This window comes from Dipodomys spectabilis, unplaced genomic scaffold (assembly GCF_019054845.1).
Source record: "Dipodomys spectabilis isolate Male_0828 unplaced genomic scaffold, ASM1905484v1 ptg000120l, whole genome shotgun sequence".
Classification (NCBI taxonomy): domain Eukaryota; kingdom Metazoa; phylum Chordata; class Mammalia; order Rodentia; family Heteromyidae; genus Dipodomys; species Dipodomys spectabilis.
This window is the reverse complement of record NW_024870797.1, coordinates 1,672,069-1,744,157: the sequence shown is the minus strand read 5'-3', so window position 1 is coordinate 1,744,157 and position 72,089 is coordinate 1,672,069. Positions and strand designations below refer to the sequence as shown.

General features: G+C 41.1%; 1 pseudogene; it reads left to right on the top strand.

Moving 5' to 3' along the window:
- Positions 1–29,270: 29,270 nt before the first annotated feature.
- On the top strand, positions 29,271–29,743 carry LOC122115521 (annotated as a pseudogene).
- Positions 29,744–72,089: the final 42,346 nt, after the last annotated feature.

Below are 72,089 nucleotides of genomic sequence, written 5' to 3'. Positions count from 1 at the left end.
GAGCTCCCCAATGACCCAGCAATCCCACTTTTGAGCATTTACCCAAATGATCACAAACAAGGCCACACTAAAGCTACCAGCACAACTATGTTTATTGCAGCATTATTTACCATAGGTAAGATATGGAACCAACCCAGATGCCCCTCAGTAGATGAATGGATCAAGAAGATGTGGTATATATACACAATGGAATTCTATGCCTCCATCAGAAAGAATGACATTGCCCCATTTGTTAGGAAATGGAAAGGCTTGGAAAAAATTATATTAAGTGAAGTAAGCCAGGCCCAAAGAAACATAGGTCCCATGGTTTCCCTTATTTGCAATATCTAGTATAGGTATGAGTCAAGCGGAAAAATTCAGAGAATGTGATGTTAGGAAAACGAACCCTCAAATATGTATTGTAATGTTTTTGTTTCTTTCATGCATGTGTTTCTAACGCATTTATAATATTATTTCTTTGTTGTTTTGTATGTCCCTCCCCCACAGTGTAACCCCTGCTTTCACTATATTTGATGTCAGTATAACATGTGGAGGAGACGGGGACAAACAAGTCGTTTAAGGATTCAGGTGGACCGGTTGCAACAATGAGAAGTACAAAATGTCATGTCAAAACCAGCTTTACAATGTCGGTGGGGGGAGGGGGGAGGGGGGGTATGATTGGGTGGGGGGGAGGGGGGAGGCTGGGAAGGGAGGTGAAGGGTAAACAAAGGAGGAGGCTGCAATGCTTGGTAAGAAAAGTATCCCTTTTTCTGCCCATGTAATTGTAACCCCTCTGTACAGTATGTTCTCAAATAAAATAAAATAAAATTAAAAAAAATAAATTAAATGGCTCACATACCCTTTGAACTGTAAATAAAAAAAAAAAAAAAAAAAAAAAAAGATCCCAAAACAAAACCACCATAGATACAATAGCAAACACATTACTGGTTTCTGTGGTCCTGTCCTCCCATCATGTGGAGATGTGCAGGCATAGCTCCCTGACTTCAACTGGGGATTGTGGGAAATGAGCTTCTGGTGTCACACTGTAGCCAGGATAGGAAGAACATCATAAAGCCTTCTAACACTTTATCTTGTTTTTACCGCTTTTTATCTGGAAACTCTTATCTGGATGTGTGCTACTGGCTCCCAACTATAATCCAACTACTCAGTATTCTGAGATCAGAGGATCTTGGGTCACAGAAAGCCTGGTTAAATAAAAGTGCCTGAGAGCTTTAAATACAACTAACCGCAAAAACATGGAGCTGTGACTTAAAGGAAGAAGTTCAACTCAGATTCAGATCCGAGCCCTTCAGTTCAGGCCCAGAACAGGCCCCCAAAAGAAAGGAACAAAGGAAGGACGAACAACAAGGCAAAGGTATTCGGCAAATTCGAGAACCAAACCTTGTGCTTTCGGGTGGTGTCATCCAGTGGAATTTTCTGTGCATAACTTCTTACCACCTCTCTGATGCCACCCTGTGGACAAAAGAGGAATTGCTCCCTAGCACTCTTCTGCAGGTATATTCTCACCTCTCCCCCCTTTCTTTCTCTCCCTGTTATTTTGTGAAGATGCTGGGGCATGAACTCAGGGTCTGAGTGTTCCTGTGAGCATTTGGCCTCAGGATTAGTGCCTTATCACTTGAGCCATACCCCATATCTGGCTTTATGGAGGTTAATTTGAAACAAGATTTTCATGGACACCCATGCCTGGGGTAGCCCCAAACTCATATCTCAGCATGCTGAGGGGTTGTTTTAAAGCTATGAACCAGTGGTGTTGAGGTGGATATTTTTCTTTTAACATGGTATTTCTCTTTGTCAGCTGGGATTCATGTATAAACAACAGGACATTGAAAATCCTATTTTGAATAAGAATGTGTTATTCTTTTAAGAAGTACATAGAAAAGTCAGTTCAGTTTAATTGGGTTCCTAGGAGTGTCTCATGATGAAAATAAAAACTAAAAATATACCTACATTAATGTCTAAATATATAAAAGGAAGTTATTTAAATAAAGAAGCTAATAAATAGAAAGTAAATGTAGACACATTTTCTTTTGTTTTTGTAGACATCTTTTCTAAAGATAAGTGTAGCCACACTTGATTGTGCATGGGTTTACTCGCAGCAAAGTTGAAGATGGAAGATGAGCCATTTGGGCCCACACTGGCATCTATATTGAGAAGCACTTTCACAAACAACCCAGAAAACAACAGCAATAATAATAATAATTAAACAATAACAGAAAAAAACAGAAGGAAAAAACATTTCTGTTTTCAGTGAATCTGTGGCTCAAATCCTTGTCTCTGTGTAACTTCCTGCCATCTAATTGAAATTCTGGCAATTCAGATCCCTAATGCTACCATGTAGGTAAGAGGGGAATTGTTCCCTGCCACTATTCTTCAGGCAAATGAACTCTCTCTCTCTCCCTCTCTACCTTTTTGTGCTGATGTTCACCATAAACACAGCTTGGCTGGGCCCATGCACACATTTGTGCTCAAAGCTAATGCTAAGCCAATTGAGCCATATTTCTACTTCTCACTATTTCATGGTTAATAGGAAACACTGGTTTCATCGATGTTCCTGTCTGGTCTAACCTCAAACCTCTAAACTAACAGCTTCCTGAAGGTTAGAGTTAAAAAGACAGTTGTGTTTCAGTAAAAATTTTCCTTGTAACATGGTCTCTCCTTTTATGAGCTGGGGTTCAGTATGAAGAACAGGAGACTTCAAATCATATTTGGAACCAGAATGTGCTAACTTTTTAAGAAAATGTGTACAAATGTAAATCCTGTTTAAGAAAGTGCCGACTAGTGTCTCACAAAATAATAAGTAAGCATACACATTAATATTCAAATATATTAAATATATGAAGTGTACCTCAATGAACTGGAAGAATCTAATGTTATAGGAAGTAAATGTAGACACTGTTCTAAAGGTCAGTATAGCCACAGTTTGGTACACATTTCATTTCTTGCAGTACTGGAAAATTGTCAATGGAGGCTGAGGCATACTGAACTACTCTGATATGTATATTGAAATGTAATTTTGCAAAACAATCCAGAAAACAATAAAGACAATTGCACAATGACCATAACAACAACAACAACAACAAACTTCAGGAAAACCATTGCTGGATTCAGTGACTCTGTGGTGGCACCCAGTGGAAAATGAGGGCATAGCATCCTAGCACAAGCTATGCATTCTGAGAAATGAGCTCTCTGTTGCCTCTTTGTGGACATGAGAGGAACTATGCTCTACCATCCACCCACATTCATCTTCTTTCAATTTTTTTTTTTTTTTTTGGAAATGACAGTTAGCTTTTTAAAAGATGTTTAGTTATATTTTTGTCAGTTGTGGGGCTTGGACTCTATGCCTGTGTGCTGTCCCTCAGTTCAAGGCTATTGCTATACCACTTGAGACAGCCGTTACACTTTTGACTTTTTCTGCTTATGTGGTGCTGAGGAATTGTACCCAGGCCTCATGCAAACAAGGCAAGCACTCTACCACTGAGCCACCTTCCTCGCTTTAGTTATTTTTTAGGTAGATTCTCATTGACACCACGAAGTGGCTTCACACAAGAAATCCCTGATTTCTATCTCATATATTGTTGGGATCACAGTGTATACTCCCATATAGGCCAGGTTACTTCCCCTATATTTTGCTCTCTTTGTGGTTAGATATTATTATTATTATTTTTTGGGGGGTCCAGTCATGGGGCATGAACTCTGGGCCTGGATGCTCTCCACCAGCTCTTCAGCTCAAGGCTAGTGCTCTACCACTTGAGCCACAGCACCATTTCTGGCTTTTTTTTCTTTTTACTTATGTGGTGCTGGGGAATCGAACCCAGGGCCTCAGGCATGCAAAGCAAGCGCTCTACTACTGAGCCACCTTCCCAGCCCTGTGGTTAGATATTTTTAGACCCTTCATGTTATAGATTTTTCTTTTTTTGGCCTGGGGACATGCATCTCCAGTGCCTGTCTCCACTACTTTCTTTGAAATGACTGGATCATTGGCTTATTGTCTATAGTAACATTGAATTGGACTCTATCTAGTGCAGTTCAATGCTACCTAGCTAAGAGTTTAAGACATGGCACACAGTTGCTCTCACCTTCTTCAGAGACATAGTGCTAGTTTGCAACCCAGCTTGTTTTGGGCCTTCCTGCCTCAGCCTGTCAAGTGCTGGAATAAATGGAACAAGTCAGGGAAAATATTGCTTGAGAACAACATTTCTACTTTTAATTTCCAACAATGACATTTAAGCTTGCTGATGTGTTTTGTAGAACTGGTACCCCCCCAGTGGGGTGTTAGCACATAGCAACTTTGTACCAGCATATCATTGTGGGAAATGAGCTCAAAGCTGCTACCATATGGACATTAGATTAAGTGTTCCATAGTGTTTCCTCATATTAATTCTCCTTTTCAATTTCCTTAGTTTTGGATAGGAACCCCACTTATTAATAACAGGACATTGCAAATTCCCTTCAACTAGGCTCTGGTGTCCTTTGGTAAAGAGTACACAGCCATGGAGACTTAGATTAACCAAATTCTTAGAAATGTGCACGATTAGGAAAAAAGAACGAAATGTCAAAACAATGGAAATAATTAAATAATATAGAAGAGACTCTGTTGATTGAAATCAATTTACCAAAAGAGCGGTTGAAAAAGATGATAAAAACTTCTAAGACAATCTAGTAAGTACAGGGGTTTCTCACTATCCAATAAGATCAACAAAGGAATAGAACAAAACAAAACAAAAACAACAGAAACAATATTGCCAGTTTCCTTGCTTTTTTGGCACTACCCAAATGGAAATGTGTAGGTATAACTTCCTGGCTCCAGCGGGACACTATGGGAAATAAACTTTCTGGTATCCCTGTGTGGCTAGGAAAGGAAAAGTATTGTAAGACCTTTTCACATATTTTTGAGAATCCCATAGTAAAACCACAATACTGGCTGTGAGCTGGTAGCTCAAGAGTACAATCCAAGTAAGGATGCAGACATATAAAACACCTTGGGTTGAAGCCAGTATAGGCATAAATATAGCTGAAAGGTTTCATTTCCACTAACAACCAAAATCATGGAGTTGTGAATTAAGTGGTAGACTATCAACCTCAGATTCAACACTAAGGAACTCAAGCCCACAAAATGCTCGTATAAAGAAAAGGTACAAAAGAAGACAGAGAGACAGGGAGAAAGATTCAGAGACAGAGGGAGAGACACAGAGAAAGAGTAAGACTGCAAACTGACCTCCAAACGTCGCTTTCAGTGAATCTCTGGTGGCATGCAATAGAATGTTTGGTGCATAAATTTATGCCACTAGATGGTAATTTTGAGAATTAAGAACTCTAGTGCCATCTTGTGATCAAGAGAAGAATTGTGCTGGTTTCACTACATCTCTGGTGCCAACCAGTGGTATTGTGTACATAACATTCTCCCAGCAGAATGATCTCTACTACCACCCTTTGTGCAAGAGAGGAATTTTGTTGCTCTCAGTAGATTTCTGGCACCACCCAGAGGAATTTTGTATCTATAATTTCTTGATAGATGATTGGACTTCTGGGACTTGATATATATAGTGCCACCCTGTGGACAAGAAGAATTGTGCTGCTTTCGGTAGGTCTCTGGTGACACCTAGTGGAACTTTGTGTGTATAACTTCCTGCCCAGAAAATGGGAACAGAGACTGCCACCCTGTGGTCGAGAGGAATGGTAGACCTCTGGCACCATCTAGTGGAATTTTGTGTGCATAACTTCCTGCCACGAGATGGGAATTCTTTTTGTGCTGATCAACTCAGGGCCTCAGTGTGCATGTGAGCTTTCATGATACAGGCTATCACCCATACAATGGGACATATTTCCATTTCTCTCTTTTGAGGGTGTAGAGACAAGAATTTCATATTCCTCAGTTAGCTAGCCTCAAACCTGCAAACACATTGTCAGCAGTTAGACTTACAGACATGAACCAATGATGTTGCATAAGGCATCTCACTTTTAACATTTTAACTTTTTTTTTTCTGTCAGCTGAGGCTCATGCAACAATAACAGGGAATTCCAAATCCTATTTTCAACACGTCTTTACCAAGTAGAGACATGTAGATTTAGTTGAAGTTCCTAGAACTATCTATTAAAAATGCATGCATGTATTAATATCTAAATATATACAATGCCATTATTTCTGTTAACATAATCTAATGTAATAGAAAGTAAATGTAGACACATTGCTATAAAGATCAAGGTAACCCCTGGTGAATGCACGGGGGTTTATCTACAGCACTGGGAATGTTGAAGATGGAGCATGAGGCTTACTGGGCCACCTTGACATATATAAAGAAAACAATGGTAATACTTAAACAACCACAAAAAAGGAAGCAAAAACATTGCTGGTAACAGAAGCTCTGTGGTGCCACCCAGTGGAATTCAGGAGAATCCTGGTTTGAAAGCATCAGTGGCAGAAAAGTGGCCGAGAGCTTTCACGCCAATTAACCACTTATCTGTTCATTAAGTGGTAGATGGCCAACCTCAGATTCAGCGACTAGGCCCTTAGTTCAAGCTCCACATCTGGCTCCAAAAAGAAAAGATAGGAGAAGTTTAAAATAACAAGGAAAAAAGGGAGAGAAAGCAAAAGAAATAAAGAAGAGAAAGAAAGAAAGAAATCCCCAGTGCTGTGATTCCAAATGTCCTCCAACAATGGTGTGGTGCTTTTTTCTAAAATGTACACATTCCTGTTAAAGTAGCCTATAATCCTGTGAAGTATCCTATGATTGTCCAGTAATAAAAAGAGGAAAGGTATAAATAAATGTATGAAAACTACAAATATATGCATATGTATAATGATTCATTGAGTAATATAAAGAATCTAATATCACAGAAAATTAAATGTAAAGAACAGTGTACCAACAGTAGCTGGCACTTGTGTGTAATTTCAACACAGGAGAAATTGAGGCAGAGCCTGACATGTAGAATGTGATCTAAATTTTCATTAAGATTTTCCAAACAATAACATGAACAAAAATACTAGACAAACAATAAAATAAAATTATTCCTTCTTTTAATGAACACGTGGGGCCACCCTGTGGAGCTGTGGGCAATGCTCTGGTACCAACACACACACACACACATACACACACATTAAATTCATGAGCTCAAAATGTCACATGTATCTCATGTGACCCAGCAAGCCCACTCCCCCACAATCATATCCATGCATGCCAGCACAGCCACATGTACCAGAAGGACCATGGACTAAGGGGACAAGTATATCCACAGGCAAATATGCACCAGCACATTTGACACAATGACATGGGCATTCTTGGATGGACAAAGCAACATAATACAGACACCTGAGCATGGGCATGTAGGCTCAGAATGAGTGCTCAAGGGCCAAAAGTCCACCCTGAATATACACCTACTGGGGGCACCAGCAAGCCCTGCATACCCACTGAGAACCTCACATATGGTGGAAGTCACTCTATCCCAGGAGGCCCAAGCCTGCACAGGCTCTGCAGGAGGAGTCCTGGTGGGAGTGCCGAGGCAGCCCCGCCCAAACTCTGGTGCTGGCAGCAGCTACAAGAGATCAGGTCCAAGCTGAAGGCGCCACTGCAAGGGCATGGCAAATGGGGGGCTCACTTCTGCACCTAATTACAAAATGGGAGTTAGCGTCTGGTCACCCGTGAGGCTATAGAATAGGTTCCCAGGCATGGGAAGGGCTACCAGCTGTGCTAGGAGACTTAGCTCTGTCCTGCCAGTACCCAGCCTGAATGATTCAAGTCATGCACAGGGCAGGCCTGGGTTTCTTTGGTGCTTCAGTGCCACCTGCAGGTGAGACAGGCTTCCTAGTGCATGTTGGCCTGTTGACACACTTCCCCTCCTGTGATCTGGGGTCTTTCTGGTGCATCTAGTAGTGCTAGAATGCACGGGCATGCTTATGGGAGTTGTCTTCCTGTTGTGTATGTGGGCATGCACATGGGATTTTATTTCCACTCACTTTCTCTATGTATGTGATGTGTCTGTGTGTTGGTTTATGTTTTGTGCTGTATGCTCATTTATGTTCAGTGCTGTGGCATGATGTGCTTGGATTCTCATTGCATACCATGCTGTTCCCCATGAGTCAGGAAAGTGCAGGCCTGGTCCAAGTAGCACTGCTGGGAAGGTGGTTCTGGCTACTCTGCATGCCATGTGCTTTGCTTGCTTCACTATTCTGTCCTTCTCATCCTGTGCTCCCCTTTATCAGAGGCCCAGATCGTGCAGCCACAAGACTCCAGAGTGGCTGTCACAGTGCTCTTATGGGCAGCAACACGAGTAGCATCTTGGACAGGTACCTGTGCACCCTAAAAGAGGAGCTGCCATGCTGGGTCTGGAAGTGGCCTCCCCCTCTGAGGCTTAGGTGAGCTAACTTCCGATGACTCATGGACATCTAGCTGGGCAGATACCTGGGCACAGTAAAGGCCAAACTTCAGCCCTCCAACAACAAGAACTGCTCTGGGAAGCCCAGGGCCTACAGCTGTGCTGCTTTCATGGGCAGTTTCCTGCTTAGTTACCCGAGCAGCTACCGGGGCACAAGTAAGACCTAGATGAGACCCAAATCCTAGTAGCATCATTTGCTGAGGCTCACATCCATCTGCCACTCTACCACCTCTCTATGGGATTCAGTCATGAGCACCCAGGAAAACAGGTCCTCTTCGTGGAGCCCTCTTCATTTGCTGCCCCTCTGGCTACACATTGGGTCCAGGCATCTTGACCATCTCCACTATAACACAAAGTGTAGGCCCTGCACGACCACTACCTCAGCCAGCACTGAATACTATGAGTTATAATTCATCCTTACTACCTCATGAGATAGCCATGATTGTGGCACACCTGTGGAGAAGAAGCCAGATGCCTGTGCCTAAGATACCATGCAATGGGGGCAGAAGAGGATGGATGATTGTCTGCTGTATGCTTCTGCATGCCAAGATGAGCAAGCATATCCCTGAACAAAGGCATCTGCTTTCAAGCCAGTATCAGCACACACAGCTGCCTAGTCCTTTGTGCCTGGCCTTGGCCATTCGACAGGAGGAAGAGGAGGTGCCCTTCTGATTGCTGCCCAAAGAGTCTTGCTAGACACTGACTCTTCTGGCTCTGAGTAAGGGCCCTCTCTGGAGGCCCTGCTGGTCAGGGCTCTGATCCCTGACCATCATAGAAGTTACAAAGCCAAAATTGACTTTCCACCCCTTCAATGGACAGGTCTGCCACCATACAGGCCTCATTTTGCTGTGAGAACACCAGCCTGTTGACACTGTTGCTTTCTAAGGCTTAGGGCCTGCCCTGAGGACTCTGTTGTCAATGCTCTTCATCCCTTTTGTGCCACCATAGAATTCAGAGAGATTGTCTGGGGCATCAAACAAGGTCAGCAGGAAAAAGCAGTCTTTCTCTTTGTTCTTCATCATGTGAACAGTGCACCTTAGGAAGGGGTGGGGTGAGAAGTGATGTCTGCAAATAGAATGAGGGCTCTTCAAGGTGAAGGTGATGAAGATGTAAGCCAAGAGTTCAGCACAGTAAGAGAAGCAAAAGACCAAGAGCTGGAAGAGAAGGGTTGTGGGTGCTAAAATGAGGGACATCTCTGCTGCCTGTTGGAGATTATAGGAAGTTAGCACTTTGGTTTCAGCATATGTAGATGTGCAGGCAAACACCTAGCTATCAGGAAGGCATTGTGGCCAGTGAGCTCTCTGATGCCACTCTGTGGTGATGTGCAACTATAGAACCAGGCTTTCAGCAGGAAATTGTGGAAAATGAGATTTCTAGCACCACCTTAAGGAGATGTGCAGGTAAGCAATGAGCACTCAGCAAGGCATGGTGGTAAATGAGCTCTCTGATGCCATCGTGTGGAGACGTGTGTGTATAGCACTTAGCCACCGGCTGGGCATTGTAGAAAATGAGCTCTCTGGTGCCACTCCTTGGAGATGAGAGAGCATAGCACCCACCTGCCCACTGGGAATTGGGGGAAATTAGTTCTCTGGCCCCACCATGTGGGGATGTATGGGCATAGCACCTGGTCTCTCGCTGGTCATTATTGGAAATGAGCCCTCTGGTGCCAACCCATTGAGATGTGAAGGCACAGCACCTGGGCATCAGAAGGACCTTGTGGGAAGTGAGCTCTCTGGTGCCACTCCTTGGGAGTGTGGTGGCATAATCTCTGGCTGCCAGCTGGGAATCATGGTAGGTGAGCTCCCTGGCACCACCCCTTGGAGATGTGAGGTCAAAGTACTGGTTACTCAGCAGGTCATTGTGAAAAATAAGCTCTCTGGTGGCAGGACATACAGATGTGTGTGCATAGCTAAGTGCTGTCACCAGGGAATTATGCAAAGTGAACTCTCTGGTGTCAGCCTGTGCAAATATGTGGGCATTGTGGGAAGTGAGCCCCCTGCAGCCATCTCATGAAAATATGGTGGCGTAGCATTCAAGAGCCCCTGGGCATTGTAGTAAGTGAGCTCCCTGGAGGTGCTCCATCGATATTTGCTGGGGTAGCACCTGGCTGTTCGCTGGACACAGTGGGAAATTTGTTTTCTGTCATCACTCCATGGAGATGTGTGGACATAATGTCAAGTCGTCCACAGGGCATTATGGGAAATGACTCTTTGGTGCAACCCGAGCATCCACTGGGAATTGTTGAAAGAGAGCTCTCCGGTGCCACCCTGTGGAGATGTGCGGACATAGCACCCAGCAATCACTGGGCATTGTGGGAAGTAAGCTCTCTTGCACCACCCAGTGGAGATGTGCAGGTATAGCATGGGCATTATGAGAAATGAGCTCTCTGGCACCACCCCCTAGAGTTGTGTGGGAATAGCCCGGCTTCATGCTGGTCATTATGGGAAGTGAGTTATCTGGTGCCATCTTATGTAGATGTGTGAGCATAGCATGTGGCTGCAAGTTGCGTATTGTGGGAAGTCAGTTTTCTGATTCCACCCTGAGGAAATGTATGCGCAGAGCAATGGGCCATCAGTAGGGCACTGTGAGAAATGAGCTCTCTGGTGTCACCCTGTAGGGATGTGTGAGCATAGAACCCAGCCATCCACTGACCATTGTGGGAAGCAAGATCTCTGATGCCACTCCATTGAAATGTGCAAGCATAGCCCATGGCTTCATCAAGGCATTGTGGGAAAAGAGTACTCTGGCTCCATCATGCTGAGATGTGTGGGCACAGCACACATTGTCAGCATGGGATTGTGGGAAATGAGCTCCCTGGAGTCATCACATGGAGTTATGTGGTCATAATATCACATGGAGTTATGTGGCCCTTCAGTGGGCATTGTGGGAAATGAACTCCCTGATGCCACACTGTGAAGCTGTGGGCATAGCACTAAGCCATCAGCAGGGCATTATGAGAAGTGAGCTCTCTAGTGCCTCCCTGTGGAGATTTGAGAGCGTGTTACTCCACAGACTGCTGAGCATTGTGGAAAATATACTCTCTTAAGATACCCTGTGGTGATATCCATGCATAGCATCCAGCTGTCTGCTTGTCACTGGGGGAAGTGAACTCTCTAGTGGCACCTTTAGGATATTTTTGGGCATAGCCTTGTGCTGTCAGTAGGGCATTGTGTGAAGTGAAATTTCTGGACACCTTATGGAGATGTGCAGGTATAGTACCTGACTGCCCGCTGGGCATTGTGGGAAATAAGCTCTCTGGCACCACTTCATGGGGTTTTGATAGCATAGAACCTGGCTATACCGTGCATTGTGGAATATGAGCTCTCTGGCTCCACACTGTGGTTATGTTCAAGCATAGCACACAGCCATCAGCTGGGCATTTTGGGCAGTGTTCTCTAGCTATATTCCTTCGAGATATGCAGGCATAACACCGGACCATCAGCAGGTTATTATGGGAAATGAACTCTCTGGTGCCACCCTTGGAAATGTGCAGGCAAAATACACCAGTTGGTCAAAAGGGCATTGCTGGAAATCAGCTTTTTTGCACCACCCTATGGAACTATGAGGCACAATAGCATGTCGACCTCATGGCATGATGGGAAATGAGCTCTCTGTACCAAAATGGGAAGATGTTTAGGCATAACCATTGGCCACCACTGGGCATTGTGGGAAGTGAGCTCTCTGGTGCCACCTTGTGAATATGTGTGGGTATATATCCATGCAATCAACAGCTCATTGTGGGCAATGAATTCTCTGGGCACTCACTACCCAGTGGTAATGTGCAGGCATAGTACTGAAATATCCATGAGGCATTGTGGTAACTGAGCTCTCTGGTGCCACCCCTTGGAGATGTGTGTACAGAGCACCTGGCTGCTCGGTGGGCATTGTGGGAAGGGACTTCTCAGGTACCACACTGTGATGATTTGTGGGCATAGCAAGGGGCTGTCAGTTGAGCTGGCCATTGTGGGAATTCACCACTCTAGTGATCCAGTGTATAATTGGGCGAGCACAGCACACAGCCTCCCGATGGACCTTGTTGGAAGTGAGCCTTCTGGTGTCACCCTATGGATAAAGGCAGGCATAGGAATCAGGTCACTACTGGGCATTGTGGGAAAAGAGGTCCCTTGTGCCACCCAGTGGAGATGCATGGGCTTAGCACCAGGCTAACAATATTGTGGGAAATGAACTCTATGGTGCTACTCCATTGTTATGTATGAGTACAGCAGCTGGCCACCAGCTGAGCATAATCAGAAATGAACCCTCTTAAGCCACCCCAAGGAAATATGTGGGCAAAGCACCCAGCCACCTGCTGGGCATTGTGGGAATTAAGATCACTTGAGCCACCCAGTGGAGCTGTGCATGCACAGCACCCAGTTGTCTGCTGGACATTGTCGGGAAGGATCTGTCTGGCACAAACACGAGAACCTGTATGGGTATAATGCCGGGCCGTCAGCATTGCATTGTGGGAAATCAGCCCTCTTGTGACACATGAAGATTTGCAGGCATAGCACCTAGCTTGATGCTGGAAATTGAGGGAAGTGAGCTCTCTGGCACCACCTCGGAGATATACTGATATAGCAACTGGCTTTATGCTGGGCATTGTGGGAATTGAGCTCCCTGGTGCCACCTTGTAGAAATATGCAGGTATAACAGTGCAGTCAGCAGGGCACTGTAGGGATTTTTCTCTCTGGTGCCACCCCAGGGAGATGTGTGGGTATTGCACCAGGCCACCTGCTTGGCACTGTATGAATCGAGCTCTCTGGCACTGCTTCATGGATATGAGTGGGCATAGCACCCAGTAGTCAGCAAGGCATTGTGAGCAAGGAACTGTCTGGTGCCACCGAGTGAAGTTCAAACACAGCACCTGGCCATCAGAAGTGTATTGTGGGAAATGAGCTCTCAGGTGCCACCCTGTGGAAATGTATGAGCATAGCACCATATGGTCAGCAGGGCATTGTGGGAAGTGAGCTGCCTGGAGCCAACCCGTGGAGATGTGTGGGCATAGCACCTAGGCAGTCGCTGAGCATTATGGGAAGTGAGTTCTTTGGCACCACTCCATGGAGATGTGCAGTCATGGTATTGGGCCATTAGCCAAGCATTTTTAGAAATGAGCTCTCCAGCACCACCCTGTGGAGATGTGTGGGAATAGCACCAGCTGCCTGCTGGGCATTTTGGAAACTTAGCTCTCTGTTGCCACCCCATAGAGATGTGTAGGCACAATACGAAACTGTCAGCATGTGATTGAGGGAAATGAGATCCTTGGTGCCATCCCATGAAGCCATGCCAGAACACCATGGGGACATCAGTAGGACATTTTGAGAAGTGAGCTCTCTGGTGCTACCCCGTATAGATGTGCAACCACATCACCCTGCAGACCACTGAGCTTTGTAGCAAATGAACTCTCTTAAGTCACCCAGTGGCAATATCCATACATAGCACCTGGCTGCCCGCTGGTCACTGGAAGCAATATGTGATTATATCACCCTGGGGAGTTGTATGAGTATAGCTCCTGGTCACCCACTGGGCATTGTGTGAAGTGAGGTCTTTGGCAACACCCTGTGTAGTATGGTGGACATAGAAAATGGCCATTAACAGGGCATTATCGGAAATTCTCTCTGACTACACCTCTTAGAAAAGAGAGGGCATAGGATCCGATAGCCTGCTGGGACCTTACTCATAGCCTTGGCCTGAAACTCTGGGCCTGGGCATTGAACTCACATACTAGTCCTTGAAGTCATGGCCTGGTACATGAACTGGGTGCCTGGGTCTCGAACTCATAGCTGGACCTATAACTCATGTTCTGGGGCCTTGAACTCACAGACTGGGACTTGAATGCATACCCTAGGAATTAAAATCTGTGATTGGGCCTGAACTTGGGACTTTCAACTTGATTTCAAGAACTGGGATTTTTACTCACAGCCTGGGCCTTGAACCCATGGCCTGGTACTTGAACTGGTGCCCCAGAGCTTGAACTTGGGGCCTGGAGATTGAAATCAGCATCTGGGCCTTGAACTTGGGTTTGAGACTTAAGCTCAGGACCTAGGATGTTTACACATGGCCTAGGACTTGAACTCTGGGCTTGATCTCCAGGTCTGTATCTTAAACTGGTGGCCTGGGCCTTGAAGTGGGCCTGGGATTTGAACTCATAGGCTGTTCCTAAAACTCTGGGTGTGGGCTTTGAACTTATAGCCTGACCTTGAACTCATAGCCTGATATTTGATCTGGGGATCTTGACTTTGAACTCATGGAGGAAGAGGGAACCTGGTATTATAACTTGGGGTCTAGGCCTTAAACTCACAACCTAGGAACTTGAACTCAGGGCCTTGGAATTGAATTTGGAACCTGAGGCTTGAACTTGGTCTTGGATTTTGAACTATTGGCCTGAGACTTGTATTTGGGGCCTGGGACTTGAACTTTCAGAGTAGGAATTGGCCTTAAATTCAGTATCTGGCACTTGAATTCCCTATTTGAACCTTGAACACTTGGCCTGGGCCTTGAACCATTGGCCTGAGACTTGAATTTGGGACTTGGGACTTTGACTCACATCCTAGGCATTTAACTTGGGACCTGGGCCTTGAACTTGGACCTGGGACTTCAACCTGGGACCTGGGCTTTAAACTGATACCATAGACCTTGAACTAGGGCCTGGAACTTGAAGTCAGGGCCTGGGCCTTGAATTCTCAGCATGAGGCTTGAACTCAGGGCTTATGATTTGAATTCACATCCTGGGCATTTAGCTCAAGACCTACATGGTCCTACTCAGGACCTGGGACTTCAACTGGGCCCTGGACCATGAACTGAGACCCTGGCCCTTGAACAAGGGACCTGGGATTTGAATTTACAGCCTGAGCCTTGAACTCAGCGCTTGGACCTTGCATTGTCAGCCTGTAATTTGAATTTAGGGCCTAGGATTTGAATTCACATCCTAAGGATTTAACTCAGGGCCTGGCCTGGAACTTGGGACCTGGGATTTGAAGTTGGGCTTGGGATTTAAACTTTAGGGCTCGGACTAGAACTTGTAGCCTTGGCCTTAAATATTCAGCCTAGGGTTTGAACTAGGGCCATAGACCGTGAACTCAGAGCCTGGGAATTGAAATCAGAGCCTGGGCCTGGAACTTGGGGCCTAGACTTGAAATGAGGCCTGGGCCTTGAACTCAGAGCCTGGGACTTGAGAGCACAGACTGAGCCTTGAACTGGAGGCTTGGCACTTAAACTGGGGCCCTGGTCCTTGAACTCAGGGCCTGTGACTTGAATGTAGAGACTGGAATCTGGGTTTGGAGCCTGATCCTTGAACTTGGGAGTTGGGCCTTGAATTCAGGGTATAGGACTTGAATTCCCTGTCTGAACCTTGAACTCAGGATCTGGAACTTGAACTGTAGGCCCAGAGCTGAAACTTGGGGGCTGGTCATTGAACTCACATCCTGGGCCTTGAATACATAGTGAGGTACTTAAACTGGGGCCCTGGACCTTGAACTTGTGGCCTGTGATTTGAACTAGTTGCCTCAGCCTTGAACTCACAAACTAGGCCTTGGACTAGGGGCCTAGGACTTGTACTCATATCCTGGAACTGAAACTCTGCACCTGGGAATTGAGCTCATAGCCTAGACCTTGAACTTGTGGCTTGGGAATAGAATTTGGGACCAGGGCCTGGGATTTTTATTCACCATGGACTGGATCTTGAACTCATAGCGTGGGCCTTTACCTCAAAGCTGGAACTTGACCTCATACACTGAGCCTTGAACTCTTGGCTTAGGACTTGAACTGGGGCCTTGGACCTTGAACTTGGGGCAGGGGCCTTTAACTTGAGCCCTGGGCCTCAAACTCACAACGTGGGCCTTGATCTGGGTGTCTGGTATTTGAACTGGGGTCTTAGATCTTGAACTTGGGGAGAGAGCAGGAGCCTAGGATTTCAATTTGGGGCCTGGGCTTTGAATTCATGGCCTGGGCCTTAAACTCATGGCCGTAGGCTTAGACTCATAGTCTGGGCCTTGAACTCAAAGGATAGAATTTGAACTCCAGGTCTGGACCTTAAACTCAGCCTGGGCCTTCATCTAAGGATCTGGGATTAGAACTCATGTTTTGGCTTGAAACTTTGAACTCACAGCCTTGGCTTTGAACTGGGTCCCTGGACCTTGAACTCAGGGCCTAGGAATTGAAATAGGGTCCTGGGACTTGAACTTGAGGCCTGGGATTTTTACTTATGGCCTCAGACTGGTAATCTGGGCCTAGGATTTGTGTTTGTGTCCTGGACCTTGCACTCGTTGCCTAGGATTTTAACTCAAAGCCTGGGACTTGAACTCAAAAGACTGAGCCTTGATCTCTTGGTCTGGGAGTAGAATGGGCACCCCACAACTTGAACTCAGGATAAAAGGGGAGCTGGAACATCAATTTAGGGTATGATCCTTGAATTCATGGCATGGGTCTTAAACTAATGGCCTTGGGTTAGTTTTATGGCCTGGTCCTTGTACTCAAGGCCTGAGGTTTGAACTCTGGGCCTGGGACTTGAACTTGGCCTGGGCAAGTCCCAGGATCTTGGACTTGAATCCAGGGTCTGGGCCTGAAATTCTGGTACTTGAACTGGGGCCTTGTACCTTGAACTTGGTGCCTGTGATTTGAACTAGTTGCCTGAAGCTTATAACCCAGTCTTGAACTGGGTGCCTGGGCCTTGAAAGTGTGTCATGGGACTTAAACTGATAGCCTGGGCCTGAAACAAACTCCAGGCCTGTGCATTGAACTTAACAGCCTAGTCCTTGAACTCACAGCCTGGTACTTGAACTGGAGACATGAAAATTGAACTGGGAATTGAAACTGGGACCTGGGCCTTTAACTCTGGGCCTAGGATTTTTTATTCATGGCCTTGGTCTTGAACTCTGGGCATGGGATTTGAAGTCATGGCCAAGATACTAAACTCATAGCCTGGGCCTTTACTTCAAAGCCTGGGACTTGAATTCCCACACTGAGCCTTGAACTCTTGGTCTAGGACTTGAACTGGGTCCCTGAACATTGAACTTGGGGCAGGGGACTTGAACTTGGGACCTAGGCCTCAAACTCTAAACCTGGGCCTTGAAGTCACATATGGCCCTTGAACTCAACTGAGTACTTGAACTGGGGCCCTTGACCTTGAACTTTGGGGCCTGTGAATTGAAATCAGGGCCTGGACTATGAACTCATAGCCTGGGCCTTAAACTCAAAGCTTGAGACTTCATCTCACTGAGCCTTGACCTCTGGGCCTGGGAAATGAACTGGGGTAAGGAACCGTGAACTCTCACAGCAGGGAACTTAAACTCACAATCCAGACCTTGAATTGGGGAAATGGGCCTTGAATTCACAGCCTGGGCCTTGAACTCACTGACTGGTACTTGAACTGGGGCCCTGGACCTTGAACTCAGGGCCTGGGAATTAAAATCAAGTACTGTGCCTTGAACTTGTGGCCTGAGCCTTGAACTCACAAGTGGGCCTTGAACTGGGTGCCTGGCCTTGATCTGGGGTCTGAGGCTTGAGCTCATAACTTGGACCCGAAACTCTGAGCCTGGGCATTGAACTCACAGACTGGGCCTGGAGCTCTCAGTCTGATATTTGAACTCGTGATTTGGATCTTTAACTTGGGCATGGGACCTTTGGGCCTGAGCATTAAAATGACAACCTGGGCCTTGCACTGGGGCTGTGAGTTGTACTCAGGGCCTGAGATTTTTACTCATGGCCTGGAACTTGAACTCTGGGCCTCAGATTTGAACTCGTGGACTGGACCTTGAACTTATAACTTGGGCCTTTAACTCAAACCCTGGGACTTGAATTCAAAAGTCTGAACCTTGAACACTCAGCCTGTGACTTAAATTGGGGCACCAGTTCAAGAACCATGTCATGAGTTCAATGCCCAGGATATGAGTGTAAGGCTCAGTCTATGAGGCTTTCAGTTAAAGACCCAAGTTACGAATTCAAGGTCCAGGCACCGAGTTCAAGGCCCAGGCTCTAGTTTAAGGCCTAGGCTGTAAGTTTAAGGCTTAGGCCTCAACTTCAAGTCTCGTACAAATAGATCAAGGAACAGACCAAGAATGCAGTGTACAGGAGGATATTTTAAGTCCTAGGTAATGAATTCAAGGCCTGCGCTGCAAGTTCAAGTCTGATGCCAAAAGTTCAAGTCCCAGGCCTTGAATTCAAATCTCAGGCTGATAGTTCAAGGCCCAGAACTCAAGTTGAAGTCTCAGGTTCTACCTCTCTCCCCTGCCCCTCAAGTTCAAGGTCCAGGGCCTCAGTTTGAATACCAGACTGTGAATTCAAGACCCTGGTTATGAGTTTCAGGCCCTGTCTATGAGTTCAATGCCCATGTTCAGAGTTTCTGGCCCAGGCTAAGAGTTTAAAACCAATGTCCTGAGTTCACGTCCCAGTCTTCGAGTTCAAGTTGCAGGCCATGAGTTCAAGGCCCAGGTCCCAATTTCAATTCCCAGGCTCTGTGTTCAAGGCTCAGTCTGTGAGTTCAAGTCCCAGGGTTTGACTCAGTCTATGAGTTCAAGTCCCACTCTGAAGGTTGGAGTCCCAGGCCCTGAATTCAAGTCCCAGGCTGAGAGTTCAAGGCTCAGCTGTGAGTTCAAATTCCAGGCTTTGAGTTAATGGACGAGTGCCTCAAGTTCAAGTTGCAGGCCTTTAGTTCAAGACCCAAGTTCCAAGTTCAAGGCCCGGGACCTGAGTGAAATGTTTATTGCATGCATTCTAGTCCCAGGCTCCTGATTGAAATTCCATACCCAAGCCCCAGGCCCTGAGTTCAAGGCCCAGGCCCTAGGTGTGAGTTGAAGGCCAAGGCTCCACATTCAAATAACTGGCCCCTTCTTCAAGATCCAGGGTCTCTGTTCAATTCCCTGGCCCTGAGTTCAAGGTCCTGGGCCCCAGTTTAAGTACCAGGTTCTGAGTTCAAGGCCCAAGCCTAAGTTAAGTGCCCAGGACGTGAGTTCAAGTCCCAGAAACCACATTCATGTCACAGCTGATAGTTCAAGGCCCAGGCCAACATTTCATGGTTCAGGCAGGGAGTTCAAGTCCCAGGTGCTGATTTCAAGGCCCAGACCCTGAGTGAAGTTTCAATGTTAATGTTCAAGTCCCACACACCAAATTCAACTCTCAGGCTGATTGTTCAAGGCCCAGGGCCATGTTCAAGGCTCAAGCTATGAATTCAAATCCCAGGCCCCAAGACAAAAGTTCAAGGCCAGGCCATGGGTTTAAGACCAATGCCCAAATCCAAGGTTCAGGCCCTGAGTTCCAAGCCCAAGCCCCAAGTTGAAGACCAAGGACCCACTTTCCCATCTAAGGTCAAGGCTCAGGGTCTCAGTTCAAATACCAGGCCAAGAGTTCAAGTCCCAGGCCATAGTAAAAATCACTGGTTCCAACTTCAAGTCACAGGCTCCAGTTCAAGCCCTAGGCCCCAATTTCCATTTCCAGGCCTGAGTTACAGGTCTGGGGGCCCAGTTCAAGTAATAATTCATCTGTTCAAGTCCCAGGCTGTGAGTTAAAGGCACAGTCTGTGAGTTCAAGTCTCAGGCTTTCAGTTAAAGACCCAGGTTACGAGATCAAGGCCCAGGCACCAAGCTGAAGTCTTAGGTCTCACCTTCCTCCTTCCTCCCCTGAGTTCAAGATTCAGGGCCCCAGTTCAAGTACTAGGATGTGAGTTCAAGACCCAGGCTCTGAGTTCAAGTACTAGGCTCTAAGATCAAGGTCCATGGTCCCAGTTCAAATAATATACCATGAGATCAAGCCCAGACTGTGAGATCAAGGTCCAGCCTGGGAGTTTCAGGCTAGGTCCTGAATTCAAGTCCCATATCCTGAGTTCAAGGCCCAGCCAGGGAGTTTCAGGTCCAGGCTCCAACTTCAAGACCCACTCTGAAAGTTCAAATCCCAGGCCACAAATTCAAATTCATGCTGATAGCCTAAGTGCCAGGCCCTGAGTTCAAGGCACAGGTTCTGCACTTAAGTCCCAATCCCAGAGTTCAAGTCCCAGGCTCCACAGTCAAGGTCCAGGCCTGAGTTCAAGGGCCCAACTGTGAGTTCAAGTGTCAGGATTTGAGTTAAAAGGCCAGGCTACAAGTTCAATGTTCAAGCCATGAGTTCAAGTATTAGGCCATGAGTAAAAATTTCAGGCCATGAGTTTAAGTCACAGGGCTGAGTTGAAGGCCCATGTTCCATTTTCAATTCTTAGTCCCAGAGTTCAAGTCCAGGGCCACAGTTCAAGTACCAGCCTATGAGTTCAAGGCTCCGGCCCTGAGTTCAAGGTCCAGAGTCCCAGTTTAAATCCTAGGTCCAGAGTTAAATGCCCAGGATGTGACTTCAAATCTCAGGTCATGAAGTCAAGTGACAGGTCCCAAGATCAAGTCCCAGGCTCTGATTTCAATTCCCAGGCCCTGAATTCAAGTTCCATGGCCCCAGTTCAAGGCCTAGGCTGTATGTTCAAGTCCCAGGACCCGAATTTCAGGCCCAGGACATGAGTTCAAGTCCCAGATCCTGAATTCAAGTCCCAGGGCAATTGTAAGACCCAAGCCCAGAGTTCAAACCCCAGCTTTTGAGCTTAAGCCCTAGACCATGATTCTAAGGCTCCAGCCGTGAGTTTAAGCCTTAGGTCCCAAATTGAAGTCCTAGTGTGATCCTCTGTCCCCAAATTCAAGGTCCAGGGCCCCAATTCAAGAACTAGGCCATGATTTCAAAGCCCAGGCTGGGAGTTCAATGGCCAGTTTGGGAGTTCAATGCCCAGTGCCAGAGTTTCAGGCCCAGGCTATACCACACCCACCAGTTCAAGGCCAGGGTTGTGAGTTTATGTGGCAGGTCCCAAGTTCAAATTCCAGGGCCCCATTCAAGTCCCTGCCTGAGAGTTCAAGGCTTAGTTTGTGAGTTCAAGTCCCAGGCTTTGAGTTAAATGTTCAAGCTCTACGTTCAAGTTCCAGGCCAAGATTTCACATCCCAGGCCTAGGGTTCAAGTCCCAGGTCATGAATAAAAATCCTAGCACCCAAGTTCAAATTGCAGGTCTTGAGTTCAAGGCCCAGGCCCTGATTTCAATTCCCCAGGCCCAGAATTCAAGGTCTAGGGCCCCAGTACAAGTACCAGGTCATGTGGTCAAGACGCAGGCTACTTGTTTAAGGTTCATGCCCAGAGTTTCAAGTCAGGGCTATGAGTTCAAGTCCCAGGCCCCAGCTCAAGGCCCAGCCATCCCAGTTCAAGGCCTAAGTTGTAAGAACTGAGAATATGGCCAAGGCCCCAAGTTCAAGTTTCATGACAATAGTTCAAGTCCTGGCTTTGAATTCAAGATCCAGGGCCTAGGGTGTGGCCCAGGGCTGTGAGTTCAAGGCCCAGCCCCCAAGTTCAGTTCCCAGGCCTTGAGATCAAGGTTGGGTCCCTACTTCAAGTCCCAGGCCAAAAGTTCCAGGTCCAAGTTCTAGTTCAAGTCTTGTGCTGCAAATTCAAGGTACTGAGTTCAAGGCTCAGGCCTCGAGTTCAAGGCCCAGGTCAAAAGTTCAAGGCTCAGGCCCTATATTAATGGCTCAGGGGTGGCAATTAAAGCCCCAGGCCCTGATTTTAAGTCCCAGGACTGAATTGAAGCTCAATGCCCATACCTAGAGTTTCAGGTACACCAGTTCAAGGCTCAAGCCACCAGTTCTTAGCCCAAGCTCTCAGTTAAATACCCAAGCCTTGAATTCAAGGCCCAGGCCCAGAGTTCAAATCCCACTTTTTGAGTGCAAGGCCCAGATCATTAGATTAAGGCCAGGGCATGAGTTTAAGGCCCAGGGCATAAGTTAAAAACCAGGCCCCCATATTGAAGTCCCAGTTCCCCCATCCTCACCCAGTTCAAGTTCCAGGGCCACAGTTGAAATATCAGGCCCACAGTTCAATTCTCAGGCTATGAGTAAAATCCCAGGCCCCAAGTTCAAGGTGCAGAGTCCCAGTTCAAGAACCAGTCTTGGAGGGCAAGGCCCAGTCTGTGAGATCAAACCCAGGCCCAGAGTTCAAACCCCAGGTTTTGAGTTCAAGGCCTTGTCCAGGAATTCCAGGGAAGGCAGGAAGGAAGGGGGGAAGGGATGGAGGGAGGACAAAAGGAAGAAATAGATGAATGAAGGAGGGAAGAAGAGAAGGAAGGGTTGAAGGAAGAAAGGACAGAAGAAAGGAAGGAAAGAAGGAAGGAAGCAAGAGATGCATGAAGGAAGGAAGCAGACATGGCAGGAAGGAAGAAGGGAAGGGAGGGAGGAGAGAATGAAGGAAGGGAAGAAGGAAAGAGGGAAAGAATGAAAGGAACAAGGGAAGGGAGTAAGAAAAGACAGGAAGGAAAGGAAGAGTGGAGGAAAGAGGGAAAGCTGGAAGGAAGAAGGGAAGGGAGGAAGAAAAGACAGGAAGGAGGAAGGAGTTGTGAACATGGCTCCTATCCTCACATATCTCTCTGGGCTGGGGGGGTCTGAGCTGACTCAATTTCCCTCCTCTGTTCCACTGGCTGTGTTGATGTCCAGGGCCCTGGCTCCTGACTTTGTGTGTGGAGAGTAGAGGAGAATGGGTCAGGGTGGTGGCTGAGCTTGGGCCTCTGACACAGAGGAAGAGCAAGGCCTTATCTGCTGTCATCTGTACCTTTGGATCCTTCCAGAACCAGGTGTCCTTGGCCCCTGAGAGTGTATGGCAGTGGCTCTGGCCATCATCTCATGCTGAAGAAGAGATGGATGGTGTGTGTGCAATTGTGTATGTGCATGTGTGTGTATGTCAGTGCTGAGATCAGGAGGATAGTGGTTCCAAGCCAGCCTGGGACAGGAAAGGAAATGATACTCGTATCTCCCATGATGTCCCCAAAACCAGGAGTGGTGCTGTGGCTCAGTGGTTGAACACTGGTCTTGAGCATAAAAGAAGCTCAGGCCCTGAGTTCTAGCCTCAGGATTGTGAAATAATAACAACAACAACCACAACCACAAGGATGGTCATAATAGTAAAAAAATGATAACAACAACAATAATAGAATGAAGGGGACAACAGCAACACTTATTGGGCAGGTCTACTTCTTGGCACATCCCTGTAATCCCAGACCTCTGTGTGTGTGGTGAGGAATTTAAAGGCTAAAAGGTCTCAAGTTTGTCTCTAGGCTATTTTGCATGGCTAGTTGAAAGCCAGCCACGGCTTGATCCATTCCCAAACTATTTCTGAGGTGAGGGAGGGAGGAAAAAATTTAAACAAAGATAAGGAGAGGGAATGTGAAACAAATACTGTTGGAGGGCAGCGTTTTTTGGTTATCACCCTCCAGAGAGTGTGCCTTGTCCAATATGTACACAGGGCCCCAGACAGGAGTCATGGAGTGAACAGGATCAGCAGTTACCCTTCTCCTCCTCCACTGCCATTGCCCCAGATGTGGCCATGGACGCCAAGTGGATTACCATTAGGGCCACTGCCCATCCAGCCATAGAAGGTCAGGAATAGCAGGAAGAACTGGGCCAGATTCAGGATGCCCTGGGGGAAAGGGAGAAGATAGGGAAGAGAGAGTTTAAGAGATACTTGGCAGTCACTGGAAGGGAATGAATTTTAGAGTTTGGGGTCTTATTATAGGACCAGTTCTATTCATAATGACCACTGGCACAGATCTGACCTCACTTGAAAAGATGGATTGGTTGGTTGGTCAGGTGGTGGGTTGTTAGGTTGATTGGATGGTTGTTAGATTGGTTGTTGGTGGATTTGGTATGTTGATTGGGGTGTTGTTGGGTGATTTGGTAGGTTGGGTGGTTAGTCATAGCACCTCTTCTGCCTTTTCTAGTTTGATAGTGGAGATGAGAGTCTTTATGATTCTTCTGTACTGGCTAGTGACAAAAAAGTGACACTCAGAACTCAGACTCCTACACTGATAGGATTTCATGCATAACCAGGGCCAGGCTCCATGAAATTATCAAACTTTAGAAACATACATATATTCAGAGTGATTGCAAAGGATATTTGAAAAATATCCAAAATGGAGGTCATCACACCTGTCTTCTGTAAAATACACAGCAGCAGAAATTGTGTCTCTCCTACAGCTCTAGAACTGACTGTAGCAGTGTTAAATTAGGAGAAAATTAATTTTCCATCCATAATTCTGTCAACATTCAAATATTATGAACATGTTGATCAAACTAAGAAGCAATGTCATAATCAATAACCTAAATATAGAAAAGAGAAACAAAGAATCACTGCATATTATCAGCTCATGAACAAAGCCTGAACTAGAAAGGATTCAAGCTGAATTTCAGGTCACATAATAATACAATGGTTGTCTTAACATATTAACTTAATGTTTAAGAAAGTCATTAATTTACAGTTTGGACATCTGTAATGATGAGTAAAATGAAACTACCACTACCACTAATGTTTGTGAAATATATCACATACAATTTGAAATAATTTTCCAACACAAAGCATTTTGCCTATGCTGTGTTTGGATAGAGATCTAGAAATACAGCTTTAGAAATAAACAAGTTGAATTTCCACTTTCATTATTTCCATTACATGCTGCTGAGATTTCAGAAGAAATACCAAAACCTGTCCATGACATTTCTGCCTATACACTCTCTCACATCATTCACATACATTTCCAACAATTTACTATAAAACAATACCCAAATATATTTATTACCTAAAGAAATTATGAAGTACCAATATTTTCAAATGAAACATTATAGTTCTGCATTTCATAAGATGGTATGGGGACTTGCACAACTTGATCTTGCGATTTTTATCATAGGAATAAAGCAATGTATTGGGGAAAATCCTCCCTGTTATTTCCTTTTCAAATTATACATTACCTGAGGAATCACTATTAAGAGAATGAAGATTCAAAATATGACAAAGACAATTGCTGTGGAAATTATCTTCTAATACACTCTCAGTCTCCATTTGATAGTTCTTACTCTTCAATATTATGAAAAAAATGTTCATTTTAGGTAAAAAATATTGAGTCAATTGGAACTGTTTGTGTGTTATCTTCTGAGGTAGAAATCCATTGAGTGTCCCTAATTTACCTGCTTTTTTACATTTCAATCTAGCATATCAAAACTCAATGTCATAATGATCAGTACGTCTAAAACTTCAGACTCCATCAGGAGAAATCTCATCTCCCTGGTCTTCTGGTCCTGTCAATATACCTTTTGTGATTCAAAGATAGAAGTAAATAAGGTGAAGTAGACCAGTTGAAATAATTTGTCAAAATAAAATCATTAACATGTGTACCTTCTTTCAATGTGTCAGGTAGGTAAATGTTAGCAAGTGTAGGGTGAAAAATTTTCTAAGGAAAAAAATGGCTAAATACTTCAAATTTAGACATCTTAAGTGTTGTGATTTTTTTCAGTCAAATGAAAAGCAATCAGGTAGAAACTATTCATCTCCAATTTTTTTTGTTGCTAGACACATGAATTAAAACACATTGATTTCTCTAATTCACATATTAGGGCCACTTACAGCAAGAAATGTAAAACTTTTGATCTCAGTAAATTCCATAATTTTCAGGCATTTTTCGTCATTATAGACAACCATTAGAAAATGATGCATCAGGACAACTTTAGAGTGAATTTAAAAAAGGTTCTGTAAATTAAGGATGTCTTAATAAATGTGGATTTAATCAATTCCAAATATCTTATTACAATCACCAAACACCTACGAAAATATATACTTATCTGAAGGAGGATTTGCCACTCTTGTAGATAACGTTTTGATTCCTACTAGGAGTATAGGATCAGTAGGAAGAATCATTTGCAAAACTGTTTCTTAGAGAAGGTATGTACCACAAAACAAAGAAGAATGTACCACATTTACCACATGTATCACAAAGTATTGAGAATTGTGAGAGTCAAAGTTTTAGATTGGGGCTGTGGTTTAGTAGGTAATAAATTTCAGTAATACAGTATCTAGTGATGATGAAGCAGAGAAGACATTAACCTTATGTTTGCTTTGATCCACAAACAAGTGATGGGATTAGAAGTTAATTTCAAGCTTTCCAGAATGGAAGTTGCTGTTTTCTGAAGTCTGGGGAAGTAAAGTATTTTGATTCTTTTATCCATTAAACAGTAGTGCCAGTTCCAAGAAGGATTGTTTTATTCATTTATCATATATTTGTATTTATACATATGTTGATATTAGTATATAATATAATATGTAAACATAGGATATATAGAGAAATACTTTAGAGTGTCTGGAGATATATAGATATAGATATAGATGTATCTCTCTCTCTCTCTCTCCATCTATATATTTACCAATAAGCTTTTTCATTGATGTTATATTTAATCAAAAATAATATAAACTACTCGCAAATTTCCTAGAACCTAACTTATGGTTGTAAACTTTTCAACTAAAGACTGTTGATGCATTTAAGCAGAATGCATGAAATTCAATTTTGTATTACTAAAATATGAAGTTATTACTCAAAGCTTAGAAACACAGGATTAAAGTGTATACTGCATAGAGTGTGTCAGTATTTTAGTATTAAAGAGATTGTTTATCATTATTTTTCATATATGCAAAACTAATTTTATTCAAAAATCTCCTACCAAAGAATTCTGGGTATATACACAGGAAACTAGGAGAAATGAGACTTATATATGAACATTGTAATTCTGTATTACTCAGGGGTAAAGTCCTTCATTTAAGTATCTAGTTTATATGGACACAGTATTGGAAATAAAATTAGTTGGTATTGCAATAATGAGAGGATATTGTAGGTTTACATATCTGCCTCTTTGGAATTAATGTTTTATGAAATCCGAGGAACTGAAACATTTCAATATTGCTATGTGCAGAAGAACAGAATATGTTTGAGAGAATTCTAACAAAACTACATGGGATAGAAGTTTTAGAAGGTCATGATGTGTCTTCAAATGGAGAATCTGACACCATCCCTGAGTGAAACAAATCACATGGTTACTTAGCTATTGATCAAAGAAAGGGTGGTATGGAGGTGCTTGCTCTCTCATGAAGTAATTAGAGACACTAAAGCAGAGGAGGAGCACTCATTGAAGTAGATAGAAATGATTCCCATCAAAAGGCTTCTCAGAAGCAATGCCCAGGTTTTGTAAATGTCTATTGTGAGTATGTTCATCATTCTTGTGATACGAAAAATAGATTTCATTTAAAAATCATGATCTCAGTACTTTAGGCACAACTTGTGCTTCTGTCAATTGAGCTAAAGTATAAGACAATATCCAACTTCTTATTATGCTTAAATGAACTACTTTTTTATTTATTTCAACTGTAGTAAAATTCAATACATACAATATATGTATAGATGGAATTCTCCCTTATGGTGACTAGCCTGCAAGCTGATTCTCATTCTAGTTCTTTCTGCTAAGTCAGTGGTATTTTCTCTGTCTTCAGATGGGTTCCAGTAGGCTTCTACATACAACTAACTTTAGTTAACCCCATTTTCCAATGAAAGTAATAGAGATAAATTTAGACACTAGGGTTGAAAGAATTAAGCACATTGTATAGATAGAGTAGCCTTCCACTGGTTTTCTTCTTAGAAGTTGCCTAAGGATAATGACAAATACTGCATATTGTACAAATTTGAAAATATAACTTGATATTATAGGACACCTTTTGAAGATACAAGAAAAAAATCACTGAAGTTGTATTCTTTTTTTTTTTTTTTTTGGGTCCGGTCATGGGGCCTGAACTCTGGGCCTGAGCGCTGTCCCTCAGCTCTTCAGCTCAAGGCTAGTGCTCTACCACTTGAGCCACAGCACCACTGCTGGTGTTTTTCTTTTTGCTTATGTGGTGCTGAGGAATCGAACCCAGGGCCTCTGGCATGCAAGGCAAGTGCTCTACCACTGAGCCACCTTCCCAGCCCAGAAGTTGTATTCTAATAAGTGACATTTAAGCAATTATGAACATTTGGAATTTGTACTAAGAACATTCATGCAAGAAGTACACATATATTTGATAGCAGGGAAAATGATTTAATGAGCCTTTTCATTTGCGGCAATAGTAGAGTTGGAATGACAGGGAATATCTCAAACAGCGTCCCAAAATGGATTTTCACAAACCACATTTTCTGAGGTAAACATCCATACATTGATCGGTGATAAAGAAATTATGGTCTCTCTAAAATTGAGGAGTACATATAATTCTCAACGACTATACTGCCTTTCAGTCTCTTGTCCAGTTGTTTTGTGCCTGAACATCATCTTAACACAGGATCAGAAAATGAAGTCATAGATTATTGCTCTACTCACTGTATTCAGGCTTCCATTTTCCTGCCATCAACATTTTTGGAAAAATGTAGACATTTATAAGAAAGGATATGTTTCTTGGTTTGTGTTGGTCACTGTCTGGAAGGGCAGAAATACTCAGTATCTTTATATATTGATTCCTTGACATTTCTACAGTCTACACAATCCAATTTGAAGAGAAAATTCTTAGGTTGAACTTCTGACTCTCTTCTCCAGGATTTCATCTACATATTAATGTTGAATCAATTTCAAAAAGTGTAATCATGCTCAAATGTTTCTGCAAAGAATGTAACTAATATTTAATGTTATTCAAATGTAAAAATATGACTGTCAAATTTGTACATCTCTAGAAATAACGTTTTTCCAAACCACCGTATCTGGTGACCATCAACAATTCACATGTTCCAATTTCCTATATTCCAATTTCATTTTTCCAACTTTTTTCACAAGGTAGATCTTTATAAAATATGCCTATTTTCAATGTATTTATGTGGAATACTGTTTAAAAATAAAGTGCATTTTCAGAAAGAAAGGCATAACACTGCTTTGTATGAACAATGAAAGGCTAAGGGAAAAACAAGTAGTAATTAATTATTACACTCATTTTTTAAAATTGCTAAAATTGTCGGCGGCGGCTGCCCGGGAGAAAGCCCTCGACGCGGGAGGAGTGAGGGGGGCTCGGGGTCCCGAAGCAGCAGGGAAAGGGGACCATGGCCTGCACTGAGCATACGTTCATTGCTAGCAAGCCTGACGGGGTCCAGGGGGATCTTTTGGGAGAGATCATTAAGCGTTTTGAGCAGAAGGGATTCTGCCTTGTTTGATATTCAGGCTTCTGAAGATCTTGTCAAGGAACACTAAATTGACTTGAAGGACGGTCCATTCTTTCTAGGCCTGGTGAAATACATGCACTCAGGGCCCGTGGTTGCCATGGTCTGGGAGGGGCTCAATGTTGTAACGACAGGCCGAGTGATGCTTGGCAAGACCGACCCTGCAGATTCCAAGCCAGGGACATCCGTGGGGACTTCTGCATCCAGGTTGGCAGGAACATCATTCATGGCAGCGATTCCATGGAGAGTGCAGAGAAGGAGATCAACTTGTGGTTTCGGGCTGAGGAACTGGTGGATTACAAGGCTGTGCGCAAGACTGGATCTAGGAGTAACAGGAGAACAGGCCATGATAGTTTTCCTATTTACTCTCTACCCCTTTCCCCATTCCCAGACTAGCAAATTCGGTTATTTCTGGAACTTCCTTATAACCTAGAGGAATGCTCTCGAAGATGTGAGTGCTCCTTTTACAGTGTTATGTGCTGCCATCGGATTAAAATATTTCATCTCAATAAAAAAAAACAAAATTGCTAAAATTGGTATGAACTTGGGTAGCCTTTCCTTATGGTACATTAGTACTTTGAAAGTGTGAAGGTAATAGGTTTCTTAGCATTTATCCTTGTGTTTTGTACATTTATCTTTGGCTCACATAAGAATAAATGATCAAAACCATTATTCTAAAATTCTCATGTAGAAGCATTTTTAAAAACCTAGCATTACACTAATCTCAAGCAAAATGATGTCGGATATTTATGCTTCCCGTTACTCTCTGAAAGAGATAGAAAGAGAGCCTTCTTTGATTCCTTTTCTTCTTCACATTTCATGCATTTTGTTTGTTGATATACTTTGTTAATATTCAATAAGCATTTCCATCCCTTCTTCAGCCTTTTATTACTATGGTAGTGGAAACCGCAAAGTACTGATCCTGATGACTATCACCTGAAATTAAACATAACGAAGAATATTTGAAAGAAGAATTTATACTATTCATGTAGAAGTTTAGGTTCAAAGTTGTACCTATTATTTTTTTTGTGGAATTCATTAACTCAAACTACAATCAATAGGTCAAACATTGTTTGTACCCCTTTAATCAAATTGTTTTGAAACAAACAGATTTGAATGAAGGTTCTGGCCTTCAATTTTAATCATCCCAAACATACAGGAAACAAATAATATGAAAAAAAGAAAATATGTCAAAATTAATTTGCAATCTTCAGTGAAATTACATAATGGTTTTACTTGGGCAGTTAATAATTGTATGAGAGATTCCTATGCCTGAGCATTATATACTGTATGTGTTTCTGGAGGCAAGTTTTAACTCTTGTTAGTGTGACTGGTATAGTATGTTTCAAAATCCTGTCATGTATCCTGTGTTCAGGCTTATTTGGATTATCCATTCCAAACAATCAACAGAAAACTGATCACTGCATCCATATATCTGATTACTCTCTATGTGGTAAGGTGGCTTTATAACATATAACAATTTTGCATTGGAGTTATTTGCTCCCTTCACGTTCTCAAAGGAAAATAGTGTTTCCTGAAGGATACTGGAAATTGGAGCAGGATGCAAGAGTCATTATGAACAATATACCATTTGACAATAGACTGTTTACTTCCTGAAAACATTGTGGTAAAGAATGACCACCTTTTTTCTGGTTGCAGTGTTGGAAATTAATTGATTTAAGTAGAAAAGTGAAAAGAAATTAAATTTAAAACAAATCTTAATGTTTACCTCATATTTATTGATATCCAGAACAAAAATCCTGGCACAATTCTTTTCAAATACATTGTGTATTGAAATGTGAGGAAAAACGTCATGACATAAGAAGTGGTTTCAAAATGAAATATATCTAAGGCAAAAAGTAAAAACAAAAATCAAACACCAAAACCAAAATATAAAGACCATTCTTATACTACATTGCAATGTCCAGACAAGAGAAGGGATAGTTTATCAACTTTAGTTAAGGTAGTAGTTCATTCAGTGCCAAGAAAATGAAAGGAAGTAATTTGGAGAGAAATATACTTTAAGTGGGATTTGTATTTGTCTAAATGAATTTCTAAGCAATTTTGCTTTTTACAAATTATTTTTTGGTGTTGTGTGTCTGTCTATGTGTATGTAATTTGCCAACAGCTGAACCAGGGTGTGAAATAGTTCCTAAAAATTATGAATTTCAACTTTTCACCACGTGCTATAATTTTAATTACTGCTAAATCCAATAAGGTTTGATTTTTAACAAATCACATTCTTACAATGTTCAGCATATGTTCTCTCTGTAGCTCCTTCAATATGAGTAGCTCCTGCAATCTAAAGCCTTCCTACTACTTTAATTAATTTACTCAATGATCATCTGTAATAGAATTATTTGGTCACAGCTCTGACAGTAGTGTATTCATGTTTAAATTTTTCTTGAAAATTTTCATTCAATTTTGAGTCTGCATCCTTGTATGTGGAGCATATATATCCATTGGAAATTTCTATAGGATATCAAATTTTGAAATGATTTATTTGATAGTAGAACATAATATATAAATTGAAGTATATTAGTCACTGTTAAGAGTTAATCTAGTGACAATACTAGGATGAATTTTACCATAAGGCAAGGCATAGATGTATTGTGGTAATTTTAATGGAGAATCCTGAAACTTATATTAAAATACCTAGAAAACCAAAAGAAACCAGTTTTTACCTAAAGATTATGAAGAACTATTGTCTGGTTCCCTGCAAGTAAGAAGTGTGCCCTTTTAAGACATTAAGTTTTAATGGGTAGGAAAAATGAAACTCTTCTGATTTTAGACATCATCTAGTTATTAAAATTCAGTTTTGGAAATGAGAATTGCTTTAAAATCTTGCGTACCATTGTTACTCAATTGGAATTTCTAAAACAATTGGACAAAACCGTATTTATGTATTTTGTGAGAAAAACATCTTTACCTACATTCTGTAATCTGGAAATACCTAACAACGATATTCATAAGGATTGCTAAAGATACATGAATTTTATTTTATTTAGTTATTTATTTTTCGTCGGTCATGGAGCTTAAACTCTTGTCCTGGGCACTGACTGTCCTTGTGCTCTTCAGCTCAAGGTGAGAGCTCTACCACTTGAGCCACAGCTCCATTTCTGGTTTTCTAGTGGTTTATTGGAGATAAGAAGTCTCACGAACTTTCCTTGCCCGGGCTGGCTTTGAACCGTGATCCTTAGATTTGAGTATCTAGGATTTACAGACGTGAGCAAAATAGCACTTGTGTCATTAGCTTACAATTCTTTTGTGCTCTATTCCTCATCTTGCATGTCCAAAAAGTATCTAATTGTATAAGTAGAATTCAATGAATTATTAATAGATATTGCCATTGTCATCAGTTTCAAAGTGAGTCGAATATGTGATATGTAACACTAGTGATTCCATCAGTTCTAGGATTTGGGTTGAACTTTTCATTTTTATTATAATTTTATTGTCAAGATGAGGTACAGTAGGGGTATAGTTACATGAATGAGTTAGTGAATACAATTCTTGTTGAACATGTTACACTTTCTCATTTCCCCCCTTGCCAATCCCCAACAATTCCTCCTCAAGTTGTCCAGATCATACACAACATATTGTGCTGTGAATATTGCTGTTACATAGTATCCCCCGTTGTCATTTGTCCTGCCATTTTATGGCAACACTAGTCATTGCATAAGTTCTATTGTTTAACTCTACCTGTGTAGACTGTGAACACACACAGTCTCCACAAAATTCTATAATACTTTTAGTAATACATCTCATTTATAATCCTGAGTGTACTACCAGGAATTACAGACATTCAAAATTCATGTCAAGATGTGATATAAAAATACAATAACTCTTTACTTATTTTGGAAGTATCTTATTCATGATTATATATGTATTCATTAAATGGCGGCTCTCCTTTGCTCATTTCCTAAACTCTTGCACATCACAGTGTGATGCAATATACATTCTTTTGATGATACTAACATGAATTGGCTCAAGAATTATATCAACATGGAAAATTTTGAAGTGATGTAATACAAAAATCTTCAAACAATTACAAAAGAAATGTCATGCATAATGATGCCCCTATGTTCAAACAAAGAATTGTTTTTTTTCTATTAGGAAGTGTGAAAAATGCAAAATTTGCAAAGTAATAAGAGTCACAGTATATAGTTTTAAGTAAAGATATAGAACGAGGTAAAATAAATAGCTATGCTTTCATAAATATATGAGTGTCACCTGTCTGTGTGAATATTACAATTCTACAGGGCACTATTAGGAGTTTCTAAAGACTGACTCCTGTTAAAAATTGTTTGTAACATAAATGTATCTTGAAAACTTTTGTGAAGGGGACATCAATATTTGGAAACCCTGAAGATGTTAGAGAACTTAGTGGGTATCCTAATTGTGTGATAGAAAGACAGTAATGTAGACAGGAGATGGGTAAAAATTATTTTAAATGTTACTGCAATGTTCAATGTATCTATATGTTCAATATCTATCAATATATCAATATGTTCAATATATCTATATGCAAATATCTATATGTAGGTTAATGCTATTACAATAATAGAACATCAATGCTTCCATAATTAATGTAAGACACTTTTTGTTTTTGCAACAGAGAAGACATAAGTTGAAAAGAGATTGCACCATGTCAAACCAAATACGTCAAAAACATGCATAAGAGAGAATTACAAAAATATAGAAAGGATTAAGCATACACACATTAACACAGTTCATCACAAACAAGCAAAACAAAGATTTTACCAATATTTGGAGACAAAATGGAAAGTATTAAATTGGCTTCTATATTTTCACACGTTTTATCAACACAAATATCTAGACTATTGTTACACTTCCTTCATAGAAGAATTACAATTTAAGCAGCCAATTATATTCACTATGAGGTTAAAAGATTTGAATTATCATTGAGTCACATGGAACAGTTCTGTCAAATTTATAATTGGGAAATATTTCCCAGGCAATCTGCCTTGGGGGAAGAAAATGAAGGCTATTTCAGATACAGCAAATATAATGCTGCCAAAATTGACCAACTGATAGAAGATTGGGTAAAGTTTCATAAGTAAATTAATCTTCATCTGAAAAGAAACATAGCTGGTGAATTTATATCCCCTCATACAGTGTTGTTCTTTTTAGGACATATGCACACAACATGTACACCTGAAGATATATTATGTGAGTAAAATAAATATTAACTGCATGAAATTCTATGGAATGTCATCTGAAGAGTCTTTATTTTCTATCAGGACACTTACTTTGGGAGACTTCCAATTAATCACCCAATCAGTCAGTGGAAAATAAGTAATTCAATAAAAAGGTTCAGATAATGTAAAATGTCGCTAATTTTCCAATAGGTAGTTAACAGATGATTATTATGGGAGCTGTTTCTCAAATGGTGTTATTCATGAAATATGTGCCCTTTTTTTGGAATTGTCAATGACTAGTGGCTTATTTATGATTAATCAGTTTTTAGAAGATTAGGTAATTGATTTTTTCTCCCTTACAGGTTTCTGTGGGCTACTTTATTTTCCTGTTTATTTCCTACATGGCTCTCAGTAAATGTTCTTGACAAGGATTTTTATATCCAAATATGCTACAATCTTGTAAGCATTGATTATTGCAGAAGATATGTAAATACTTTCCTATTTTCCTAAAATCAATGGTATTGCTACGTGTCTTCTACAGACACGTTTTGAAACCATGTTGAAGATAGAAATATTATACCAGTATATAGTACATATGTATAACTAATAAATTTATTTGAAGTCCTATTTTAGATATGATGATTTCCCAGAATTTCCTCAATATATATTTTGACCTTAAAAGTTAGTACTGTTTGTGGAATTAATGCACTATTATTAATTGGTGCAAATGAAGGAAAAGTAGGCAAAATAACTGTTAAAATATTTTTATTACATAAATTTATTGTAAAAATATTGTATAGAGGAGTTACAGTTTCATGAGTAGGGTAATGAGGACATTTCATGGTGAGCATTGTTACCTCCTCCTTTGTTTTCCCCCTACCATCACTTCCCTCCCCACCTCCCCAACTCCTTCCGCTCCCCCAACATTGTAAATTTCATTTTCAACATAGTCTTGTATAGCTCGTCATCACAGTGATCACCCTGTATCCCCATTTAAGCATTCCCTTTTATCCCTTCCAATTTCCAAATTATAAAAAAAAATATAACAAGATGCAGAACTTCAGAATCAAAAACAGTAAAAACAGGGGTTATACCATGGGGGAAGAACATACAACAGGAACAAAATAATCACATAGTGAATTATAAGTACATTAAAAACAATAGCAAGCAAGGAAAAAAACCACTTAGGTCCCTGTCTTGGGGTTCATTTTGCTTAACATTATCTCATATGGTCATATGTACATAGCCTTTGACCTTCTCTGCTTGTCCTAGACATGTACTAGTCATTGCAAGCAAGGGAAGCTATGGGACCTGTGTTTATCTGGGCCTGACTTAATTCACTGAATATAATTTTTCCAAGTCTTTCCATTTCCTAACAAATGGGGCAATGTTATTCTTTCTGATGGAGGCACAGAATTCCTTTGTGTGTGTGTGTGTGTGTGTGTGTGTGTGTGTATGTGTGTATACATATATATGTAATAGAAAATGTGAAATATATATATTATGTGAAATATATATTTCACTATGTGTGTGTGTGTGTGTGTGTGTGTGTGTGTCATATTTTCTTGATCTCTGCATCTACTGAGGAGCATGGGGGGTTTCTTCCATATCTTAGCTATGGTGAATAATGCTGTGATAATCATCGTTGTGCAAGGTACCTGTGGTATGACCTTGTTTGTATTGGTTGGGTAAATGCCCACAAGTGGGATCTCTGGTCATATGAGAGCTCTATGTGGAGTCTTTTGAGGAACCTCCATCTGCTTCCAGAGTGTTTGAACAAATTTACACTCCCAGCAACAATGCAGTAGAGTTCCCTTTTGGCCATACCCCTCCAGCATCTGTTGTTATTTGCATTTCTTTTCTGGCTAGAGAAGTTGAACAGTTCTTCATGTGTCTATTAGCCATTCTTATTTCCTCCTTAGAGAGAAGTCTCTCTTTAAGTCTGTAGCCTACTTAATAATTGGGCAGTTGTTTCTTTGAGGATTTGTTGTTGGGGGATTTAGTTTTCTGAGTTCTAATTATACTTGTCCATTGTATGGCTAGTGAATATCTTCTCCTAGTATGTGAGCTTTCTATTGATCTGGCTAGCTATGTCCTTTGCCTTGTATAAGGTCTGCAGTTGCATGCAATCCCATTTGTCCATCCTTTCTTCTGGGTCTCTCTTAAGAAAATTTCAGCCTGTGCCAAGGAGCTCTAGAGTTTCTCCTATTCCTTCCTGTAGTGTTTTCAGGGAGTCTTCTTTTATTTTGAGGTTTTTGATCTATTTGGAGTTCATTTTGATACAGATTGATAAATGCAGATCTAGCTTTAGTTTTCTACAAGTGTTTAATCAATTTTGCCAGCACCATTTACTGAAAAGACTGTCTTTGTTCCATTCTATTTCTTTAGGTCCCTTTTCAAAGATTAGATGGCTATAGGTCTCTAGGTTCATTTCTGGGTCTTCAGTACTATTCCATAGGTCCTCAGGTCCGTTCCTATGCCATGCTGTTTTGATTATTATGGTTTTGTAATAGAGTTTGAAGTTTGGAGTTTATATTCCTCCAGTGCTGTTTTTCCTATTAAGGATTGTTTTCACTATTCAGGGTCTTTTATTATTCCATATAAATATTTGGATTGCTTCTACTTCATTGAAAAATGAGCTCGGGATATTGATAGGTATGACATTGAGTTTGTCGATAGCCTTTGGCACTATTGCCATTTTCATGATGTTAGTCCTCCCAATCCAGGAGCATGGGAGATTTTTCCACTTGCTTATTTCTGATTTCCTTTCATTTTTCAGGTTTTTAAAGTTTTCATCATACAGGTCATTCACCTCTTTTGTTAACTCCTAAGTATTTCAGTTTATATGTGGCTATTACAAAAGGGGTTGCTGTCCTAATTTCACACATGCTCTTATTATTGGCATAAAGGAAAGTCATTGATTTCTGAAGGGTAATTTTATACCCTGCTATTTGCCAGTTTCCCATCAGCTCAAGTAACTTGGGAGTGGAGTCCATGGGGTTCTTTACATACAAGATCATGTCATCTGCAAAGAGGGAAAGTTTTACTTCATCTTTCCTAATTTGGATTCCCTTTATGTTTGCATCTTGTGGTAGTGCCCTAGCTAGGCATTCTAATACTAGGTTGAAGAGGAGTGGAAAGAGTGGACATCATTGTTCCCTTCCTAAATTTAGAGGAAATGGCTTTAGGTTTTTCCTATTAAGTATAATGTTGGTGGTATATTTTCATACACTGCCTTTAGTATATTGAGTAATGTTCCATGGATTCCTAGTTTTTCCAGAGCTTTCATCATAAAGAGGCATTGGATCTTGTCAAATGCTTTATTGGATTTATTGAGATAATCATGTGGTTCTTATTCTTGCTCTTGTTGATGTTATGAATTATATTAATTGATTTGGGCATATTGAACCTGTTTTTCATCCCTGAAATAAATACTGTTTGATTGTGGTGTATGATTTTTTAATGAGTTGTTGAAGTCGATTGGCCAAGATTTGTGGAGAAATTTTCCATAGATGTTCATCAAAGAAGTGAGCCTATACTTCTCTTTCTTTCAGGAGTCCTTGCTTGGTTTTGGGATGAGGGTTATGCTGGCTTCATAGAAAAAGTTTGGTAGTGAATTTTCACTTTCAATTTCATTGAAGAGTTGGAGTAGTTTTGGTGGGAGTTCTGCTTTGAAGACCTTGTAGAATTCAGTTGTAAATCCATTCTATATTGGGCTTTTCATGGGTGGGAGGTCTTTTGTCCAAAATAGCCACATTAACATTGTTAGCTTCAGTGGTCTTATGGCACCACCCAGTATACTTCTGGTGTATAGCTACCTAGCACTAACTTGCAATTCTAGGGAATGAGCTCTGTTTCCATCTATGGACATGAGAAGAAGCGTGTTATAGCACCTTCTCATAGTCAGCTTCCTTTCAAATTTCTTTTACCCTTTGCCGAGTGGGATTCAAGAATTAAGAGCAGGAGGTAAGACTGAAGTATTCTTCCCTGAAAAGCAAAGCATCATGTTGATTTCACTTAATCAGATTCCTAGAACTGTCGTAGCATAGAATAAATAAATGAATGAATAAATACATAACTATGAATAAATGATTGAGTTAATACAGAGAAATTAATGACTTTCTTTGAAATTTACCATAGAAAATTTGTTATAAAGAACAGTATAGGGGCCAAGAATGTGGCTCAGTGTTCGTTTGCTTTCCTAGCATGCATGAAGCCCTGGGTTTGATCCCTCAGTAACACATAAAAACAGAAAAAGCTGGAAGTGGCGCTGTGGCTCCAATGGTAGAATGCTAACCTTGAACAAAACAGGCTCAGGGGACACTGCAGAGACCCTCAGTTCAAGATTCAGGACTGCCAAAAAAAAACAGTGTCGCCACAAATTATTGCAATAGGTACAGCATGGGAGAGGTGAGATAGTAGGATCAAGTGTTCTATGGTGGGCTGGCATGTATAGTGTGACATTTTTCCACAAAAGTAAATCACAAAACAACCATAGAGCAAAATAATCAGAGAAACAACAACAGCAATAACTTCCTGATTTCCATGCATCTCTGGTGGCACACAGTACAGCTGTTATAGTCTCTTGGCACTAGTTTGGTATTCTGAGAAATTAATTCTCCAGGGCCAACTTATGTAGGATATCCACATTTCTAGGGAACTGTGAAAGTGATGCCATAGCCTCACTGAAAGGATGACTTGAAAATTTGTGGGTAGCACTTAGATCCTAATGGAATAAGTAAAAGCCATATTATGGAAGGAAGAGTGAAAATGTGGTAGCAAAACCTTCCTGTCCCCTTCACAGAATGGCACAAGCATCAGCTGCCAGTTTGGCAGATCACTAGAGAGCCCCAGCTCCACATGGTCCCCTATCGAAGGGGACATCACTCATTCACCTGTCTCTTCTTGGACTCTGACAGTCTTTTTTGTGTGTGGGGGGGGTTCAGTCCTGGAGCTCGAACTCTGGGCCTGGGCACTGTACCTGACCTCTTCAGCTCAAGGCTAGTGCTCTACTGCTAGGGCCACAGCACCACTCCCAGTTTTCAGGTTGGAGATAAGAGTATCGTGGAGTTTCCTGCCTGGGCAGACTTTGAACCATGATCCTCAGATCTTAGCCTCCCAAGTATCTATGATTACAAGCATGAGCCACAGGTGCCCATTCCTGCCATTCTATAGTAGGTCTAGCTTATGCAAACCCACTGTGTACTATGGCCAGAGTATAATGTTCCATGCACAAGCCAGGACCAGACAAAATAATGCACCATCCCTTATTAAGCATGTCTTGCTCACATATTTTGTGTTCTATTTTGTGGCTGCAGGCTAAGTACACACTCAAACCACAATGCTGGGGTTCATGTCATGAACCAGTGTGGAACATGCACTCTGACACCTGTACAGAGCAAATGCCCTCTTGGGGGCCACTTGCCCAGTATGCACACAGAGCATGTCCCAATCTGCAGCTGCACATTCTTTCCCAGGGAGCCCAGACCAATGTAGGTGGCTGCAGTTCAGGTGCTACCGGTCAAGGTCTGCCGGGAGGTCCATGGGAGTCCACATAACAGATACAAGAACAGTGAGTGCCAGGTTAGGTGCTGAGATGGCCAAGCACTCTGTAATGCATGGCTGACTTGTGTGTCAGACATGGGGTTGCTAAATAAACAGAGGTACATGAAAGGTCAGCCATGTGTTCGGGGACTTAGCTCCTATATGTCGGAACCCATCTCACCCAATCAAGATATGTGCTACACCATATGACAGTAGCTCATTCCTATAACTCTTGCTGTTTGGGAAGCTGAGTTCTGAGGATTGGGTTCAAAGCCATCACATACAGGAAAGTCCACCAGAGATATCTGAAATTAACTTCTTAAAAAGCCAGAAGGGGAGGTATGGCTAAATTCATAGAATGCTAGCCTTGAAAATAATACTGAGACAACACTCACATCATGAGTTTGAGCCCCAGAATTGGTGGACAAAAAAAGTCTAGCATGTGGTAAAGGAATGATTATCACTGCCCCATATCTCCAGGACAGTAAAACCAACACAAATGATATAGGAAGCAACCACAGCAATCCCTCAAATCCTTAAGTTGTATTATGATAATATTTAACACTAATGATATAATATCTAAAATTTGCAAGAATGCCATTGTGCTACATAGAATTTTCCAGACATAATATTTGTAGGTGAAAATTTGAGATTCAACCTGCTTTCCTTTTTATATGTAGCTTTACTTAGCACGTTTTCAGCAGGAAGAGATCTTCTCCTCTAGAAATAATTGCAATATTTGAAGCAATGCTGATGGTCACAACTGGGGATATTAAACAAGGACTCAGGAATCTACCATACTCTCTGCAAGCCAGAACAGAGCCAAACACAGAGAGGAGGTGGGGCCCAAAAAGTTACAAACAGAAAAAATGATGATGTAGCCACCTCCTCCTCCTCCTACTTCTTTTTCTCCTCCTCTTTCTTCTCCTTCACCTCCTCCTCTTCCTCAACCTCTTTCTCTTCCTCCTCCTCCATCTCCTTTACCTCTTCCTTCACTTCTCCCCTCTCCTCCTCCATCTCCTTCACCTCTTCCTCCTTATCTTAGTCTTTCTCCTCCTTCTTTTCCTCCTCCTCCTCTTGTTCCTCCTCTTCCTCCTCCTAGTTCACCTCTTCCTCCTCCTACTTCACCTCTTCCTCCTCCTATTTCACCTCTTCCTTTTTCTCCTCCACTTCCTCTTCCTCTACCTCCTCCTCCAATTCCTCCTTTTTTCCACTCCCTCTCCCTCCCTCTTTTCTCCTTTCTCCTCCATATCCTTCAGTTTCACCTCTTCTTCCTTCAACTCCCTCTCCTTCATCTCCCCCTCCTTCACCTTCTTCTTTCTCCTCCCCATCACATCTTCCTCTTCCTTCTCTTCCATTTCCACTTCCATTTCCACCTCCTTTTCTTCACTTTTTCCATGATACAGATGGAACCTCAGGGCATGTTAGATGTTTCAATCACTGAAGACTGTTCTGTCACGGAGCTACACCCCAAATTGTTTTTTGGGTGCAGGATGTCACTTTGAACTCCTTTTATTTCCTCCTGCCTCTACCTCAATGAAGGGATTGCAGACAGTGAGGACCCGAGCACGATGTACTCTTTCTAAGAAAGAAAGTGAGAACAACCTGCAATCAAATTGTGTATATTTATTATCAGCTAAAATAAGGGCCATGCCATAATCAAAAAATCTCTAGCAAAAAGGAAGTCGGGTTTGTGGGGGAGGGGAGCCCATGTCCTTGCAAGGATTCTCACGGCCAAGTAGCTGTTGGGTGTCCATGGGAGGAGAGGAGGATACAGACGCTGGCTCTCTGGGTGCATCTGTGTGAGGCAGGGCAGAGCTGAATTCTTCTTGGACGCACGCAGGGCAGGCATCTAGCGAGTCTTCTATGGGAAGCAAGCACATTTGCTTCTTTCTGCTACTGATCAGCTCAGGGCTGCTGGACACTCGGGGCTGACTCCTTTTCTGACCAGTACGGGTCCGAAGTAGACGCTGGCAAGGTATTCAGAGGGCCAGGTGTCAGCTGTGTCCTTGCTGGGTATCAGGCTGTAGCTCACGTCATCTGTGGCATCTGTTAGTATTCGCCACCAATAGGGTACATAGTGCACTGCACCTGTCTTGCCATACACCTGCCTGAAGGTAGAGAAGTGGGTTTCCAGCTTCCTATGCTTGGGGTCCAGCAGCTGGAATCAAAGAGGCATTTCCAGCTTCCTCTTGCCCTTGCTGCACTGGTGGAGCATCTGCAGCATGAACTCTATGGCACAAGGGTCATCCATCTTCTTCTCCACCTGGGCGCAGGTGGCCGGTGAGATCTCAGAGACCATCTGCAGATGGTCACCGTTGGGGTGCTGGTGCAGGGCCTGGGCGAGCTGCTGCTGCTGTCTACGGTAATGGTGCTGGCTGGGGTGCTAGGGCCCCAGGCACAACTGTATGGGCATGATGGAGAGGGCCTGGGGTCTGGGACAGGCACAAATTCATGATCCTGGTGATCAGGGGACTCAGGGCGGGGTCCTCAGTGGTCCTGAGGGTAGGGGCCCCCCAGGGTTGCTGGCCATGGGAGCCCAAGTTGGCTCTGCCAACTTGGAAGATGCCCTGGAAAACTGCCCAGCTGAGCCTGGACAGCACCCCGCCCTGCTTTCTGGCTGAGGCTGGGAATATGGCTTTCATGTGGCCCAGGCACCCGGCCAGGTGTCTGTCCAGGTACATGCCCAAAAGCTGTCTGCAGGTGGTGCGACTGAGCCTCCCAGGGTTGCATTTGTGGACCATGGGGTTTCCTGGTACCTGTCCCCAGATGGCCTCTCCAGGGTTGCCTTGTCCTCCACAGTCCTGCCATGCTCTGGCAAGCTTTCCCCTCCTGCCATCCCTCCTCCACTCCTACTCCTCTCCTTCCTCTGCACTCCCTAACTCTGCACTAACGGTTTTCCCCCTAACCTCCATCTACCCTCTCCTCTCCTCAGAACCTGGGTTTTTCTCCAACTCTCCCAGGGCTTCGGAGCATAGCCTATATATACCCAGATAGGATTTCCTCCCCCCCCACTAATGGTTTCAAACCACCATTCATGCTCTTCCCCCAAGCTGCTCCCTCTCCAATCCCCATAGGAAGCTCACTATGTGGGGCCCAAGGCCCCACCCCCTCCAATAGCATGCACCACACCCTTTCCACAGCATGTTCTGCCCTTTCAGTAGCATGCCATGCCCCTTTCTGCAGCATAATACGCCCCTCCCCCCTCCTGTGGCGCCCCATGGGGCTGTGATGGCAGCCTCTCAAAGCCCTGCTCTTTCAGGTGGCCTGGACTGTGGAGCAGTGAGGCTTGTCTTCTGATGTCCTGCCCCCTCCAGCAAGCTGTGCCACCTGGCTGTGCAGACTGTTGGGCCCTGCTGATAATTCGGACCCCACGGGTTATTACATCCAGGGCACTGCTCATGTTGGTGCCTATGAGAGAGCAAGCACTGTTCAGTGAGTCCAGAGTCCTGTCACTGTAGGATTGGAGCTTCCTGCAAAGAAACCTCTGAAGATGTGTGCGGATGCCACAGACAGGAAGCACACATGGCTCAAGTGACCATTGTTCTCCAAGAAACCCACAGAGAATGTGGGGTACTGGGCCGGCCAGATCCTCTGTTCAGTGGTATTACTTGAGCCTCGTGTATGTTCTCTGGACATGTGGGAACAGAGCAGGCACAGAGGAACCTGCACACCTCAAGCTGCAGATTAAAAATCAATTGGAGTGTCCCGAGGCCCACGCACACACCCAACATATGCAGAAAACTCACAAAATCTCAGGCGCATGCCCACGCACACCATCAGACCCTCTTCAGTAAGCTTGCTCCTGCATGTAAGCACCCGAGTGTGCAGCAGGAAGCCCACATGCACAAGCAGACTCATGGGCACACAGACTTGTATGAGCACCAGAAGTCCTATGATCACCAGGAAGTGTGTGTCCACCAGGAGGCAAATGCTGACTACAAGGCTCACATGCACCAGAAGCCTATGTGCACCAGCAGTTTCACACACACCCACAGTCTCTGGTGCACCAGGATGGGCACGTGCAGCTGATTGGCACATGCTTGTCGATGTGTATGTAGACCAGAAGGCTGACGTGTATCAACAGGTGCACTTCTCCAGGAAATCATGCCAATAGCAGGCATGCTGACTAAAGATGACACATGCACAACAGGAGAGCCATGTGAGTCAGCAGGCGCATGGGCATTATGAGGATTCTAAGCACCAGCAGAGCCATGGACTCCACAGGGTTCATGAACAACAGTTGGCTGGCATATGTCAGACGCACAGGATCAGGAGGCACAAAGGCAGAGGGGCCCATGCACACCAGTTGGTGCACACACCTGAATGTCCCAAAGAACCAGCAGAGCTTCTTGTGCTTGCACACCCACATGTGCCTACAGGTTCACATGCACCAATATGTTCATGCTGACTAAACTATACACAGCATGGCTTGTGCACAATGGGAAGCAAAGCATTTGGTAGGCAAAGAGCATGTGGTGCAATACTCGTGAGGCACTTTTCTCAGCAGTGCTTGGATCTTGTTGACATCTGTGGATGCCACCAGACAGGAAGCACATGATGGCTTGTCCCCAGGACCTCAGAGGATCATGTAGGCTGTGTAGTATTGGGTCTAGTGCATGCAGCACAAGGTGAATGTTCATCTTTGGAACCATATGCACACTCAGACTCTTCTGCACTGCTCATCATGATTGCCACATGCACCACTAGGTGCATGCATTCTTGTCAGGGCATGGGCTGGCACAGCAGGAGGTTCACAAGCATCAGGATGTTCTAGGACACCAGCATCACACTGGCTCCATGAGGCCTATAGGAATCAGGATGCATCTTGGCACTAACATGTATATGTGCACTAGGATGCTGGTGCTCACCAGCAGGAACATGGGCTCCTACAGGAGCATGTACACCAGGAGGTTGTGCACACTCCTGGAGGCCCATCAACAAGAGGCACATGTGCAGCAGGAGTCTTGCATGCACAGCTGACAAGTGAGCTCAGAGAGGCACATGCACATCAGATTTCTCATGCTCACTAGGATGCTTGTGCTCATCGGCAGATGCACAGGTTCCAGTAAGGGCATGAGCACCAGGAGCTTATGGGCTCCAGTAGTAAATGAGAAAATTGAGATAATATGCATCTGTTTTCTTACACTTTCTTTTGAATTCTTTTTTCCTGTTCCTAAATTAGGCCTACCTTTGACACATCTTAAGTGATTTCAAACTTCCTGCTTACACCTTTTTTTGCTACCATCACCCTTCCAGTATACAGGTTGTCAAGGAGATTTCCTATAAAATGACTGTGGAGAATCATATTTCAAAGGAAAACCAATGTTTTCCTCACAAGGGCTCCCATTAAATAAGGATAAAGAAAACATATATCTTAATTAGCATGCCACTTTATTGTGTAGGTAAGATGGTTGCAGGTAAATTTTAGGTGTTTGACAAAACATTTTAGTGCATTTTCTGCCAAATTTAGTTCTCCATTGGTAGATTACCCTTAGGATGATGGTAGTATAATGATGATTGTTGATGAGGTGAGCTTGAAAATGGTGCAGCAGCTGTATTGGGAATGGTGGGGATGGAGAAGCATTGATTGTGTGCTTGTGGTAGTAGGTTGGAATCAGGAACATCATTGGATAATCCATGAGGATATTGAGTTGGGAGAGCAGAAGGCTCCATCACCAGTCCAGAATTACAATTTTGTAAGGGATGTATGATCCGGTATTGGCAAGTAGAAGTTGTAACAAAATTTACCATGTGGCCATTAGCCTGGTTGTAGTTTGACAGCACATGAAAAGTGGCCACATGATTAAAAATGTCATGTTGTTGTGTTCTAATTGGTTCTGATGGTTGAACTGATGAGGGTGTAAGAGAAAAGTCATTTCTGACTACATAAGTTGAACTTGCAATCATGTGACTGATAGAAGCCTGCTTTATTGGAGATGGCAATAAATTTCCTGAAGTTGAAAGGAAATTTTCTCCATTGTTTTCAGAAACTAATTGACAATTAGCATTATTCACAATACCTCTTGCTCCAAGGTGCTCTTTACTTTCCGGAAGTGGAATCAATGAAGCAGCTACTGGGGAAACATTTTTAATCCGGACTCTTCTTTTCATTCTTGCTAACAGGTGGGGACAACCTTGTTTAAAATTTGGATTATGGTAGCACAGCAACTGAAACCAAAGAAGAAAGTGACTTGGAGATATTTTAATGAGTCAGTGCCTAATAAACTAGTGGAAGAAATCAGAAACTAGAAGCTAATCTTATTGGTAGAGAAGGCAAATTATGTATGTTTACTTTCATTACTTAAAATTACTTGGAGAAAACAACCATACACAATCCCAGAATTATTGCCATTAAATGGAAACATGCTTTGTTGTTACAACAACAATGAAATTTTAAATTATTTTATTCAGAATTCATTAAGATTCAAAGTTGCTAGCAGATTTTGTTAAATTATAAATGTTTACATATCAGTTTTTCCTTAAGAGATTAAAATTTTTCTTTTTATTACATTTTCAGTTAATTTCTGATTTGGTTTTATTCTAATGTAGTGAAAGATGAAATAAGACATCAGTTAATGCTTAAGGAAAAACAACCTAAGTAATTACAATTACCTTGCTTAAAGCAGAAGCTTCTTTTTCTTCAGCAAGAAAGTCAACCAGAGAAGCAGATCGTTGAAATTGGGGTTGAATTTTACTGAACCCATACAGGTTCAGTTGTCGAACTAGACTTTTCATACTTTTAGTTTGAAAAATTTTGAAAGGATACTTTCTTCCCAAAATTTCTTCTTTAAAGAGATCTTCCTTAATCACAACAGAAGTTCCATCCTCACTCCACCAAATAGACTTGTATTTGTCACTTTCAACTATTTTCCAAAGTTTTCTTGGAAAGGTAAGTGAAACAAAATCATTGTTTTCATCTGGTTCAGGTACACAAAATGTTGCAAGAAGTCTCTGGACCCAAGTTGTCTGAGACAAAACAGGAAAAGTAATTTCCTCAATCTTAGATTTTAAGTCAGTTTCTTCAGTGAGTGAGTGATCACTAAAGGAAGGTAATAAGGAGGTATCTGTCTCCGTGAAGCCATATTTGGAAGTATCTGGCATGTCTGAAAGTAGTTCCTCCATGTCAATATCTTTCGTCTTCAGGCACTCATCCTATCTTCACAGTTCAAATGCCTCAGTTTCAATAGACGTAACTACACAGACAAACCTAGACCAGTATAAGAATTCTATGACATCACAGGAGGTCTTTTGTATCCTAGCACCTGTTGTCAGAACTTGTCCTTACCACTCTGATGCTAATCCAGTTAGACTGCTTAGATACACCTGGAAGTTTCAAAATCTTAGTCAATAAGGCAACAAATGAATTAATCTCTTCAATACACAAAATGAAAGCTGTTTCCTTCCCTTACTTAGACTTTCTATATTCATACTCAGAGACTAGGGCTGGATTGACAGACATGTCAAGGGTGAAACAAATTATTCAAGGAGCTCTGAAGTCATTTGCATCCTGTAACCACAGATACTGAGGGTTTATTCAAGTCCAGTCTGGGAAAGGAATTCATGAACATCTATCTAAGAAAATACTTGTGCCAAAGTTGATGCTGTATAATCCTCACTTATTGTGATGGTATTCATTAAAGACTTAACCCAGGCAGATAAAAATCTCTGGAAATTTATCACGAGGGTGAGAAGCTACCTGTAGTGGCACAAACCCATGGACTTACAATTCCAGTAATATGGATTTATAAAGAAGGTAGATCTCAAAAATACTATGATTCATTCCTTACAATATTTCACCATGAAGCTTATCAGTATTTTCTGAATCTTATTCAAACTTCAAGTATGAAATTGAATTGAACCCTCTGGCAAATTGTGTCTGATACTATTATCTTTTCCCAATATTGTGTGCTGGAGTCATGAACACTGCCTATGAAATAATGAGCACCACACAATGGCTGCCACTTTTCTAATGAGTGCCAAGCATTCAAACATATTGTCACTGATTCTGCAAAGGACTCTCACTCTATCAAAGAACTTATTTCAAAAAGATAGCGGTCAGCCGGGTGCCAGTGTCTCATGCCTGTAATCCTAACTACTCAGGAGGCAGAGAGAGTGGCCAATCACTCGTAGGGGCACATGACTAACATTCTAGAATCTGCACAAGCTGAGACTGGAGGATCAAGTGGTCGAGCTGAAGGGAAAATCACATTTGAAAACTAGAGCCTTTGAGTTCCAGCCTCAGTACCCCTTCCCCGGGACAAGCCTCAGACACAAGCACCCATAAAGATACAAACACACACCTGGCTGCATTTGGGTCATCTCACTGCATTTGCATGTCTAACTACAACACTTTTGTTTGATTTCCAAATTCATTGTCATTGGTTCACCTGTAATTTCTCATCTGAAGTGAAGTGAGAAGCTCCTTAAGGAAATTATGGTATATGTTTCAGTTTTCTCTATCTGGAGTGCAGTAAATCACCCATATGAGGTTGACGAGACTGACTTACTTTAAGAAGGAAAAACTGCTTTGCATAAGTCAACAACTCTTGGAATTGGGTGTGTGTGTATGTGTTTTTGTGTTTGTTATGTGTGTGTCTGTGTTAGAGACAAATATTGAGAAGGATAAAGGGGAGAGATAGATAATTAGAAAACTGCATTTGAACACCAAGTCTGGGGACTGTCTCATTCCTTTAATCCTCAGGCTTAGCACTCTTCCACTGTGTGGAATATTCATTTCTGCCTGTGCTTCTTAATTGCTGGTTGAAATATGTCATGTGCTTTACTGTGTAGCCTTAGTTTGTATTATGATCCTCATTTAGGAGATTCAAGAAGAGTTATTACTATAGGCTTGAATTACTTGTGTTGTCACAATTAATCTTAACAAGTTTATTCTAATTAGGAAAACTATGTTCATCTCTAAATGGTCTTACAGTTATGGTTTTGTTCTGAAACTTCTGATTAAGTTGAAAACTGTACCCTCCTTATTCCATTCCTTCTCATTTCCAAAAACAATGTTCAAAATATTGTGTCTAAAACTTTGATTCCAATCTGTACCTCATTGATCAGTACTTAATATAACCCAGAAAAGCCATGTAAGTCTTATTCATTTGAATGGGCACTAAAATTCATAATCTACTTTGGTGGCATATATAGCCTGACATGTACTATATGACTAATGGAGAGAAACGCTAGAAGGTAACCCAGATATGATGATTCCTTGCAGTGAAACACAATTTATTGATGCAATCATTCTTGGGTTTCCTCCCTTTAAAAAATTTGCATTTAGTAGCACGAGAGGAAGATGACATCACTCTCACAGGTAGTCTCACTATGTGTCTATGACCAAAAGAAGATGTAAGAGCATAGCCACATTTTATCTCAACCACCCACTCCAAAAAAACCCTCTAAATATCTAAAGACTTTTTCTGCTACAAGAGGAATATCCTAGCAGGCCAATAAGGAAATGGAAAAGACAAACAGTGAAGGGGACCCCTGAGGAGCAGCTGCACCACATGGCATTGCTCGCTGCACTGGGACTTTCTGAATACTTTAAGCAGAGTAGCACCCAAAACCTGAAGAAAGTGGCTCAACACCAGACTCATGGAAAGTTAGGAGGGAATCTGGTGAAGACCTCTGAGTTGGTGAACAGCCCCCAATCGAACACAAACCCCCCAAACTGGGGAGGATATAGGGAAGGAGCAAACTCAGTAGTCCCACCATTACAATCATCAGAAATTAGTACCAGTAAGTAAGCCCCCCAAATCAGCCTGTGTCAGCAGTGTTGGCAGGATCACTGTTGGTCTTCACCAACCCCACACATGGCACCCAGGAAACCAGAGCTACAGCCAATCACTCACTCTAAGGGCCAACTGCCCTGCCAACTGGGTGCTCTGCTGGGATTGTTTCCTCCCTGCTGCCAATGGGAGTAAACAGTGGGCTCTCACAGGCATCTCCATGACACAGCTCACAGCCTCAGATAGCCACCTCTCTTACAGACCAGCATGGCCCCTGTTTCCACACCAGCCTGCCAAACCAGCCCTTCAACCAATCCTCTCAGCGCTAGAACTCCCCAGCCACAGAGGAGATCCTTCAGCTTCAGTAGAACCACCTCCCCTGATCTGGATTGGCCAACACCCAGACTGGCCAACACCCAGACCCTCCAACTGAGAATCCACCAAGTCCATCCTGGCCACCAAAGCACAGGCTCTGTGATCCAACACACCATCAGCTAGCTACACACCACTCCCTGTGGGTAGCAATTCTCTGGGATCCCAAAGCCCTCTGATCTAAGCCCCCTTCCAAGAGGGAGGGATCACACCACAACAAAACCCAGACATAAACTATGCCTAAGGCTCCTGTGGCTACTTGGAAAAGCCTGGCCTATCATAGATCCAAGCCTTTAATAGCAGTGTACAAACCTGATAACTCCCAAACTCCTGCCACCAGGCCTGAGAGTGGGACTCTAGATAGCAAGCACCCTCCTTCATCAAAAGGCCATCTGTTCCCAGCCAAGCATAAAGGAATAAGCTTTGAGGACTATGTGGAGACGCAAGCTCCCCCCAAAATCCTGAAAAACCCACTCTAGTTTGTTTTTTGTTTTTGTTTTGTTTTGTTTGTTTTAATGCTTGATTGTTTGTTGTTCATTTTTATTTCTCTGTGTTACTTATGTGTAGTGTATTGTGAATTAGGGTTTGCTATTTCATTTAAATCTTTCAGTTTTCATTTTTTTGGTTTTTTTCTTCTACTTCCCAATTTTCTAGTTTGTAATTTTTTATTTTCCTCTCACTTTCCCATTCTTGTTTCTATTCACATTATACTACAATTTCATCAGAACTAACCTGTCTAATTCTATACACAAATTAAGGCCTCCGTTTATGGGTGCAAACAATAATTCCAGTGTTATCTTAGATAAAGCAAATTTCTTTTTTTTCATTTTTTAAAACATTTTTATTGTGAAAATATCGTACAGAGGGATTATGATTACATGGACAAGATATTGAGTACATTTCTTATCAAGCATTGTAGCCTCCTCCTTTGTATCCCTTTCCCATTCCCCCCAACTCCTCCACCCTCCACCCCCTACCCCTGCCAAAGTTGTAAAGTTCGTTTTTCAATGTACATTTCATTGTTGCAATGGGTCCACCTGTATCCCTATTTGCAGGGTTGGTTTTTGCCCTTCCCCTCCACAAATTATACCAACATCAAATACAATGAAAGCAGGAATTATATGGTGGGGGAGGGAAAAAGAAATCATCTTGTAAATATGTTAGAAACAATCACAAGAAAGAAAAAAAATTGAATAATTATCTTGGGGTTCATTTCACCTAACATCACCTTTTCTGACCTTTTCTGCTTGTCTTATACATACTAGTTATTAAAAATAAGGGAAACCATGGGACCTATATTTCTTTGGGCCTGGCTTACTTCACTTCATATAATTTTTCCAAGTCTTTCCATTTCCTAACAAATGGGGCAATGTCATTTTTTCCGATGGAGGCATAGAATTCCATTGTGTATATATACCACATTTTCTTGATCCATTCATCTACTGAGGGGCATCTGGGTTGGTTCCATATCTTAGTTATGGTAAATAATGTTACAATAAACATAGTTGGGCTGGTAGCTTTAGTATGGGCTTGTTTGTGATAATTTGGCTAAATGCCCAAAAGTGGGATTGCTGGGTTATAGGGGAGCTCTATGTGGAGTCTTTTGAGGAACCTCAATACTGTTTTCTAAACTATTTGAACAAGTTTACATTCCCACGAATGATGCAGTAAGGTTCCCTTCTGTCCACATCCCATCCAGTTGTTATTACTGAAGTGACGTGATATCTCAATACTGTTTTGATTTGCATTTCTTTTATGGCTAGAGAGGTTGAGCATTTCTTCATGTGTCTATTGGCCATCCTTCCTTCCTCTTCAGAGAAGTTTCTCTTTAAGTCTTTAGCCCACTTATTTAATGGGCAGTTGTTTCTTTGAGGATTTGTTAATGGGAGATTAATTTTTTGAGATGCAGGTATATTTTAGATATGAGAACTTTTTCCTTTGTATCGCTAGTGAAGATCTCCCAATCTGTGGGCTTTCTATTGATTTTGGTAGCTCTGTCCTTTGCCATGCAGAAGCTCTGCAATTTCATGCAATCCCATTTGTCCAACCTTTCTTTGATTTGTTATGTTTCTGGGTCTCTATTAAGGAAATTTGGAAACAATCGCATGAAAACACATTTGAATACATATCTTAGGGTTCATTTCCCTAACATCAACTTATCTGACCTTTTCTGGAGGAGGATTGGGGGGGAGAACAGGGTGGGGAGGATGGGAAGGGATGGGGAGGGGAAACAAAGGAGGAGGCTACAATGCTTGATAAGAAATGTACTCATTATCTTGCCCAAGTACTTATAACCCCTCTGTACAGTATTTTCACAATTAAAAGAAAAAGAAACTTTGGGCCTGTGCCAAGAAGACCTAGGTTTTCTCCTATTCCACGTTTTCAGAGTGTCTGCTTTGAATCTGAGATCTTTGATTTATTTGGAGTTGATTCTGGTGCAGGGTGATATATAAGGATCCAGCTTTAGTTTTCTACAAGTGATTAAGCAGTTTTTTCAACACCATTTACTGAAGAGGCTCTCTTTCTTCCATTCTATATTTTTAGCTCTCATCGAAGATTAGATGGCTAGATGTATGTAGGTTCATTTCTGGGTTTTCAATTCTATTCCATTGGTGCTGAGGTCTGTTCTTGTGCCATTACCAAGCTGTTTTGATTACTATGGCTTTATAGTAGAGTTTGAAATTGGTATTGATATTCTTCCAGCACTGGTCTTTCTGTTGAGGATCGTTTTTGCTATTCGGAGTCTTTTATTGTTCCATATGAATTTTTGGATTGCCTCTTCTATTTCCTTGAAGAATGAAGTTGGAATATTGATAGGTATCGCATTGAATTTATATATAGCCTTGGGAAGTATTGCCATTTTCATGATGTTGATCCTTCCAATCTAGGAGCATGGGAGGTTTTGCCACTTTCTAAGTTCTGTTTTGATTTCCCTTTTCAGGTTTTTTAAGTGTTCATCATAGAGGTTCTTCACTTCATTGATTAAATTAATTCCTAGGTATTTTATTTTTTGTCAGGCTAGTACAAATGGAGTTGCTTTCCTGATTTCAGCCAGGCTTTTCTCATTGTTGGCATACAGAAAAGCCGTTGATATTTGAGGGTTAATTTTATACCCTGCTACTTTGCCAAAGTTTTGAATCAGCTTGAGTAATTTGGGCGTGGAGTCCCAGGGAATCCTTAAATACAAAATCATGTCATCTGCAAAGAAGGAGTGTTATGCTCCATATTTCCCTCTTTGGATTCCCTTTATGTTTGCATCTTGTCTTATTGATGTAGCTAGGCATTCTAATATTAGATTAAAGAGAAGTGGAGAGAGTGAATATCCTTGTCTCTTTCCTGTTTTAAGAGGAACTGGCTTTAGTTTTTCACAATGAAGTATAATGCTGGCTGTAGGTTTGTTATATACAGCCTTTATTGTATTGAAGAATGTTCCCCCGGATTCCTAGTTTTTCCAGAACCTTCATCATAAAGGGGTGTTGGATCTTGTCAAATGTGGTTCCTATACTTGCTATTGTTGATAACATGAATTATGTTAATTGATTTGCATATATTGAACCAGGTTTGCATCCCTGAAATGAACCCTGTTTGCTCATGGTATGATTTTTTGGATGAATTGTTGAAGTCAATTGGCCAAAATTTTGTTGAGAAGTTTTGCATCAATGTTCATCAAAGAAATGGGTCTATAATTTCTCTTTCTCTAATGAGTTCATGCCTAGTCTGGGGATGAAGATATGATGGCTTCATAAAATGAGTTTGGTAGTGACCTTTCTCTTTCCATTTCATTGACGAGTTGGAGGAGTATTGGTGTGAGCTCTGCTTTGAAGGCCTTGTAGAATTCCGCTGTAAATCCATCTGATCCTGGGCTTTTCTTAGATGGGAGGTCTCTTATTGCTGTTTCTATTTCAATGTCAATATGGGCATGTTAAGATGGTTTAACTTTTCCTGGTTCAGTTTGAGCATATCGATATTTGCCAGGAAAAGGTCCATTTCTGCCCTGTTCCCTAACTTATTAGCATCAAGTTTTGAGAAGTATTCCCTTATAATGTTCTGAATCTTGGTTGTTTCTGTGATGATGTTTCCATTCTCATCTCCGAGTTCCTTTATTTGGGTGTGTTCTCTTCTTTTTCTGATAAGATTTGCTAAGCGTGTGTCAATTTTGTTAATTTTTTCCAAGAGCCAACTCTTTGTTTTGTTGATTCTATGTTTTTTAAAATTCTAACTCATTTAATTCTGATTTAATTTTAATTATTTCTTTCCTTCGATATGCTCAAACTGAACCAGGAAAAGTTAAACCATCTTAACATGCCCATATTGACATTGAAATAGAAACAGCAATAAGAGACCTCCCATCTAAGAAAAGCCCAGGATCAGATGGATTTACAGCGGAATTCTACAAGGCCTTCAAAGCAGAGCTCACACCAATACTCCTCCAACTCGTCAATGATTGGGGTTTATCCTGTTGCACTTTTTCAAGGAGGCTCTGATATCTCATTAAATTGTTGGTTTTAGATCTTTCCAATTTGTTGATGTACGAACTCAGAGCTATAAACTTGTCTCTGAGTACTGCCTTTGCTGTGTCCCAGAGGAGCTGGAAATTTGTATGCTCATTTTCGTTGAATATCATGAACATTTCAATTTCATTTCTATTCTCTTCCATGACCCACTGGTGATTTAACAGTGTGTTGTTCTTCCTCAATGTGTTACAGGACTTTCTATGGAGGCTTTTGTTGTTGAGTTCTAATTTTATTTCCTTGTGGTCTGAGAGAATGCAAGGTACAACTTCAATGTTTCTGAATTTGGATGTTTGCTTTGTGACTTAAAATGTGGTCTATTTTAGAAAATGTTCCATGTGCTACTGTGAAAAACGTGTATTCTGATGCTGCTGGGTGAAATATTTGGTAGATGTCTTCAAATCAAGTTGATCTATGTAGTTGTTTAGATCTGCAGTTTCTTTGTTGTTTTTGACGAGTTGATCTATCTAGTGGGGATAGTGGTGTGTTAAAGTCCTCTACAATTAATGTCTTTGGATCTATGTGAGATTTGAAGGAAAGTAGTGTTTCTTTGATAAATTTGGGTGCTCCATTTTCTAGCAAATAAATATTTAGAATAGTAATATCCTCCTGAAGGAAAGATTCCTTAATTATTATGTAGGGACCTTCTTTATCTCTTCTGATTTAAAATTTATTTTGAAATATATTTAATCTGATATTAGGATTCCAACTCCCACCTTTTTATGGGGGTCATTTGCTTGGTAGATTTTGTTCCAGCCTTTCACATTGAAAATGTGTTTGTTTTTATGGGCAAGATGTGAGTATTGAAGGCAGCAGATAGAAGGATCTAGATTTTTAGTCCACCTAGATAGTCTATGTCGCTTAATTGGAGAATTAAGTCCGTTAATATTGAGAGGTAGGATGGAGACGTATTTGGGAGTTCCTTCTATTTTATTCATCTTCTTGGGGGCTTGCAGCAATGGGCTTCTTCCTATGGTTCTTGGATTCTCAGTTTGGGTGAGGTTTCTTGGCCTTTATTGTGGTCTTGTTGATTTTCTATGTTTAGGACATCTTTAAGTATCTTTTGTAGGGCTGGTTTGGTGGAGATATATTATTTCAGTTTTTTTTTCTTTTTTTTTTGTTGTATTTTTTGCTTCAGTTATGAAGGAGAGTTTAGATTGGTACAGTATTCTTGGTTGATAGTTGTTTATTTTTAGGGCATGGCATACATCATTCTAGGCTCTTCTTGCTTTAATTTTTTCTGCTGAGAAATCTGAGATGATTCTAATTGTTTTCCCTTTATAGGTGATTGATCTTTACTCCTTGACAGCTTTAAGGACCTTTTCTTGGTTTGAATTGATCCTGTGCATATTATATTGTGATGGTGGGATATTCCATTCTCATATGGTCTATTTGGGGTTCTAAAAGCTTCTTGTATCTGAATAGGCCTATCTTTTTGCATGTTTGGGAAGTTCTCTGCTAGGATTCTGTTAAACAACTTTCCTAGACCATTAATTTCTGTTTCTAGGTGCTCCTCTACACCTATTATCATCAGATTAGGCCTTCCGATGGTGACTTCCAAATGTTGAAGACATGTATCATATTTCTCCGATATTTCATGGATAGTTGTGTGTTCTTTCTCTATAATAGCTAGGCTGTCTTCCATTCCCAAGATTCGATCTTCTGCATGGTCTAACATACTGTCAAGAATTTTTGTTTGTTTTTTATTTCTTTTCCTTCTAATTGATAGGTTTTGATGGCTTCAATTTCTTTGTTGGAGGTTTGTTTTAGATCTTGTATGAACTTCTTCCTTAATTTGGAGTTCAGTGTTTATTTTCAAATCACTTAATTGATTGGTTATCCTTTCCTTGCATTCCCATTCCTTGTGTCAGGTTCCAATCAGCATTCCCTTTGTGGTCTCCCTGACTTCTTTCAGTTGTCTATTTATGGATTCCCTGAATGCTTCTATTGATCTTTGTCTATTCTCATCCTGCTCTCGCCATTCCTGAATTGCTCTTTGATTACCTTCCTCACTCTCATGAGTTTCCTGAATTGATTTTTGGTATGCCTCCTCTCTCTCCCTATCACGCTCGTTCTGACTTGTTCGCAGATTTTTCAATCTTTTCATTCACCGTTTACTCTCCTCTGCAATATTTATTATCTATTCTGGTACCTGATTATCATGAGTGGGAGTTGAGATACCCAGACTAGCCATTTTTCTTGTGGTTTTCTGGCTTGTTCTATCCATTAAGTATGAAAATCACACCAAAATTGTGTTAGAACACTATTTTAAGGAAGCATTAACTAAAGTCCTGTAGTTGCACAGTCAAAAGGCTGCAGACACAATCAAGTTCAACAGATACAATCTATTCAGCATCAAACAACATCAATTAATGGGCTAAGAACAAGAATGAAGAATTTGGCAAACCAGAAATTATTAGGTTTAGGGAGAAATGTGGGGAAAAATAGGATTATAGGGATATGGAGAGGTAAAAGGAGAGTGAAGTTAACCGAGACCTAATCTCAGAGAGGGAAATGGATTGGACAGAATAATAGGAGAGAGATTTTAAAAAAGACAAGAAAAATAATAATTTAAATTTAAAAAGTGAAAAACTTAAAAATCATTCAAATTTAAATTTGTGATATTGAGAGAAGAAGAATAAGAAGAGAGTAAGGGAGGAATAGAAAGGAGACATGAGAACTAAAAAATAAAAGTTCTTAAAAGATTATATAGATATAAAGAGATAATACAGCTATTAAAGAATTTAAGCCTAAGAGATTTTGATTTGAGTAATAAATTTCTGGGTAAAGTATGTACACAATTGGGGGGTAAGGTCTAATAAGCAAAGACAGGTATATATTTGAGGATGAGCAGAACAGCAATTAAGTCATGCCAAAAGAAACAAAAGAGAAAAAACGAAAAGAATGAAAAAGAAAAAAAAGAGAAGAGAAAAATACAAAAGATCCAAAAGCTCAGTAGATATTAAAGCACACACACACACACACACAAACACACACACACATGCGCATGTGCACACACACACACACACACACACACACACACACACACATACACCTAAAATAAAAATTATGCCAGGAAAAAAGGATTAATATAAAACAATTTTTTAAAGTGAAAAAAATTAAAAAAGATAAAAATTAAAAATTATAAAAGGTACAAAAAAAGAGTTATTTTATTTTTTTGGGGGGAGGGAGGGTTGGATGGGAAGATCCTGTATCTCCCTTGTGTTCTAACTAGTTTCTTGGTGGAGTCTCTGGTCTGCTTGTGGTACTTGGTTCCTGTGGCTTGATTGTTTTCTTATGTCAGTTTGTTTGGTAGGCAGAAAAATGCTCTGCTTTACCCAGGATTTGTGATCCTCCTCCGAGGCTAGTTCAGTGGGAGGGAGATCTGTTTTAAGCATCACAAAAGAGGGAGATGGCTGTTTCCTTTAGTTTGGAGATGCTTTGAAGAGGCTAAGTTCTGGGTAGAGTAAGGCCTTTCAGTAGGGTTTCCCTGAGTGGCTAGCTTCTGAGACACTCACAGAACCCAGCCTGGAGCCATTCTCAGAGTTTATGTTTACTGAATTTCAATTGATTGTCTAGGCTGCTGTAGGGAGGGGCAGCCTCTGGCTCTGTTTACCCAGTGAGGAAAGTCATTCTCTGGGGGTGGACATCCCTCTGCCTGAGTGGGGTGACTTTCTCCTGGGTGGAGCTGAGCCTTGGAGGTCAGGTCAGGTTCCTGTGACCTACTAAATGACTCTCTTGTTTTCTTCCAAGGCCTGAGTTGGAGCTAGCTCTTCAGCTGATCCTTTGTCAGTATCAAAGATGGAGATCTCTGGTGGTTGGGGGAAGGGGTAGCCTTCTCTACTCTGCTCCCTGAGAAGGAGTGAGGATGTCAGGCTTCTACTCATGCTGCAGTCTTGGTACCTGGACCATCTCTGGTCTTCGATCTGCAGGATGAAGATTGCTGCTTGTCAGTTCTTGCTGGTGTTGAGTAGAATCCCCTCACCCACTTCATGTGGCACCTTTGTCCAAGACTTTCTGTGTTGTAGGTATTGTGGCTACCGTCACTGCCACCACCGTCTCTGCAGCCGTGGCTACCGGCAAGTGCTCAGATCTGTCTCCTTGCCTGGATTTTCCCTCTCTGGCCAATCTCTCTGTACTGTGATAGCACACAGTGTGATTCTCTAGGCTAGGACTGTTCACTGAAACACTAAAACTGCTTTCTATGTGAGAGTTTATTTAGCCTCCAGCTTCTCCTCCACCATCTTCCTCCGACCTGAACCAGATTGTGAATTTCTAATAATATCTGAATAAAACTTTTTCTAATCTTAGCAAATTTCCCCAAAACACTAATATAAAACTTCTTTTCTTACCTTCATCTATATCTCTAAGCTATTCCTTACATCACCTTTCTTTGAATTCTTTTCTACCTCTTATTCTCAGAAACAAGTCCTGTATTCTCCTCCTCCTCCATACACACATCTCCTAAGCTATTCTTACCCCTGTACTATCATTATACCCAATTTCTCTTCGGAACTTAAATTCATATCTCTCCAATCCTAACCTTTCTCTTCTCCATCTGCTCTAGTCCATTGATCTCTAATGGTTTACATTTGACCCAACTTTGTTTTATTTCAATTACAAATGGGTTCTTTTGACTATTTTAGGTACAAGGGTCCCATCATGTTACCTCTAAGGGTCAGACTACTTATCAACCAAACCCAGATTGTCTCAAAAGTAACAACTATATGTAATCTCAATCCTGGAGCAAAAACATCCCTCTCCAAGCAAAGAAAAAGATTGAAACACCTACCCATAATTCTGAAACCCCAAGATCTATACATGTACATGACACTGCATTGGCTCTGGTCCTAAAAGACTGTCCTATTGTTATACTGGTGTGGTTCTTGTCTCCAAATGGGTAGAACTAACCACAGAAAGACAAGCAACGTAGCCCATCAACTAACCCCAACACCATCTCCACATAAACAAGTTATAGAGCAGTTCCAGAATGACCTAGAGCATAATACTCAAGATAGTTTCATGGCCTCCACAAATAAAAGGATAAAGGAACTCCAGAAGAAGGAGAAAGAATCTAATGAAAAGATAGAAACCCAGATAAAGGAGTAGAAAGAAAAGTGTGAAAAGCAACTCCAGGAGGAAAGGCAATCTATTCAAGACTTAAAAAAAAAAAAACCTTAATAAAGAGCTGGCTACCATTAAGACCAGCAATAAGGAAAGGGTATAAACTGCAAATTAAAAAGCCTTGAAAGTAGAATGGAGGAGGCAGAAGAAAGAATATCAGGCAGAAGACACTTTGGACTCCATAAAGAGTACGCAAATATTCATAACAAAACTAAGAAGCATGACAGAGCACTGAAGGAAATACAGGATACATTCAGAAAGCCTAATTTTGGAATAATAGGTATAAAAGAGAGCCTGGAGAGGGAAGCCAATGGATTATTAAATATATTCAGCAGAATCCTAGCAGAGAACTTCCCAAATATACAAAAGGACAGCCACATCCAGATACAAGTAGCTTTTAGAACCCCAAATAGACCAGATCAGAACAGGTCATCTCTCTGCCACATTATAATTTGTACAGGATCAATCGCCACTAAGGAAAGAGTTCTTAAAAATACTTGGGAGAAGAGAATAATCACATAGAAAGGTAACTCAGTCAGAATCACCCCAAATTTCTCAGCAGATGCCATAAAAGCAAGCAAACGCATAAAAGAGGTATGCCATGCCCTAGAGTCAAATAACTACCAGCTAAGAATAATCTACCCAGCTAAGCTCTCATTCTTAACAGAAGGACAAATGAAAATTTTCCACAGTAAGGAAAATCTGAAGCAATATATTGCTACCAAACCAGCTCTTCAATAAATCCGCAAAGCATTCTACATATGAAAACCAACAAGAACAGAATATAGGCAATGAAGCTAGCCACAAAGAGAGAACTCGAACTTTACAAATTAGGTGGGGGGGGGGGGAGAAAAAAAACTATAGAAAGAACTAACAAAACAAAGAGTTGGTTCTTTGAAAAAATTAATAAAATTGACAGATCCTTAGCAAATTTTATGAGAAAAAAAGAGAATACACCCAAATAAACAAACTCAGTGATGAGAATGGAAAAATCACTATCCGTTAAGTAATTTTTACAACCAAATGTTTAAAAAAATTATTTCAGGGGGCTGGGAAGTTGGCTCAGTGGTAGAGCTCTTGTCTTGCATCCCTGAGGTCCTGGGTTCAATTCCTCAGCACCACATAAGCAAAAAGAAAAAAGCCAGAAGTGGCTCAAGTGGTAGAGCACTAGCCTTGAGCTGAAAAGCTGAGGCTCAGAGTTCAAGCCCCACAACCGGACCTAAAAAAAAAAATTCAAACTATATTCTGTTTATTGAATTTTGTGGAGCTTTTCTACATTGTGGAAATAGTTATGCCTGAAAATTTTCAGGAAGCTACTGAAAATATATAGTCATAGGAATGTACATATCCCTGGATAATATTTTTTCAAAGTTTACTTTGATAGTTACCAGCCTCCTAGTAACAACTGCTAGACAATATTACTGAAGAGCAAATATTAAGATTAAAATTTAATATTGGGGAGTTGATGGAATATTGGGACAGAAATTTAGGAAGTGGTGTTATAATTCCATGAAACGAATTTAGAGTGGAGTGTACTGGCATTTCAATCAAACCTACCAAATATGTTAGGTGATGAACTTGTAGGAAGACAAGATCTGATATTCAGAAAAGCTCTGAATATGAAGAGCATTTAGATAAAATAATACAAAGAATGACATAACTGAAGTGGCTTTGATTCACCATCCACAAGTCTGAATAGCTAGGATTAGAATGATTAGGAGTGAGCCACCACCAACCAGCTAGAAAATTTTACACAAGAATATTTTAATGAACATTCTTAAATAAAGGGAAAAGGACCTTTTGGAATAATGACACTCAAACTGTTCTTAGAACTCTAAAATAGTAGCAATATTTCAAATATACATGTGTGCAGTGATTCTGATTCACACAAAAGAAGAAATATGAATATGTTTTTTATTTCAAAACTATAACATGAATATCAGTGACTTTTGTATTTATACTGGTTTGATAAAGCACTTTTCTAAACTGATAGGAATAGAAGCATTATGATGCTGGTGCACATAGGATGAAATCTGCAATACTGAGACAATACCATTAAAGCAGACATGGGAATGTAAAGATAGAAGAATATCTTTTCATTATTGGATAACCTAGATACATGCAAGAGACAAACAAATGAACTACAGAAATAGTGTTTGGAAGGAGGAAAAACTGTATATTTTGGTTGATATCTTCTAAAGTAAATTGAATTCAGTAACCTAACAAAAGATCTCTTATATAAGAAGGAAGAAAACTTTCAAATTGGTTTTTTATTTTTAATTTTTACCAAAAATTGTCATCTTTTAGACTGTCTTCCTTGAGATTGGTCTTTGTTATTGTAATAAAGAATGCTCATTTCCAATTCATAAACTCAGGGCTTTCAGATCAACTTCTGCTTCTGTCAACTGAAACAGATAATAAAAGCATGTACTACTTGGCAAGGTTAAAGTCTTTTTACTATTCTTTTATGTAATTTCATGACAACTACTCCAGTAACAAGAGACCTGTGCCTTCTTGGAATCTTCTGTATTTGCAAAGTTCTCCAAATGGGTATTACAGCTTTCTTCTGTTTATTCATTGCTAATGCCTAGTTAACACTCCTTTATTCTATTCCATTTTTTGTCTAGTATTAAAATCAGAGCAAATTGTTCAATGAGTTAGTAGCATTTCTCACAGCAAGAAATATAAAATAAGTTTAAACAACAGTTTAAGTACAAAACTATATGTGGAGATAGACAATCAGTAAGCTGGTCTTTTATGAAAATTTTCAACCACCAGTGACAAAGAATAATAAAGTTTTATCTATTCAGGATGCTAATTGAAGTTGTAATATTCTCTAATGACATATACAGCCTTTATTATATTGAGTAGTGTTCCATAGATTCCTAATTTTTCCAGAACCTTCATCAGAAAGGGGTGTTGAATCTTGTCAAATGCTTTTTCTGCATCTATTGAGATAACCACGTGGTTCTTATCCTTGTTTCTGTTGATGTGATGAATAATATTAATTGATTTGTGTATATTGAACCAGGTTTGCATCCCTGAAATGAATGCTGTTTGCTTGTGGTGTATGATTTTTTGGATGAATTGTTGACGTCGATTGGCCAGAATTTTGTTGAGAAGTTTTGCATCAATATTCATCAAGAAATGGGTGTATAATTCTCTTTTGCTGATGAAGTCCCTGCCTGGTTTTGGGATGAGGGTTATGATGGCTTCATAGAATGTGTTCGGTAGTGAACTTTCTCTTTCAATTTCATGGATGAGTTGGAGGAGTATTGGTGTAAGCTCTGCTTTGAAGGCCTTGTAGACTTCTGCTGTAAAACCATCTGGTCCTGGTGCTGGGAAGGTGGCTCAGTGGTAGAGCGCATGCCTTGCATGCCAGAGGCCCTGGGTTTGATTCCTCAGCACCACATAAGCAAAAAGAAAAAAGCCCGAAGTGGCGCTGTGGCTCAAGTGGTAGAGCGCTAACCTTGAGCTGAAGAGCTGAAGGACAGTGCCCAGGCCCAGAGTTTAGGCCCCATGACCGGACCACCCCCCCCCCCCAAAAAAAAACAAAACCAACCATCGGGTCCTGGACTTTTCTTAGCTGGGAGGTCTCTTATTGCTGTTTCTATTTCAATGCTTGATATGGGCCAGTTAAGATGGTTTAACTAATCTTGGTTTATATTTGGCATGTCAATATTTACTAGGAAAAGGTCAATTTCTGCCAAGTTCTCAAACTTATTAGCATAATGTTTTGAGAAATATTCTCTTAAAATGTTCTGAATCTTGGTTGTTTCTGAGGTGATGTTTCCATTCTCATCTCTGAGTTTATTTGGGTGTGTTCTCTTCTTTTTCTGATGAGATTTGCTAAGGGTCTGTCAATTTTGTTAATTTTTTTGAAGAAGCAACTCTTTATTTTGTTGACTCTTTCTATATCTTTTTTGGATTCTAATTCATTTAATTCTGATTTAATTTTAATTATTTCTTTCTGTCTACTGGATTGGGGTTTATCTTGCTGCTCTTTTTCAAGGAGGTTCAGATGTCTCATTAAATTATTGGTTTCAGATCTCTCCAATTTGTTGATGTAGGAACTCAGAGTTATAAACTTGCCTCTGAGTACTGCCTTTGCTGTGTCCCAGAGGAGCTGGTGATTTGTGTGCTCATTTTCGTTGAATAGCATGAATATTTGAATTTCCTTTCAAATCTCTTCCATGACCCACTCGTGATTCAGCAGTGTGTTGTTCAGCCTCCATGTGAAAATGTGCTTGATTTTATGGGCAGCATGTGAGTACTGAAGGCAGCAGATGGAAGGATCTTGCTTTTGAATCCAACTAGACAGTCTATGTCTTTTAATTGGAGAGTTAAATCCATTAATGTTCAGAGATAGGACTGAGAGGTATTTGGGAGTTCCTGCCATTTTATCCACTTTCTTGGGGGCTGCAGCTACTGGGTTCTTCCTTGGATTCTCATTTTGGGTGTGGTTTCTTGGCCTTTATTGTGGTCTTATTGGTTTTCTTTGTATGGGACATCTGTAAGTATCTTTTGTAGGGCTGGTTTGGTGGAGATATAATGTTTCAATTTTTCTTTGCTATGGAAGGTTTTTATTTGGCCTTCAGTTATGAAGGAGAGTTTAGCTGGGTACAGTAATCTTCGTTGATAGTTGTTTGTCTTTAGGGCATGACATACATCATTCCAGGCTCTTCTTGCTTTAATTTTTTCTGCTGAGAAATTTGAGGTGATTCTAATTGATTTCTCTTTATAGGTGATTGGTCTTTTCTCCTTGACAGCTTCAAGGATCTTTTCCTTGGTCTGAATTGATCCTGTGTGGATTATAATGTGACATTGCGATGTCCTATTCTGGTCTGATCTATTTGGAGTTCTAAAAGCTTCTTGTATCTGAATAGGCCTATCTTTTTGCATGTTTGGGAAGTTCTCTGCTAGGATCCTGTTAAATTTCCTAGACCATTAACTTCTGTTTCTAGGTGCTCCTCTCCACCCATTATCCTCAGATTATGCCTTCTGATGATCTTCCAAGTGCTGAATAGATTTATCATGTTTCTTGGATTTTCTTGTATGTTTGTATGTTCTTTCTCTGTAATGTCTAACCTGTCTTTAATCCCCAAGATTCGATCTTCTGCATGGTCTAACCTGCTGTCAATACCTTCTACTTTGTTTTTTATTTCTTTTCCTTCTAATTGGTCAGCTTTGTTGGCTTCAAATTCTTTGTTGATGCTTTGTTCTAGATCTTGTATGAACTTCTTTAATTCCTTAATTTGGTGTTCACTGTTTATTCTCAAATCACTTATTTGATTGGTTATGGTTTCCTTGGACTCCCATTCCTACTGTTGGGATCCATTCAGCATTCCCTTTGTGGTCTCCCTGACTTCCTTCAGCTCTCTGTTAATGGATTCCCTGAATGTCTTTAGTGATCTTTGTGTATTCTCATCCTGCTCTCTCAATTCCTGTATTACTCTTTGATTAGCTTCCTCACATTCACGCAATTCCTGTAGTTCTCTTTCAGTGTTCTCAAGCTGCTCACGCAAATCCTGTGTTTTTGAGTAGTTTCTTCTCGCTCATGATATTCCTGTATTAACCTTTGGTTTGCTCCTCTCTCTCCATATCACGCTCATACAGAGTCCTTTGCAGGTTTTGAATCTTTTCCTTTTTCATGTTTACCAGCAGTGTTTGTAGAATTATTTGGGAACTCTCCTCTAGACTATTCATTATCTGTTCTGTCCCCTGATTATCATGAATGGGAATTGAGATACCCGGACTTGCCATTTTTCTTGTGTTTTTCTGGCTTACTCTGCCCATTTGGGATGAAAGTAACACCAGTTTTTGCTGGAACACTATCTTTTTTTTGTCGGTCCTGGGTCTTGAACTCTGGGCCTGGGCGCTGTCCCTCAGCTCTTCAGCTCAAGGCAATCGCTCTACCACTTGAGCTAAAGGGACACTTCCGGTTTTCTGGTGGTTTATTGGAGATAGGAGTCTCACGGTCGCTCCTGCCGGGCTGCCTTTGAACCGTGATACTCAGATCTCAGCCTCCTGAGTAGCTAGGATTACAGGCATGAGCCACCAGCGCCCAGCTCTAGAACACTATCTTAAGGCAAGCATCAACCAAAGTCTGTAGTTGCACTGTCAAAAGTCTGCAGATGCAATATAGCTCAACAGATATATCTATTCAACATCAAACAACTATATATTAGTGGGCTATGAACCACAAAGAAGAATTTAGCAAACCAGATATTATTAGGTTTAGGGCGAGATGTGGGTAAAAATAGGAATAGAGGGATGTGGGAAGGCACAGGGAGAGTTTACTTAACTAATTCCTAATTTCAAAGTGGGAAATAGGTTGGATAGAATGAAAGTAGGGAGAGAGAAATAAAAGAAGAAAAAAAAGAGACAAGAAAAAATTGAAAAGCAAAAATTAAAAATTAAAAAGTTCAATGCTTAAAAATTATGCAAATTTGAAAGCAAAATGTTCAGAGAAGAACGTGGATATAATGATAGAAGGGGAGGGATATAAAGGAGATGTGAAAAACAAAAATAAAAATACTTAAAATATTATATATATATATATATATATGAAAAACAAAAATAAAAATACTTGAAATATTATATAGGTATATATAATATACCTACATATATATTTATATATATATACATATATATATATAATATACCTTATTAAGGAATTTAAGTCTAAGAGGTTTTGAACTGAGTAACACATTTCTTGATTAATTGTGTACAAAATAAGGAATAAGGTTTAATAATTGACTACAGTTATATCTGAGGATGTGCAGGACAATTGAGTCATACAAAAAAGAACAAAAGAGAAGAAAAGGTGAAAAGAATGATTAAGAAAGAACAAAAACATCAAAAGTTCAATAGACCTAAACAAAAAAAATAAATTTTAAATAGAAAAAAGTAATAAAAATGCACACACACATAAAATTTATGAGGAAGAAAAAAAAGTTACTAGAAAACAATTTTTTTAAAAAGTTAAAAATTAAAAAAGTTTTAGAAAAAACTGTTAATAAAAGGTACAAAAAAAAGTTATTTGATTGTTTTGGGGGGAATGGGAAGATCCTGTATCTCCCTTGTTTCCATAACCAGTCTCTTATTGGAGTCACTGGTCTCTTGTGGTGTTAGATTTTCCTGTGGCTTGGTTGGTTTCTTCTGTCAGTTTGTTTGAAAGCTCTGCTTTACCCAGGATTTTGTGATCCTCTTCCTATCCTAGTTCAATGGGAGGGAGATCTGCTTTGAGTATCACAAAAGAGGGAGATGGCTGTTTCCTCAAGTTTGGAGATGCTGTGTTGAGGCTAGGTTCTGGGTAGAGTTGAGGCCTTTCAGCAAACAGTAGCTTTTCCCTGAGGGGCTAGCTTGTGAGAAACTAACAGAGCCCAGCCTGGAGCCATTCTCAAAGTTTCTGTTTACTGAATTTCAGTTGATTGTCTAGGCTGTTAAAGGGAGGGGCAGCCTCTGTCTCTGTTTACCCAGTGAAGAAAGCCACTCCTGGGGATGGCAGCCTGGACTGGGTTGTGGGAAATCTGTGGGGAACACAGGCAGCAAAGATGGCCCTGAGAGGAAGTTTAGTGGGCAGAGCCTGATTTGTTTAGGTTCAGTGTGTAAACAACTCATGGAAGCTTAGGTGCATGATATGGTGTGGCCTTTCAGTGATTGGTTGGTTCCATTTCCTCCCATCCCACACAGTCTTTTGCTTTATAAAGGGGATGCTCCTTGTTAATAAACGAGTTCCTGCTTGGTTTGACTCCCTACTGCATCTGATTGTCTCCTGGGCTAAGGGAGGCTGGGGAACGGGTGAGCGGCCGCACTTCGCACTTACCTTTCCTTGGACCCCAGACGGATGAAGACCCAACACTGGGTGACTTTTCCCTGGGTGGAACTGAGTGTGGCAGTTCAGGTTAGGTTCTTGTGAACAGACTCTAATTTTCTTCCAAGGCCTGAGTTGTAGCTAGCAGCTCACCCAGGCCTTTGTCTGTATCAAAGATGGAGATCTCTGGTAGTGGAGGGGGAGGGCTGGCCTTCCCTTCTCTGCCCCCTGAGAAGGAGTGAGGATGTCAGACTTTTACTCATGTGGAGTCTTGGTTCCTGTGTTGTCTCTGTTCTGTGAACTGCAGGATGAAGATGTCTGCTCCTTGTCGGTTCTTGCTGGTGTTGAGTAGAATCTGCTAGTCTGCCGTGTCTGGTTCCTTTGTCCCAGACTCTCTATGTTGCAGGTATGGTGGCTATGGCCACCGCCAATGCAGCTCCAGCTGCAGCTGTGGCTGCTGGCAAGTGCTCAGAACTGTCCCTTTTCCCTCTCTGGGCTAACTCTCTGTGCTGTGATGGCACACTTGGTTTGATTCTCTGGCTTAGGACTGTTCACTGGAACACTAAAACTGCTTTCTATGCAAGAGCTTGTTTAGCCTCCAGGTTCTTCTCCCCCATCTCACTGGAACTACATACAACATTATTTAATGAAATAGAAGAAGTAATCCAAAAAGTCACATGGAAAAATAGAACCACAAAAACAAGAAACAACCATTTAACAGGAAAAGCATTGCTGCAATAATATAAATACTGCACTCCAAACTGTCTTATGAAACACACACACATACACACAAATGAACACACATACATATATACATATATATATGCACATACATGTATATATATGTATGTGTGTACCTACATATATATGTAAAGTTGTTACTGGCACATGAATACACATAAAGACCAATGGAATAGCATTGTAAACAAAGAAATGATACCAGAGACCTATGGATATCTAATTTTTGATGAAGTAGGCAAAATCATCAGGCAGAAAGAGTTATACTTGTGTAGAAAACTGAACAAATATCTTTATATTTCCCCTTACACCAGAATCAGTCGAAATTGGCCACAAACCTAGAAGTAGGTTCAGGTTTCATGAAATATTATAGAGTGGAATAGACCATAATCTATCACACTGTATACCCAGGTTGAAATTTAATAAGTAAAAATGCAGTAACAAAATGAATAAACGATGGGCTAAATAAATGGGATTGCATGAAATCACAGGATTTCTGCATGGCAAAGGTAATAGTAGTAAAATAAATACAAAACCCACAGTTTGGAAAACCATCTAGTGAAGATCTAGCTACAAAACAGACAATTGCCTCCTATCAAACTGTACCCAGAGATCACAAAATTGAATCACCACAATAACAAATCCGCAAAGAAACAACCACTCCATTTATATGTGGGATAAAATATCCAATAGAGATTTCTCTGGGAAAAGTAAGAACGGCCTATAGATGCCGTTTGGGTGAAATACTATGTAGCCAGATAAAGTACCTAGCCATGAGGAGCATCCAATAATATTTCTCCCAATGAACTCAGGGGAAAATGGAAACCAAGAGCGGTTTTTGTTCTTTTTTGGAGTTGTCTGTTGGTTTCATCAGTCATAGGGAAGGGTAAACTGAGGTAGCCATGGACATGACTAGAAATATTCAACATCTATGGCCATAAAACAAATGTAAATAACTCCCGTGTACATCAAAAGATTTGTGTTTATCACCAGTGTGAAATTCTATACATAAAAAAATAATAGCAAGGAAATATGAGTTTGTATTAAGGCTGTAGGAACCTTTGCTATAGTGACACATCTTCTAGACTCTTTTGATAATTGTGTTTTAATTTTGGTAAGATATTTGTTCAACCCAATTTTCCATTGTAGTTATTTGCACATGATGGCTGATAATTATTTTATCCTCATTGGAATTTCTATTTGTATACAATTATTTTACTTGTACCATTGATTCAACTTGCTTTGAATTTTATGTTTCATATTAATATTTTCTCTTAATTTTAATCTATCTATACACTATATATTAGGATATATCAAGTATCATATATATCCTATCTGACACATTTGATACAGGATTAAAAATATATATCATTATATGATGCATGTGATATTATATATGAGTGATGAATAGGATATATAAGATATATACACAACATATTACATAATATATACAGAGGTACATATATATAATATGCATTTAGATCATTATAATACAAATTAAATATATCATATAATTGATACAAGTACATATATTACATGTTTATATATAATATTGAATATATGATGCAATCAATGTTGCTTATATAATTGATAACATATTCTAATATATATGATATACACTATTTATTTCATATCATATACATTATGTTATATGTAACATATATGATGTATAACATACTATTATATATCATGATATATCATATGATATATGATATATTTTATTTCACATAAATGATATACATAATATACCTTATATTGCATAGTCAATCACATGTTTGTGACATGTGGCATGTGGCATGTGGCTGTATGTAATAGAAGCCTCTATATCATGTATGACATATGTATATATGTATGTATGTATGTATGTATGTATGTATGTATGTATCTATCTATCTATCTATCTATCTATCTATCTATAATTCTCTCTATATAAGGTATTCTAACACTAATATATTCTACCTCCGTCCTACCGATAAGGATCCAGCTGCTCTTTGCTGCCTGTTTCTGGTTGCTATTCTGCTACACCCTGGATGTGTACATGGCCAAGCAGAGGTCAGCCAGGGTGAGGTAAGGGTGGGCCTGGGCAGGCTTTCAGTGGAAGCTGGTATGGTGATGTTTGATGACCGACCCTGCATGTCCCTAACAGTTCAGAGTTCTTCCCTGGGTTTCAAGGGTGGTATCTACAGGTGCTTGGCCTCTGAGTTCAATACCCAGAAAATTATAACTGAACTCCAGTACCTACTCATAGATGGCTCCACAAACCCCACTTTGGGTGAAATACTATGTAGCCAGATAAAGTACTCAGCCATGAGGAGCATCCGATAATATTTCTCCCAATGAACTCAGGGGAAAATGGAAACCAAGAGGGGTTTTTGTTCTTTTTTGGAGTTGTCTGTTGGTTTCATCAGTTATAGGGAAGGGTAAACTGAGGTAGCCATGGACATAACTAGACACAGGGTGGACAATGAAGATTGGAAGACATAGGTGAGGATAGAAGGAAAAATGGAATAGAGCATTGGAAGAGGGTGAGGGATATGGTGCCTCACATAGAAAATTGAGTCATGGCTGTTGGCACGTCACTGTTATCCCCCTTAGTCACAGCAACATAGTTACTGTTTAGATGGTTTGGATGACCTGGTGTGAACCTCAGACTCAGTTTCTCTCCTCTACCCCAGCACCATCTTGCTCTACTGCCTGGTGCTTGGCCACTCTGCTGTTTCAGAGGGCATCCTGATCCTTTACCCATCCATGTCCAGGTGATGAGCCCAGAATGGTCCACTGAGGCAATGGGGCGAGGTGTACTTGACCAGAACATCTTGACCCTCACCTGCTTACCAAGCCACGACGTAGCAGCTGAGGCTGCAGAACATGTCCATAGTCTCAGACAAACTGCTCCTTATGTGTCCCTGTGGTGCTGTATGGATGGATGTGCATGACCGAATGTACACAGTGTGTTCACAAAGGTGCATATGCTCCTCTCCATTCTGCTACCTCCTCCTCCTCCTTTCTTCATCTTCTCCTTCTGATTCTCCACCTCCTTCTCCTTCTCTTCTTTCTTTTCCTCCTTCTCTTCCTCCTTGTCCTCCTGCTCTTTCTACTTCTCTTTCTCCTTCTCTTTTTCTATCAGTCATTATGCTTGAGCTAAGGCTGGGTGCTGTCCCTGTGTTCTTGCACTCAAGTATGGCATTGTACCACTCTGACCCACAACATCACTTCCAGTGTTATGGTGATTCATTGGAGATGGAAGACTCAAGGAGACTTTCACAAGCCAAAGGCTGTCAGGTCTCAAACCCTTCTATTGACCATCTGGGTGATGGTTGTTGAGTGACTGACTGACCAGCTTGGTGGTCCTGTCCCCAGGTGTTAATGTAGCAAGGAGCAGGCTGTGCCCATGTGAATCCTTTGTGCTGATGGGAGCCCTAGTCCGGCAGAAAGAGTGCTTGTGACTAGACTTCAGAGGAGAAATCCATGGCTCAAACACCATCACCCACTCACAGGAGCATGCGAACAACCAGGAGCAGAGCTTGCATTCATCTGTATATTATTAATAATTTATTTACTTAGTTATTTTTATTATGTATTTATATTTATGTTTCTTTAATTTATGTTTATATTAATTTTACATTTATATATTTTATATTTATATTTTTCCCTTACTATTTGCCATTACACCTTATCCATTGCCATCACTTAGTTATATG